General features: G+C 32.5%; 5 protein-coding genes across 5 annotated transcripts in view; 3 read left to right on the top strand and 2 right to left on the bottom strand.

Moving 5' to 3' along the window:
* Positions 1 to 1218, top strand: part of LOTGIDRAFT_152859 (hypothetical protein) — a gene marked incomplete at both ends in the record, with an annotated part of 2052 nt that extends 834 nt beyond the window's left edge. Inside the window, 2 exons of the mRNA XM_009053365.1 lie at positions 280 to 454; positions 730 to 1218. Coding sequence (XP_009051613.1) covers positions 280 to 454; positions 730 to 1218 — 664 coding nt within the window. The remainder of the gene's footprint in view (positions 1 to 279; positions 455 to 729) is intronic.
* A 638-nt stretch (positions 1219 to 1856) lies between these two features.
* On the top strand, positions 1857 to 4188 carry LOTGIDRAFT_228332 (hypothetical protein). The gene is made up of 5 exons (XM_009053364.1): positions 1857 to 1940; positions 2298 to 2408; positions 2600 to 2859; positions 3151 to 3416; positions 3793 to 4188. The coding sequence occupies exons 1-5, from the start codon at positions 1877 to 1879 to the stop codon at positions 4094 to 4096; spliced, it is 1005 nt and encodes a 334-aa protein (XP_009051612.1). The 5' UTR covers positions 1857 to 1876; the 3' UTR covers positions 4097 to 4188.
* An 8413-nt stretch (positions 4189 to 12601) lies between these two features.
* LOTGIDRAFT_103845 (hypothetical protein) lies at positions 12602 to 47080 on the bottom strand (the record flags this gene model as incomplete). The annotated part of the gene is made up of 3 exons (XM_009053363.1): positions 12602 to 12784; positions 13058 to 13165; positions 46406 to 47080. 3 exons carry the CDS (start codon positions 47078 to 47080, stop codon positions 12602 to 12604), a joined length of 966 nt encoding a protein of 321 aa, XP_009051611.1.
* Positions 47081 to 49352: 2272 nt separating this feature from the next.
* LOTGIDRAFT_228331 (hypothetical protein) lies at positions 49353 to 56924 on the bottom strand (the record flags this gene model as incomplete). The annotated part of the gene is made up of 9 exons (XM_009053362.1): positions 49353 to 49657; positions 50104 to 50181; positions 50378 to 50506; positions 51050 to 51128; positions 51325 to 51377; positions 51738 to 51782; positions 53853 to 53927; positions 54587 to 54712; positions 56760 to 56924. The coding sequence occupies 9 exons, from the start codon at positions 56922 to 56924 to the stop codon at positions 49385 to 49387; spliced, it is 1023 nt and encodes a 340-aa protein (XP_009051610.1). The 3' UTR covers positions 49353 to 49384.
* Positions 56925 to 60786: 3862 nt separating this feature from the next.
* LOTGIDRAFT_228330 (hypothetical protein) lies at positions 60787 to 66005 on the top strand (the record flags this gene model as incomplete). The annotated part of the gene is made up of 9 exons (XM_009053361.1): positions 60787 to 60987; positions 62218 to 62270; positions 62803 to 62899; positions 63279 to 63491; positions 63973 to 64073; positions 64352 to 64469; positions 64898 to 64977; positions 65399 to 65581; positions 65922 to 66005. The coding sequence occupies exons 1-9, from the start codon at positions 60936 to 60938 to the stop codon at positions 66003 to 66005; spliced, it is 981 nt and encodes a 326-aa protein (XP_009051609.1). The 5' UTR covers positions 60787 to 60935.
* Between the last annotated feature and the right edge of the window lie 6084 nt (positions 66006 to 72089).

The following is a 72089-nucleotide window of genomic DNA, read 5'->3' as shown; positions in this document are numbered from 1 at the left end:
AGATGCCCAAAAAAACAAATCCTTGGGAATAACCGTGCGGATATGGAGGCGATTCTGTCATGCTTACGGATTATGGAAAGTCAGAATGGGGCATTAGATCTCCACAATTTTGAATCTCTGCTATTTTTTTTCCGTTTTTAATCATTTCTTCATTTCCAGTTCCATGAAATTTATTTCCAGCCAATCTGAAATGAAGCTTCCACCGCTTTGAAAGAGCTTAGCTATCACATTTCTAGACTATATCTGCAAATAAATAAACATACACTTTCATCTTTCCAGTTGTATCAATGATTGTAATGAGATACAACCAACGTTAAATACCACAGTTAGGCAACCAACAGAAGGAGAAGTTGATAAGATGGTGACCAACTTTGCTGACAGTCTTCGAGTTTCCTGGGCACTGGGTGCTTGTGATAACGATGTGGTGATCTTCTACAGCAAACACTTCAACAAAGTAAAAGGAAATTATAGTCCTTCCAAATAACCCAACCGATTCTAACATGAGTTGTTTTGGATCCCTTTTTGGTGGAATACCAAAGAGATCTAAAAAAAAATTATATGCGTAGCTGAAATTACGTTTTATCAGCTGCTGCTGGTGGCTCATCAGTTTGTACTCTAAATTGAATCTGCAGCTCGATAGGATCCATTACGAAAATAGGATTGATCAGTGACTTATATATTAAGAATCTAAATCTGCAGCAGATTCATTCGTATTTTTAATTATTCCAGGTGTACACATCAGTAGGATCCAAAGCATCAAGTTTCCTATCAGAATCAAAATTAGCTGCACTGCATTCAAGTTTTCTGGAAAATGTAAACAATGGTAAACTAGAAGATGGTTTACTTCTGCTGGTGGATGAAGTCAGGACTAATTTAAGAAGTTTTACCCCTGCCCATATCTTGGTCGTAGTTAACGTCGTCATCATTGTGCTTGTCGTTTTGTTTTTCACCTTTTTCCTCCATATGAGTGATGTGGAACTGAATGTGTGGGGTAACGAGAAACAGTGGGCAGTGTTAGACATTATCATCAAGTTTATAACTGGAGTGTGGTTTCTGAATTTCATGTTCCTCGGTATTGGTAACACACTCTACAGATTGAATATTTGGGCATCTCTGGTCTGTTTAGCTGCTGCTATCGGATGTATTGTGATTGTTTATGAACATGATGTTATTTTTACCAGCAGATCCACAGTTACTAATTTTAATTTAACAGCATAGAGTTCTTTCAAAGGCTCAATGAGTGGGCTAAAATTCAGGTTTTTTGACACAGACTCCAGATATTAAAACTATTATGTTATATATCCATAATTTATATTTTCGATTGTCTGAATTCGCAAATTAGATCCTATTCTAAGGCGAGATAAAAAAAAGATGGCACTTTAAGACTGCATATTTTGTACAAAAAGCACAATATACACGGATGCAAATAATACTTTTCCAAATTTTTCCAAAGATAAGTTACGTCCGTATGACATTGTGTGGGTGTTGGAACCATCGGAGGGGATTTAATGTAATTTAAAATGTCTGATCAAATACTAAAAATCTTTATTTGTTTTTTGGGTTTTTTTTAGTACTTAATGGAAACTCTCCATTATTGCCCCTAAGAAGCAACAAGTAACCTAACCTTATGGTACACAAACATTATCATTGAATCCGTCCTATTCATAAATTTTAGCAGTGGTTGAAAGGTAACAGCCTTCTGTTCACATCTGGGTTGTGTGAACTGGGGATTTTCAACTCAGCATGCAATATTAGATTTAAAACATCATGAGATCAAAGGATTTGTTTACGGATTATTTGGATTGAGGTACGAACCTATATCTATTGGTCGAGCTGCCTAGATGTTGTAGGAGTCTAGCAGTCGCTGTGTTTCAACATGCGAATATGGATATCTTTGTTTGGTATTGGCATCGTTCTGATTAACTACAATAGAGTGCGAGGTAATCCTTTCTTTAATTTGTTTTCATGGGTGTCTTTGCACATAAGAACAATTTTTTGTTATCGTTGCTTTAAAATGTTGTCCATTTCTTCACGTCATTGCTAATACCATCTTCACAATGATCAAGTTTTGTCCTTTACCACGGCTATTGGACGTACTTTTAGATGTCCGATTTGTGAGGTGTTATTACCTGCACTATTTTATCCAATGTGACGAGTTATCGAAATCTATTCCAGACTGTCTAGGTCCCTCATAAAAAATATCGATCAGTTGAATCAATATCAAAGATCTAAGGCTCAGTTGGTAGTTGACCGAATTTTTTTTTAATTTTTTTTTTTAAAAACTTTCTTACTTTCAGGTCAACCATGCCAAGGTGCAGTATGCGTACCCAATGCATCATGTGTGGACAATGAATGTAGATGTGATCCTGGTTTCACTGGTGAAGGAAGATTCTTGTGTGAACCTACAGGTATATCCTATTCCTTTATTTACTTTGTCTAGTGTACTCCCAAACCAAACGTTTAAGACTTCCAAATCGACGGATATTTTACAATATCTTTTACTTGTTCATGAAGGGTAGGTTAATCTTAGAAACCATCACGTTTTAATGTTCCAATATAATATTACCCGTTTAATGCAATCCTTCATTTTGCTTTGCAGCAACAAGATGTGTCTGTGCAGCATATGGTGATCCACATACAATCCAGTATGATACTATGAACAGGGCTACAACTCAGCTACTGCCTTGTAACTACGTATATTCCATATATGCAACAGCAGGAGGGTGTCTTATAACTGCAGTGGTTGAAACGATGGAGAGACCAGGCGAACCCTATAAGTCGTTTGTGTCGAGGACAGCAATTACTGTATTATTGGGTGGTGTTAGTCAAACAGTGTATCTTTCGGGTGCTGGAGTTCAGGTAAGACTTCGGACATTACTTTAAGGATGATCATAAGTCCCTAGTTGGTATTGTATCTAAGAAAAGCCTTGTTGGAAATTTATGTCATGGTTAATCAACTGTGGTGTTTCTACGAGGGGGTCAAGGGGAGTGCACGCCGCAGAAGTAAAGGCTGCCCCAACCCTTGCCAAGCTTTAAATCACATTGTTCATAAATACTTGATGCTTTTTGTCCCTTTGTCTGTAGCCCCTCCACATAATGATTGTTAATCAGTTGATCAGGACTTGTTTCAATGTTGTTACTTTATTTCAGTCTAATGCCAGTAATATTATTGTTACCGACACTTCTGTACCAGGAACCGTGTCCATAGACATCCCTCAGTGTTTAACCAAAGCCAACTTTAAACCCTTTGGTGCTACAGCAATATCTGCTCCTAAAGTAGGAAGTGGTTTTCTGCCCAATCTTTGTGGAAATTGTGATGGTATGAGAAACGACATTCCTCCAATATTTGCTGCCCAACCCACTAGACAAGAAAGAGATATTGCCTTTTCTTTGAGAAACCTTGCTAATCAACAAGCGTAAGTAAACTATTTTCTAACACGTCTGATCAACTAACTTTAAAGTAGGCTTGTGTGCTCTTACTTGTACAAACGATTTCTTAAAAGCTGTTGACAATAACCGCTCATCGGGCTATGGCATGATGAAATAGCTTTATTCAATTGAACCACATTTTTGGTCTAGTCTTTTCAAACGGTCCCTCCAATCACAAAAAGCTGTTGATGTCCTTAATGGAAATTAAAGGTCATAACTATGTCGAAAACAGAGAGCCACCTACATCCTGGTAAGTTTGGGCAAGATATTTCAACCTTTGAATAACAACTATTTATATGGTATGATAATGTTTTGCTATGTTCAATTTCAATTGATGTAAGAAGTTTTTTTTGAAAATTTCAGTGCGACTCCAGAGGGGTCCATTTGTACGAACCTCAAAGCGAGTGTTGCTCTTCCAAATTGCGCCTCGGATGCTCAACTAGCAAGAGCAACGAGTGTCCAGAATGGTTGTGGAGCGATCTTCCCTAACGAAGTGTTTCTACAATGTGCTACTACAGCATCATTACCATCAACAGCTGTTTATGGGGCATATAGAAATTGTTTAAATCTATACTGTTCTGGTAATACAGCCGGGGCATGTGTAATAGTGGCTCAACTGTATGCTGGTTTAAGCTGTACACCACCTCCGGGATACACCTGTCCTTAAGAAGTATCCTATTCTAATTTATATCCTAGTGTGATATTCGTTGTATACTATATATGATAACAAGATCCATGTAAATAAATTAAATTCATTTCATTTGAGTTTTATTCTTGACACTTTTCTTTGAACTTTTCCTCAAGGATGCACTGAAACAAGATTTGTACCTTGCCAGTATAAGCTGACACAACCCAACTGACTGATCAGTGCTTCATGGAGAAGTTTAATACTCGACACAAACCAGGAAATGTGATGGTTAAGCGGATTGTCCTGATGTCCACAAACATACATTTAATTTGACAACTATTCTCAGGAATAAAGAACTCCAAATTGATTTTCAAAATATATTATTTCTGTCAAAATATACACTTGTTTTTAGTATCTTTGACAATAAATAAACATCACAGTTAGCAAGTATTTGGAATGGTTGTATACAGCACAAAGGGAGGCAATTAAAAAGTAAAGTTTGCAGCAGTTGTCTACCCTTGTATAATCTTCTGTGTTAGTAAATGCAGTAATATTTAAATTATATTCATTCATGATACATGTATTACAAGGAGATTGTTTCATATGCATAGAGATATAATTCTTGATAATATTCTGGATTTCAAACAAATTATAAGATCCAATGATTTTTTTGTTAATTTTTGCAACAAGAATCTGTTAAATTTAGAAAATTATGCTTTCAAGGGGCATGACCCTAGGAGAATTCACTAAATTTTCTGAATTATTTGTGGAGTCATCTAATGAATTTTTTTTATTAGTTAAAATTTTAGTGGTCGAAAAATGATTGAATATCAGTTCCTAACATCCAAACTCCAGCTCATTTTAGCTCCTAGTTTCAAGAAACAATTCCCTTAACATACAATCATTATTGCTATCAATGATATTGAATAGAATAATATAACATATATTTCAACTAATAATAATATCATAATAGAGGAAAGAACCCAATCCATGAAAGAGACAATCAATGGTAACATTAAGGATGAGTGAATTCACAAAGAAAACAAAGGAAGCACATACTGATACAAAGGTCTAGAAGATCTGTGTCATATTTTGATTCAAGTCTTATTTATCAAACCCTGCTCTAAGGACAGGACATGTATTCAATCAAATGAAAAAAACATTTTGAAATCACCCAAATGCCATTAACGATTTGCCATGCTTGATTGAATTCTTAAGTTAGACAATCAAATTTCTTCATTTGGGTCTTGAACATTTAATAAGTTTGTCACACAATTTTAGTTACCCTAAATTAGCATACCATTTCACCTTCAGTAGGTCTTTAAACTCAATATCTATTGAATGGACGGACAAAAAAATCTCAAAAAAACAGAAAATGCATACAGATCAGCTATTCAGAATCAGACAACAAAATCTCACATTTGGTTGGATGGATGAAAAATATGTGACTATAAAAAGTAGCCCAAGCAGTATTTAACCAAGTATAATTATTAAATTCATTTCTTCATTCACCTTTCAACAGTCTTCTCAAAAGCCAACTAAGGAACAATAATTTCTATGAAAGCATATCAAATCAAAGCAGTAATGTCCCACTATATAAATATCTGATTCCATTTCCTTAAATATATATATATCAATAATAGCACATAATTAGATTATCAAGTTATATTACACATACTCCATATCATCAGCATTAGACAATGATAAGCGACTGGATAATGAAGACAAAGAATTGGATCTGCTGTGATCAACAGGTTCTTGAGATGTGCCTCGCACCAATCTCGAGGTGGAATTGTTATTGTTGGTGCTGATCACAGTACTTCTACCAGTTGTCAAGGGAGTTGCAAGTTTTGGAACAGGTGTTTCAGATCTTGACAGATCAAATGCAGAATCTTCACAAAATTTGGTAGTCAATTGAGACAATTCTGAGATTTCATCTGAATGTTCTGAGTTGTCATGAACTGAGTTTTCATATGCACTGTCAAATTCAGTTTTTGAGTCATTGGATAATGTAAAATCACAGCTTGTATTCAGATCAGTAACGGATTTTGAACGCTGACTTGGACGTGCCTTGAAAGAAGGTGCAGGAATCCTTGTTCTTTGACCAGATTTGGGTTCATTTCTGGGTCTGACTTTTAAAACCTCTTTCATTTTGGAAACCAGAGCCGCACTAGAACTCAGATCACTGTGTTCAACTTGTGCTGGATTACCAGAACTGGTTGCAGACGAACTTTTACTTGTCATAGGTCCAACTTTAAGACTTGATGCAGCTGGTGCTGGTGAACCACTTGATCGTGAACTTCCAGAATTTGTCCAAGAATAATTATAAGATTGTGCAGAAGGTGAGGAATTAGATTTGAAAGAAACGCTTGTGGATTCATTTGTTCCCATTTCATCACCAGCATCCACATCAACATCCAATGAACACATTTCTGGTGTTTGATTATCTGATGTTTGTAGTTCCATTTCACGATATTTAGCAAACAACTTCTCCATTTTCATAAACATTTCTGGATCCTCTGGTGGGGGAGGTAATTCTTCCACAGGTCTAACAACACCATTCATTGGTTTTTCAAGAGCAGCTTTGATCTCTTCCATTGGCCTAGGAGCCAAGTCTTCATCTGTGAACTCAACAGAATTGGGTGTCATAGAGTGTTTAGACCTAAATGGTATTTTTCTTTTTGTTTGGCTCACAGTTGAGTCCACCCATGCTTCTAGTCGTTTATCAACTGCTGATGTTCCACTGGAATTACGCCTAGCAGATAACTTGGGATCAATGAGTCTAGTCCTACCATTGTACATGCCAGGATCAGGAGTCTTTGACCTTTGTCTAGATTTTTCTGCATGTCCATTAGCTAAGTAAGATTTAGGTGTGGAAGTTTTATTGGACTGATAGGTAGTGGCACCCTTATTTTCAACAGTAACAGAATGACCACCACCTTTGCCTCTTGTGATCATCAATAGCTGATTCTCCTCTCCCGACTCTGTTTTTGAAAAAGCCTTTGGTCCAGAACTAGTTGACCGCCTTCTTTTCTCACTCATAGCAATGATCTTGCTTTTCAACCTGGATCTGGAATCCTCCGATGTGACATCTCCATTTGTTGGTGTAGTGCATTGTTCCTCAGAATCATCATTGTTGCTTATATCAACAACACTTTTCGATCTTTGTCTTGAAAAATCCAGACTCCTAGAAACTCTACTATTTCTCCTTTCACCATCATTACTATTTTGTCTAGGTAATTGTGATTTATTCCAACCTTCTCTTGGACCAGGTGTAATTGATCTATTTGGACCTGGAATCTGGGACTTCTCTGAAGTCGGACCAGGAGTTTTTGATTTCCTAGCCTGATAAATGGAACTATATGTTCTTTCACTCATTCCAGGAGGTCTTGATATGGTGCCACTATTTTGCCCAGAAATTGATGTATCTGTCAGACTTTTCTTCCTAACCATCTTTGGAGTAGAAGGCTTAGAGTTTGAAGCAGAAACTGCTTTTGGTATTCCTGAAGGTGTTGATGCTCGTGGAATACCAGACATTCCAGGGGTTCTTGATCTCAAGTCAACTGGCATCATCAGCTTCTCAATGCTTTCAGCTGGAGAGGATTCTTTGGAACTCCTAGAAGCTGCACAACTATTAATAAAAGCTAATTCTGAAGACTCATCATCATCTAAGCTTGAAAATGATGAAGCTTTAGAAGGTGTTCTCGATCTGACATATCTATTGGATAAATCCTCTTCATTGGATCTTGCAGGAGATGGACGGGAACTACTAGAATTGCTATTCTCTCTTGATGGTGTTTTGGGACGACTAGTTGGAGTTTTGGAGTGGGCATACACAGATTTTATGCCTGATGTTGGTGTTTTGGGCCTCCAGTTTGAGGTAGGAGTTTTGGGCCTAGAGTTTTCATTATAATGAGAGTCTGTAGTATCACGATTATTGCTCACATTTCTTTGGTAATTCCTTGTTGTCACTGAATCACACACATTCTTTGTCTTTTCGCGAACACTCTTCCATGAGGGTCCCTTTTCAGAGTCTTTTCCATGACGGACAAAGGATTTTGTTTGATTTCTGAAGCTATCAGCACTTTCCTGGGATCTAGGTGACTCTGAACTTTGTGGTAGGGCCCCATTAGGTGCCAGATTAGAATTGAGAAGATTTTTAAAATCTTCCAGAGTCATTGTTTTAATTTCATCCAGAGACACTTTATCACCATTTTCCGTCTCCATATTGTCCGATTCCTGAGAATCGATAGATGTTTGTCTTCTTGGAGTCTTGTTTAGGATTCCTCTAGGAGTTGAAGACCTGAAATTACAAAAATTAGTGAATGGTTATCAGGAAGAATTTCAGAATAACATTAATAATAATGATTAAATAGGAGTCAAACTCAAAAGAATTTAAACATTTGCAGTGATGCACTAGCCTTTAAAACATGCATAAAAACTAACTAACTAAAAATTCTAGTGCAAGAATGAATTCCAAATGTCTAATAAAGACACCAATGAAATATACAAATTGACCACCCTACATCACTTTGAAAAGAGGTTATGCCAAGACTAAAAACTGTGGCAGTCCCAAGCTATATATTGAAACCTCACCATGATTCAAGAGCTACCTAGAGAACTAACATTTCACACCTACACCTTACTATCCAAAACATATATGACTGAAAGGATTATCTCATTTCTCACAATGGATTAAGAAAGATTAATAGGATTATATATAAATTGCAATTATAGTAAGGATTGGTCACTAGGTCCTACTTTTCACTCTGATTGGGTTGAAAACGAGGCAATGCATCACAGGAAAGTGCTAGGAAAGCTGCATTAGTCTACTCTTTGTTTACAGTACATTTCCAAAGATCATAGAATCTTAAATGTGTACAGCCTACAGCACACAAAGCCGGTATTTATAGGGATAGAACCATGCAACCTTATGTTAATAAGCATTCGATTTCAATGCAATAACTTTAATGAAAGTCTTGCTAAATAACCCTAATTAACCAATGGACAATTTATAAATATCTTAATTGAATATAACAAAGATTACCTATTTATCTATATTACTAAAGTTAAATATTTACTTATATTACTACATAGTTACCATACAATTTACTGCTGTTTTGATTAAAGAAAATGATTAGAAATATGCTAGAATCTGACAATAGTCATGGTATGGTTTTATTTAATTGCAGACGAACCTGATGCCAAATCTTACTTCTGATTCTACTACAGATGAACAAAAATGAGCTGCTCCTTTTAAAGGATGAGTATATAGTCCAGCAAAGATATTTCTGCTCATCCAGGTCCAATTCAAAATTTAAAAATAGTGAGTCCACTTTAATTGTAGGTAGAATAGATTGTAACAGAATCTATATAGGCTAGACTTACTACTGTTGATTACTACTGAAACTAAATGTTTACATTTGAATTTGGACCCAGATGAGCAGAAATAACTTTGGTTGACATCCCCATAGTCAAGGATGAAAGACATGTTATGAGAAGGAACATTCTTGGAAATCCCAACGAAAACAATAGAATTCCAAGGAGAAATGGTCTTCCACAAACACAAAACCTGCAAGCAGCAACCATATAACTGAAACAACTGTATAGTATTAACATAACAAATTATAGTTGTATAAAAATATTTGTGGAACCTGACACTTTTCTTTGAAATTAAACAAATAGAATAAGAACTGATTCTCCACAAATGAATGTTATGTGTCTGCACTTTTTTGCAACCATGCATTTAAGCAACCAAGGTTCGTGGCAGTCATATTAGTTTTGTAATATACTATCCTAAATGTTCTGATATCTGTCCATGTTTGCTCAAACAAATCCAGTTTATTAAAAATTTGCAATTTGATCTTACTACCTGAAGTTAAAATATAATCCAGAGATTATGTCTTGCTCTACTCCATTTGATCTTTTATGATTTAATTTATTCAAAACCTGTCAGAGATCTTTAAAATATTAGATCAAGTGTGACCATGTTATATGATATAAGATTATCTGAACAATAACAATCTTTATATTCTATATCAATCAGTTCCAAATATCATAACAGAAATAGTTGATATTCTTTATCTCTTAGATTACTGTATAAATAAAATTGAAGTAAATGAAATAACTTGACTGAAATGGAGTCGCGTACAGATCTACACATTACATTTGGGTGTTTTATTATTTGGGTGATGCATCTTCCATCTATGAATTGACAAAATTGTTCCGCAACACTTGTTCAAAGTTTAAAACATCAAAACCAGAATTTCAATTGAAAAATTGCCTTCAAATTCGGGTATCAAAAAATGAGTAGGAAGATTAGGTTGCATGCACACTAACAGTCTTGGTTGCCAATTGTTGTGCCTGTGCTTTCACAAGATTGTTTGATGATTGTCTCCGATAATTTTATCGTCTGCAAGACAGAACGTCATCAGCCAAAGATTCATTTCCCTATCAATAGTACATAGTGGAAAACGACCACCTTGAGATGTTTGTCTCCGCTTGTGCGAGGGTCGGTTAAACTCTTGACAAAACTCTAGTCGGCGACAAAATTCGCCCACCAAGATCGTTGTTGTGTCTGCACCTTTGGATTGATATCATTAATGAAGTGAAATATACTATTTTGGTCTTTCTGATATAAAACTAAGAGATAAAATCCATGCTGAGTGCAAATCAGATGACATTAAGGTCTTGTGTTTAAAATTGAAAAATGCAACCCTATGACCCTGAACCTACTAATTTATCCTACAATGTTTTCACACCTTTTTATGTTCGATTAATTCATACACTGTTAACTGGAGATCATGAAGTATGCAATGAAATTAATTTTGCCAGTTCCTTTTACAATTTCCATCTATCAAAAAGTCTTTAAAGTTTTGAACCTCTATCAACTTTTATTGACTGAGGAATGTCTATTTAATTTAAGCAACATTCCAGATTCCAGAACAAACTTTCAGCTTTGCATCATAATCTTACTCCATAATTTAGATGGTTATTGTCTGGGAATGCATATATTAAAACTGTCAAATACAGTGACTGTATGTATAATCTATATCCAGTTTTATTATCACTATTGAAAGTAAACACATTTCACATTATCAAACAAATACTCGCTATCAACACAAATAGAAAGTATTAAAAATATACCATACACAAAGGTGTATTGAAAATAAACTAAATTATATACCATTTTAAAATCCAAAATCAAAAGACTTTTTCATATCCTTTTGTATTCACAGACAAAATATGTCAGGTAATAATCAGGTATTGAACAGTAATGTCACATAAAGTGTTGTCAATTGAACTGTATTGCATGGTAGCCTCAATATCAAGTGGGCATTATAAGAGTCATATACCACGGTAAATATACAGTATATGTTAAGACATGTTCAATATTAACAAAGGTGAAGAATATATCAGATAAAAGAAATTACTCAAGTAAAGATTAATTTGATATTTGTTTAGGGTGGTCTATGGTACAGTCAAAGGAGATTATATATTTTCATAATTAAAAAAACAAAGGAATGGCAAGCAATTATTTAATAATCTTATGTTTTAATTGAAAGACTAATCATTTCAGTTATAAGAATTACGTCATTAATCTGATTAGTATACAGCTCCATATATATTTCATACAGTATCTATTGTAGATCTTTTTCTTAAATTACGTTTAGCGGTAGTTTTGAACTTTGACCTGAAGATGCATAATTTATGCTTTCCTTTATTTTGTCTGGCCTCATTGCTCCAAATTGATTTGCTAAATTTGATTATTACTGAAATTTTTGATGAGTTTTACCATGAGTCAACAAATTCAAGAAGAGATACAGATGTGCCTAATCAATTTAAAAAAAAATTGAAACAGAATCCAGGCTTGCTATTCAGATGAATATAACATTTTTACAGTACCTTGTGGTGTTAGAATTTGCCTTGTTCGGAGATGGTGACACAGTCCCAGCTGAAGGTCTTCGAGCCATTATAGTTCTTTGTCCAGGGGGCTGTGGTAATGTTCTTGATTTGACCGGTGTTGGAATTGATCTTGGACCAGGAGAATGACTTCTGGTGGGAGTAGGTGAAAGACTTCGACGGGAGAGTTGAGATCTTGGACTATCTTGGGATGTTTCTTCATGTTGTGGAATCGTTGATAATTGAGGCACTCTCTGAACACCAGGACTTGGAGATTTACTGCGGTATCCAGGTCCTGGAGATTTTCTACCAGAGCTAGCACTCTGGGATCTACTATTTACTGAAGAGTTTGTTGACGACATACGTCTTGGGGTATTTACAGGTGATGGAACACTGCCATTTGGTGCACTCATCCTTCGAGGAGGTATTTTCTGACTAGCACTGATTCCATTTTGACCTGATCCTCTATGTACTGAAATAAAAAAGATGACAAACACTTGAAACTCAGTCTGATCCAATACATCTACTGCAGCAGACTCTAAGGTTAATATTTGCAGTCAGAGAAAACAAAAATAAATTACCTGAAAAAAGATCAAATTCTAGATTCTACAAAATCTTACTACAAAAGAAAATCCTAAAATCTTATTGCATTCTCCTTGAAATTGGTGGTATCAGTGTATTTCTTTGAGGGACATTGAACCTAAACGGCTTGATAAAGAAATCAATAAACCTACCATTACATCTACAAGGATCATGTTTGTCTAAATATCTTTCTAATGTATCCCAGCCTCCTCCTACACGCACCATTACATGTTTTCGTAATATCTGTCAAATACAAAATATCTCAGTTAAGAATAAATGTATAAATGGAGTTATTTCCCATCTATTATCTGAGAAACTGATTTGGCAGGTAACAGTTTTTTACAACAAAGCGTTCGCAATAAGAAAATGTTCTCAAGGCAAAAAGTTTAACAAAATCTTATTTCAATATGCCCAGAAAGATTAGTGATTCCAATATCTTCAGGTTGTGTTTTTTCTTCCAAATTGGATAAGACACAGGTAGTAAAACTGCCACAAAACTGATCTACAGTAGCTTACCCTAACAAATATCAGTGTCTTGGATTCGCCAACTTGATATTTTCCATCACCAACTTTAACCATAGCAAACTGTATGGGACATGTACAATATCCTACTAATAGACGAACCTGAAAATATAGAAAATAACACAATTTAACTATTTTCCCAAATACATCAAGCTCTCCAAATTCAGGGAACTACAAAGAGTCATCTCAAGGCAATAAGAACAGTCAAACAGTTGTTTTCATTGATTACGTAATAAGTAAGCTCAGACAGTATCATGTGCCAGAGTAACCAATACCATGATTGTAAATTTCTGATTCCTCTACCAGTGTTTGTATTGTGTCGATGATGGGCTGAGTATGTATTTACTATTGTTATGTGTATGACAATGTTTTGCAGTATTTTAATTGATGTTTTGTTGTTAAAGATATTGATCAATATGACTAAATGTATAATACATTACAGATTTGCCACTTTAATGTCAAAATATTTCTTAGTCATACATTATTAAGACTTTAAGTGTGTCTTTTATCTTGTTTAATAAGTATAGATATAGAAATGAATACCTCGAGAAGTTAAATATTTTAAAGAAACAGTTCCTTCGTTGGGTTTTATAAAAAAAACTTTAAGGACCATAATTAAAAAATAAATTTATTTATCAAATATCTGCCAATACTAGATATGAACAAAAAGAACAATGTACAGCTCATGCATGGATGTTGTCATTCTATCATTCAAATATAGTTTAATCATATCAATTTATTTTTTTGATATGCATGTGATTACAGTTACAAGAAATAGCTCCTTTAAAATAACCCTATCATACCTATTAAAATATATGTAAGGTTTTGTTTGATTTGTTAAAAGGTATGTCATATTTTATATTAACATATACTGGGGTCACTTGAATAATGTAATATATTTCAACAAAGAAATAGCAAACTCTTATTTGTTACAATGTCATGTTGAAACCAATGTCATAGATCATCAAGGGCAATGTCAGAGCTTCCAATATATTCATACTCCATATCCACATTTTACACAATACAAAATCTGTCAGAGCCTTTACTTGACAGACTTAACAGGAGATAAACACAATAATTTATGATCAAAATACCATTTTATATTTTGAAGTCAAACACTCAACTACCCAACTCAAACCATTTCATTCTCACTGTCCAAGATACAAATTTCATAACATTTCTGTTGGTAAACAAACTTTTGAACTTTAGTAAACAGTGGTGAGCATTTTCAATCAAGTTAAATCAAATCATATGAGCAAATTCTACTAATTTTGGGTGACAACATATAAGTAGCCTTGCCAACAACTGTTAAGCAGATAACAAAATCTTGATTTCATTTCAATACACCAAAATCTATAGACTTGATTAATGTTAAGATCATTCTCTCACATGTGGGGAAAGTACAGGTCTGAAATATGTGAGGCAGTTCACCACAGTGATCTTTCCTTCTCATGGTGCTGTGAATACTGAAGACCTAGTTCTTGGAATATCATCACACAAAAAGCTACAAAAGCCAGTAACTCAGACATCAGGGACCAATGTGGATTACTGGTAAATAATTTGAATGTTCATATAAATTTTTTCAAATTATCCTGACCAGACATAAAATATTATCATGACTGTATAAATATCAAGTAGTTTTATAATATAAGTATTATAAAGTACTAAAATAAACTTTAATATTAATATTACAGATAAATCACACCTCTCTAGTCTAGTAAGGTATAACTTTTATTACTGGAAATAGTTCATGCTTCCATGCCCATGAAATTAAATATACTTTTTCAAATTTCAAATTATTCGAGCTTTCGATGACTGTTTTTTGAGTAATTGCCCTTGACTTAGGAAAAACGTGTCAAAATTGTGAACACAATAAAGACTACAGTTTTTTATCTTATTTAAATGAAATTTGATGTGATCATTTATAATGATGAAATCTTGGTCAAGTATGAATTTGACGATTTTTCCATTAATGGAGTTTTAGTTATTGCCATTGACAGGTGACAGTTTATGTCAGAATTTTATTAAATTTTGTGCGTTTGATTAAATTAACAATATCTGAGGTTATGCGAGGTTGGGGATGCTCACCCTTCTGGAATACCTGATGACTTTATTCAGATATCTTAATTTTCTAGCATCTTTAAATTTTCAGATTAATTCATGTGAAAATACTTATTTTACTGTTTTACACTAAATATAGACATCAGTATTTACATCATAAATGTGGTGTATGCATCTAAATTCATACACGATGTGTCCTCCTTTAAAAGGTAAATTCATATCTATAGCAGTATATCACATCTTAATAATCCCAACCCAGTCAATCATTTTATAACTAGTAATAAATCTCATTCACCATTAAATTTGTATTTTAAAAAATACTAATATGAAGATATACATATTAATGGTATTCAGTCCTGTATATTACTATTGGCTCATCCCAGTCAGACAGTAAATCAATGAATGTCCACAGATTAACTTAATCTACATGGTATGTCCATCTCCTGTCAATATTGACCATGACATGTTATTGTTGGCATGACGTCAGCTGGACACTGACCAGTGGGCAGGTATTTTAAACAGGAATAAATTCTATATATTAACAAATAATAAAACACTTGTGAAATACAGTCAAGTAACCTAATTTCGTGGAAACCTATTATTCGTGGATTTCCGGAAAGGATTAATAATTTACATGAGCGACCTTGCGCGACCTCCGCATTAGTTTGTTTTGATAAACATGGGTTTTCTCTACAATATCAGCTAGTAGAATGAATCCAGTAGTTTCAAGCAAGGTAAAATGTAACAATGTATACTTTACAAATACAAAATGGCGGATTTCACTTATTACCAAACGTCACAATTTTTTATCGGCCGAATTTCCTTATAATCCCAAGCGGTAATCGGAATTCCAAGTGTCGTCTGCTAGAATATATTCCAACGAATGAAGTCACGTGATCAACTAGCGGATTCCGTGTCAGCAGAAAATTTCTATGGAACACAAAGTGGACCGTATTCTTATGTTGTTTCAGTGACTTTTAGCAATAAATCACGCTATGTGTCTTATTTTGTCAGTAACTATTTTTTTTTTAAATCGTTTTTCTTTGAAGGAATTGACACTAGTTATAATGAATTGATATCAAAGATAAATACTAAGAGAAGTTAATTATACCACCCGGTATCCCTACAACGGTATCCATACAACGTGTTTTTCTAGACTTTTTTATAGATCAAACATTGTACACGAAAATGGGTGACGCATTCTGCCGCCATTGCCGAGTTGGTTGCTTATGAAATATGGGTCAAAGTGAAGGATTCATAAAGAAAATCGAAATAAACCAATTTTAATTATTTTGTAGAATATCTGAGGAAACATCTCATTTTTTTTTGATTTTTTTAACTTTGACGAAATTCAGTGTTGAATCCTTATATCCACGAAAATAGGTTACACCATTGTATATTTAAGCGTTAAAAATTTCATCTTCGACTATGTTTTATTTTATGTATGTATGTCCTTAACATATTTTGTCAAATTTCTCCATAAATTTCTGCACAAACAAAATGATTGATACTTGAAAGCAGTAAGGTGAATAATACCCACCTAAATGCCACTGTTCAAATATCTCTATGTAAATTTATTAATTATCATATGCTAAAATTTCAGCCTTTTCAATTTATCAAAATATTTCAAATTCCTAAACAAAAACTAATCAAATTTGTTGTACATCAGTAATAACTTGAAAATATTTGATTTTATTTACAAGATAGATAAATCACTTTCAGCTTTATTAAGGTTCACCTTGTTGACCATTCAGTGACCTATCACTCCAGTCTTTATTCTTACTTACTCAAGTGAAGGTGTTATACTCACTCAATTAAATCATTGACATCTTAATACCTCATGAATGAAATGGCTTAACATGCCTTTAAAATGTATCATTTGACCAACATTCTAAATTGATGAGGACTGTTAAGCTCTTATTGTCCTCTGCTTACTCTTGTCATCTTTTTAAATGACCCATGCTAAGAGCATGCATACAAAATATGTATTGTAAATTTTGTAAAAAGAGTTTCTCTCCAAATTCTGCATCTGATACATTCTGCTATATCATGCATTATTCAACTCAGTCAAGAAGATAAACTAAATAAAGATCAAAAGGAGCTCTTCAAAATAAATGTTCAAAATAAACCTAGCTTTGGAGCTCTTTAAACCAAAAGGGTCAAAAGAACACAAGAGCTCTTAAAATTAAAGACTCGAAAGATCTATGGGTTGACTTCTGATTCATGTCCAGCAGAACAGTACTATATCTATTACTAAGACAACCATGATAATGATTGAGTCATAGACAAGATCATTGTACTTTTGTAAATAAAACTGTTTTATTGTTCAATATTGAATTTTCTCCACCACAATCCTAACTTCACAAGTTTATTAGATTGTAACAACTTTGGCCATGTATAATGTAACAGAAATCAATTCCTTTTAGAAATTATATATGTACTTTGCACCTTATATGAATATCCAAAAATTACATTTCATAGAGCATGATATGCCATTCAGAAACTGTTCCAATACTTTCTAATGGGATATATTACCAGTCAAATCTGAAGCTACAAAATACTTGGATATGACATTTTTCATCATTTTTTTTTAATAAAGCCTATTCTAGGAAGAAAATTAGCGACAATTAGGTAGGTAGATGACATGTTAACGTTTGATTCCAGCAGATGCTGATATCGCAATAGCAACAATTATCAATCTTTGCACTAAAATAGCTGGCTGTGAACATATTAAAACAACAGTCCTATCATTTAATTGTTCAACCTAAGACAAGTATTTCAGCTTTTCAAACCGAGCAAAAGGTATTATCAATACCAATGGCAACAGATCATTTCCAATGTGTTACATCTAACCTTTATCAGAAGCTGTAAGCAATCATTAGTACTGATTATTATTACTTGATGAAATGAAAAGGCTTTTAGCAATCAGTGTTAGGAAGAAAGGCATTTCCTGACATAATAGAGGATTCTATCTATCAGTTGTCAACATCTTATTGTGTCCAAAATAGATTTTGGAAACAATGTGAAAATGTTGTAAATATGATCATACAAGGTATTGAGCTGATCTGGAAACTTTGGATTTAATACAGTTTTTGGACATAAGTCATTCCATTTCCTTTATCTGAGGCTTCATTTTCTATAGACACAGGTGCATGTTAGAGATCTCTCGACAGTTGAACAAATCGAAAAACAGTAGGATTAAGACGCTGAATGACGTTGCTCATCTTCATTAGCCCAATAGGGTGTAGAAGAGTTGAACATTTAGTCCAATTTATTTCCTTCATTTTTGAGGGCACAATTTTTAACACATCTAAATTGTAACAAGAAAATGACCTCTTTAAAAGTTGTGGTTTAAGAGTAAAAGATGTAATGAAGTAAGATGTTATAACATATAAATTGATTCTGAACTCTGATATCACAAAAATCAATATGACTGCCGAACTAGTACGTGATAAAAACTGATTAGTCAGCATTTCATAATAACCATAAACTAGATATCCTATATAGAATCACTAACTTTTCTACCAATTGAACTAATTGTTTCACATAAAAAAAATATTTTCTGCTGATTCCACTCATTTAGGTTGCTGAATCATAGCTATTATAAATAAATTTGGGGAAATATTTTTCAGATCAGGGGGCTTTAATTCAAATAAGACATTTATCATATATAGGACTATGATTCAAATATCAGTCCCCAAAGACTAAACACAGTACATTAGTCATTTAAGTACTTCTGATGAATTAAATGATCTGGACTTTATTGCATCTGAGTTTTATGATTCTTCTGAGATGCCAAATACCCTCCACAAGAATTGACAAAATATAAAGTTTTTTACATTTCACACAAATTAAACTTTTCTTTCCAAGATTTTTCAAAATATGTATCTGATAATAAATTAGATAAAAGATTGTCCTCAATAGTACAAAAGACTTTTCTAGCAAAAAATGAATTTAATGTTTCCAGTCTTATTTTTCTCATTATCTGTGATAATATCAATACAGTTGTCAAAACAGATTGTAAGGTGTGACATAATGATTAACATCAGTTAATATCTAATTAATATAGTTTAATTAGATAACATTTTAATTACAAGTTTAAAATTTTCAATGCTCAAGCGTACCTTGAATGTTTTGGTCATATTCGAGATCTTGCAAATTTGTTATTTGAGACCATTGAATTTCTCTTTTATTCTAATATTGAGATACAACTGATATAAGCATATTTCTTTTAACTACCAAAAAGATAGCTTGCCAGGCAAGGTAACATATGCCCACTGGCAGCTGTCAGAAATGATTAAACAGTCTTCGGTGAAATATTATCCGATCATCGCGAAAATCGATAGGGATCATCTTCATAATGACATTGACATACAAAATAAAAGAATTGTAGCCTGTAGAGTGAGCACGAGTTGCACAATATAGCTAATTGAGTAAAACGTCAAGTCAGACACGATATTTCGGTGAAAAATTATCCGATCATCATGAAAATCGATAGATCATCATGAAAATCAATAGGGATCATCTTCATAACGACATAGACATACAACATAAAAATCAAAAGAATCTGTAAAGAATTGTAGCCTGTAGAGTGAGCACGAGTTGCACAATATAGCTAATAGAGTAAAACATCAAGTCAGACACGATATTTCGGTGAAAAATTATCCGATCATCACGAAAATCAATAGGGATCATCTTCATAGTGACACACAAAATAAAAATCAAAAGAATCTGTAAAAAATTGTAGCCTGTAGAGTGAGCACGAGTTGCACAATATAGCTAATAGAGAAAAACGTCAAGTCAGACACGATATTTCGGTGAAAAATTATCCGATCATCACGAAAATCAATAGGGATCATCTTCATAATGACATTTACACACAAAATAAAAATCAAAAGAATCTGTAAAAAATTGTAGCCTGTAGAGGGAGCACGAGTTGCACAATATAGCTAATAGAGAAAAACGTCAAGTCAGACACGATATTTCAGTGAAAAATTATCCGATCATCACGAAAATCAATAGGGATCATCTTCATAATGACATACAAAATAAAAATCAAAAGAATCTGTAAAAAATTGTAGCCTGTAGAGTGAGCACGAGTTGCACAATATAGCTAATAGATAAAAACGTCAAGTCAGACACGATATTTCGGTGAAAAATTATCCGATCATCACGAAAATCAATAGGGATCATCTTCATAATGACATTGACACACAAAATAAAAATCAAAAGAATCCATAAAGAACTGTAGTCTGTAGAGTGAGCACGAGCCAAATGTGAACCGACGGTCGACGGGGTGATTACAATATACGCCCATCTTACGTGTGGGCGTATAAAAAGGTGCAGAAAAATGGTCAAAACTGCCTTACATATGCAAATTTCATTTGGAAAACATTCAAGATGGAGAGTATCTCAATAGACTCTGAGAAAATCCTATATGATTACTTCAGTAAACAATAAATACAAGGATTTTGTGGAGGGAAATACAACTTAAACAATCATTTAGAAACCAAATAAAGAGAAGTGTGTTTAGAGATAGAGTTTAACACTATAAGTTTTCTATAAGTATAAGGGATTAAAGGGGATATTGAGATTAGTATTAAACAGAGGCATATTGTGCTTGAATTCATTTCACACAGTCTGTTTGAGGGTTTACATGTTCCAAACTATGAAAAGAGAGAATTTTGTTTTTTTAAAGGCCTTTACTTCACACATATTCTACACTCTCTGCCATGTTTATTGATCAAAAGTCAAGATATTTGAGAAATGTTGATTGCATTCAGCTTTTGTTACTTGTGAAAATGCCATGCTTCAAAAAAAGAAAAGAATGTACCCCAAATTCAATATTTTTTAAGGTACCTCCTTTACTAGTCTATTAATAATTTACAAGATCTGCCTGTCTGTTAATTCTAAATATCTGTAGAGTTTAATAACAAGTGAAATGGAACTGAACAAATGTATCAAATGACATTGACTAGTACTAATATAAACTTAATCTGCACCTAATCTACTGGTAGCATCTGGTATAATAAGTTTAATATTGTCAACATGTCACATGTTTATAGGTGTTACAGTACAGCTTAACGTTGTTTACTTACAACATTTAATCTATTTTCCGCAAACAGTTCTTCTAAGCACTAGCAAGTTTCCTGTAAACAAATCTTGCACTATCTCAGGACATATTCTTATAAAACTGATTGATTTTTTGTCAAAGGTGTAAATTTAATCAGATAAAACATTCATATTTATTAAACATTTAAATACATAAGAGCTCAAAGATATGGAATAGATCAAGGGTCAAAAATATTATCAATTTATTAAAAATCAAGCTATGGCTACCACTTTTTTGTATCACCAGTACCGTACCATGACTCGAATGTTGCAATGCGGAAGGATTGAAGTATAGAAAATTGTGATTTACCAGCTAATACTCATTTCGTAAACAATTATCTAAAATAAAATCTGTTGATGAACCAAGACCAAACTGGTCATCCTATTGTCAATGATGTTGTCTTGAGAATTAGTCTAGATCAACGAGACATTTACCTAAGGTTTTATATGGCCAAGATTGACCAGCCCTGGTATTCTTATCTACAAACAGAAACTTGAAAATTAGACAAAACTATTGTGTTTTCTGCTAGTTTGTTAAGTGATTGTGTTAATGCTTGTTTAATGGTTATTTCAAAACTGAGTTAAAAGACGACAAGTTGTGATACTTTAAACACAGGCCATAGTAAATTTATCTTCTATTATTGGCAGTTTCCAAACTAGGATTAAATTATCAAAAATTATTCAAAAGTCTCAACAATTCAAATTCAATCTTGCACATATATAGGACAACTTAAAAAAAAAGTTCTGTCAAAAGCAGGATTTTGCAGATTTTTCAGAAAGTCCGTGGTATAAATCATGTTGGTGCGAAAAGTGAAAAAATAAACATATTTCACAAAATTATTGTCATTTGTTAGGAATTTTGGTAATAGGCAATAATCTGTAATAATATTAATAGTTTATTGTGTTGTACTATAGTATAAATGTACTAATAAACCAAATCAAGTGTGTTAAGTTCAAAGCATTGACCTTTTTATGATGAATTGTCTGTATTCAATACAGCATTACATACCAGGGTTCTAAAATTGATTTTAAAATAGGTATAAGACAATGATGTCTTCCTTGCCCTTCACTATTCACATTTCTTGTATTTGACCTTGCTAAATTGAAATATACAATATATTATAGTCAGTATTATAGAGATTATACTAACTATGTTTATCCAAGCATCATAAATTCAATAAGTAAACACACTTCAAATTTTTCTGAATAGGGAAATATTTGAAGATATTTAGTTGTATATTAAAGAACAACATTTTTCATGTCTGAGTCAATTTATAAGTATTGATGCTCAGAAGTGTGACAAATATGAGATATTTGTTGAATACGGATGTCCAGATGTCAAATATATTACCATTATTTCACATGTCCTGTTAAAAGAGTTCACCCAATAGACAATACTATTTTTCAGAGCAGGGCTGTTCCCTTTAAATGTTATCAAATACATGATGTCAATTTCAAATGTGAATACTACATTATATAAAATTTATCATAGGGTCAAGATGACACCATACATTTTTGGGCTTTGAACTAAAGTGACAAAAAAAGAGTCAAATTTGTTGCTTTGAACATGCAGTGAAGTCTAATAAGTGTTTTTGTGACCGATATCAACCAGCAAACCTGACAACTGCATCTTTGTAATGTATGTAAACATCCTCATAGCTAATCAAATTCTATCATTTTATTTACATACTTATATGAAGGGTGGGGTCAGTAGAACAAAGGGAAGGACGCTTGACGATAGTTTCCGGTGATTAAAAAATTCAACATGAAGCTTTCCTTACAAGTGTTAACATGCACTTTAAATTATCAGCTGTTTTTATGGTAAAGGCCAGTTTAATGCATTAACCTAATCACAATGAACATGGGGACAGTTCAGTTGGTAGTTTAGATACCCCTCATCCACTATGATAAGTGACGGGTATGGTAACCGGTTTGCTTCTCAGGTACTGCTTGGATTGTTAGGTGGTACCTCAAGGGGTAGTAGTACCGCAGGTCCGTAACCCAATAAATCAAGGTTAGAAAGTCAGACTTTACAATGACTTTTTATTCACCATTAAGTTTCAAATGACTAGAAAGTGATTTGGAGCAGAAAATAAATGAATATTTACCAGTCAATAAAATCAGATGAATAAATTAAAGTTAGTCCAATTCAATGAATAAATTAGAAATAGATATTGATGACATTTTCTGGATTTATTAAACCCATAAAACTCTATGGAACTGTATAATATGAGAAAATTTCACTGCTATAAACCAATACACTGAAAATAAGGCATGTAAAATTCTACAACAAAGTTAAGTTAGTGTAGTTTAAACATTGTTAAACAGCTTGTTTAAGAGAATTGCAAGAGCCACAGATATCTGATTGAAATTTGGAACAGTACAAATTGATGCTATCAGTGTACCCAATACACATAAAACATTTAGAATAAAAATCCATACACACAAGTCTGTGCTGGAAGCATTTATTCCACAATTGATTGAGCATAAAAGTAATTACCACTATAACCTGGGCATGCTTATTTTTCTGGAAGATCTGAAAGCACTCTTAGATTGGGTATGTCAACTCTTCAACCATTTAGGAGAATACACACAACCAAATATGATAAATATATTAAAAATTAACAGTCAAACCAGTTGTGTAAGATAGCCCTTATCATATTATAATTGGTTTAGACTGATATTTGAGATAATGGTTTCAATTCAAATCTCTTCAGTACACTTCAAATTATTGAATGAACCTATACACAGTAAACTGAATACCCTGGTGAGAAAGATGGTAGATAGTGATTACAATATACTAGTTATTAACCATTTATAAAGTTCAAAATTCAAAAAGAAAGAACCATATTTTACAAGAGATAACAACTATGGGGGCCTATATTCATGCTGATCCTGATCCTATCTCAGTAATGATATTTATGGGATCATACATACCAATTACAGCTAGATCGACTGGAATACTGATGTGAAAGATGACTTATTCAAAGTCACAAGAATTACTCATGCTTATCTGTACAAGCAAATTTTACAAATCTCTAACATGCTTAGCTACAGTTCTATCTCCAAAAGCATAAAAAATTAGCAAATGTAAATTTGAATGCAACAGCACTGTCAAGATATCTCTACCTAAATAAGATTTGCAAGAATTTAAGACATCCTTGTCTGAAGGAACAATTGTCAAACCAATAAATGCATCTGCCGATTTTGATGGATTATGCCTACATGTTATGTAAGATTTCTCCATAGGTATTGGTGATTACAAATCAACAAAAATACCCTCATAGTACAGGTAAAGAAATTGCAATGATTCATCACTGAGATAGCTCTAGTTCTAACTAGTTTAGATATTCAGATAGATAAAACCTTTTATAAATTGAAATCTTACACTATTTCTTACAGTATTTCATGTTGAAACTTTCTTCACATCTGTTTCATTTGAAATATTTACTTTGTGATACATGTAATTTGAAAATGTTTGTGGTACACTGCCATAATATTTTGTTACCTTTCTCAATCTAAAGGTGGAATTCCAAGTAGCAATGGCACCATTATACAGATTTTGCTAGGAATTACTACGATAGTTTATATATTATCTATTGTGTGTTCCTATAAAGAGAAAATGTTTTTAGAATTATTATTTGTTATTTTGATCTCAAATTAAAATCAACATTGACAGCATGTTTTTATCTTCTATCTAACTATTATTGAGAGTGGAAAAGACTATAATAAGAATCCCTGCATTTTGTTCAGTTTTAAGACAATTCTTTCGATATCTAATTTGATGTAAACATTAGTGCCATCAATGCCAGGAATTGTCAGATGGGCTAATTCAACAATCAAATTACTCACCACAGTGCCTCCAGTTTACTAGCAATTACCTAATATTAGAGTAGTGATTAGTCATTATGGTAACTAATGTAAACAAATTAACTGCAGCAGAAGTCAGTTGGCGTCTGCCTGAAGAATCTTCAGGGATTTACTTTGGAGGTAATGATAACATCTTTCTAATTGTACAACATCTGTCAGAGAGTAGAATATTTGCAGAAATGTTGGTTTTTAATTTTCCACAAAGTTTGTTCTTCCATATTAAAAGCATTGTTACCCTAGTTTTGTTTTCCCCTACCTATGAAACTAGGGAGTAGGCCTGTTCATCTACCTGATTAAATGTAAAAGCTGACAAATTTTTAACAGATTTCGCTAGGTCTGTGGTAGGTTACATGCAGAATCTTTCGGCAGATTATGTGAATAACATACTAGTAATACAATACAGTCAGATGTTATTAGTTAGTAGTAACTACTTCTGATATCCCACAAAAAAACTTTTATATTCTCAATACCAACACAGTATATCCTATCAGTTTCTGATCTCCAACTTTCTATCTATGCCTGTATTTATCTTAGTGAAATTTTGAAACCTTTTTTTGTGCATAAGAAAGTAATTTCTACTGATAATCAAGTAGAAAAAAGAATCTAACCAATTGCTGGAGTTAGACACGTCAGGGCACTCAAAACTGAAAAATTGCAGTTGCCATTTACTCATGTTCAACTTTCTATTATAAATTGATGGTTGGAATCGACCACTTTCCAGTTGATTGCAGGTGTTTTTTGCAGATAATTTAAAAGTATGAGCATTTTGCTCAGGACTAATTGCTTTGTATCACCAGTTGACCTTGAACCTTGTTCTCGAAAATGTAACTGAAGATTATTGAAGTGTCCAGTCATCTGATCAGATTGGTCAATCACTTTAATTTTAATTTAGTTTCAATATCCAATCAGATTAATGTACTTCTGAAAATATGGATTTTATATTTGTTAAATTTTTGAAAATATGGCCTCAGGTCCATCATTTTGGACAATATTGATCAATCGACATAACATCAATAATATTAACCAAATTTCAGTAAACAAACAATAACTTTTTGTATTATACAAACACGGCTGATAGCTGTTAACAATCATTGTAGATAGTAAGTAATTTATACATGGATGTTGATGGGAGGTTTTGTTTTATAGTTACAGGGTGGGCTATTTTAAGATGAATAATTACATACTTTGTTGACCTCATTTAATTTTATTTTCATAACCAAGACATAAAGCTTTTGTCATTTTCACTTTTCATTCCAGAAAAATACTACACATAAATGGCTAGATAAAAAAAATAAAATTAAAAGACTTTAAGAGCCCAACAGTTTAAATTCACATTAAATGTTTAATGGTTGAAAACAAGGACAAAGAGATCAATTTTCAGCTCTCAGTTTCTAACATCTTTTACACATCTGGTTTCAATTTCTTAACAGACATAACACTTCGAATAAATTATCTCTTTTTTTTATGTTGTTAAGATTTTTTCTCCTCTCTTATGCATTGGTTATTCAGTATATTTAAAGAGAGTCAGCCACAAATTTTTAATATAAAAATTGATTTCCTTTGAATGGCAAGTAAGTTGGCTCTTCAGGCAAAGATTTTGTCCCAAGTAGCAGTATCAATTCAAGACCATTCAATGTGGGACAACTCCTTTTATTTATAACCATCTGGTAAAAAGCATGTGTATGAACTCACCTGAATGACATGAACAGAACAGAATAATAACAGACGCTCAGTAAGGGTACTACACTGTATATAAATTGAAAAAAGAACATTTGCCTTTTTTAACACCTGGATTTCTTCTTCAGGTTACTCTTGCTGTATTATATTGTTAACAGTGTCTAACAGCAATATCTCTCATATTCAATACCTCATATAATAAATAATGATGGACAGAATAGTTATTAAAAGTATTGGTGCAGGCTTGGTGTATTGTTTCTGGGGAGGTGTTTTGCAACAAAGTTTTGTATTCTTTAACATTTTGAAAATGAATTTCCCAGTCAATGCTTTTACATAACAGAAATTAACCCACGCAGTTTCATTTTTCCAAACATCTTTGACCTTAAGGCATTTCAATATTTATTTCACAACCAAGTATGTCCTTTATGAGTGCTTAGAATCAGGCTAATGTGGCAAAATGGTTTGCAAGTTAATTTCTTTTGATCTTGAATAAGATAATTTCCTTAATATTTCATTGAATAGGATAATCCAGGAAAGACTATTCCCCCAAAAAGAAATATGGATAGATTTATTCTTATCTTAAGTAATTCCTTTGTTCAAGATGAAATAAAAACTAGGGAGGATCGTGGCTGAGTCATCACCAGGTGTGAGGAGGCTAGCTCAGATGAAACTCAATATAAAACATTAGACATATGAAAATGTTATACAGTCTGAAGTAACTCTCAAATAGTTTGTTCAATTCACCTTTTTTCTTAAATGCAAATATCAATTTCAAGAGTGTAATCTGATTCCTGTACATTACAATTTAAGTTTAGACGTCTGAATAAACAGTCAAACATATAAATACTTTGGAGAATACAAACGCCATGTGAATAAAAAAGAAATAATATATAGCATGTAGCTCTTCAACTACTGGAACCACTGGTCATTGAGCTACCACCCCATTTAATCCACTGATCTTTAACTCTGGCACTACTGGATCCAGTGATTTATAGCTCTTGCACTATTGGATCCACAGATCAAGCAGTTTAGGTCATCTTCTATTCAATAAGGAAATTAAAATATTCTTCAACATGTAAACAAACAAATGACACAATTATTAGATCTGTTTCCTTTTCTTAATGACCCTATTGACCTCAGACCAATAGCCAATATCCTGTAATGTTAATGTATCGCTTTTCGTGAGAACTCAGTGTAAACAATTGACATGACAATAGGTTTATGACACTTGACATGACAAATGACATATATATAATAGATTATATCACTGTGTCAATGACAGTGACATGTCTGTGATAGTTTTACCTCAAATCAAAGGATCAAAAAGGATGAAAAATAAGTCCTGATATCATGGTGTCTGCGTTTTGCTAACTAGCTGATTTTTTCGTCTGGACTGGGTGTGCATTATTTACTGTGACAGATTTTTCAGATTTATTTGAGTGTCAAAAGGAATGCGAAAATACATTGGGGTTTAATGTCTACCTCTTTGGTATTTATTTTTTTTACTGGTATTTAAATTACAATTAAAGAATCATATACTAGTCATATCCTTTTATTAAAAATATTTCATACATCGTTAAAAAGTGCTATACAATTTCAATGATCACAGAAGAAATTGCTCCACAAAATTATACACTGCTATGCAATTTGGGACCATAGAGCAAAAAACCTGCTATGAAAATAAAAAAAAAGTTGTACTCTGTAGTATGGTTAAAAAAAACTCTAGATGAAGAGAAGATTTGATTGATACCCCCACAAATTGAAGTTGAAATAAATTGCTTTGTTATTTTCAATCAAATAATTTCCTTTCCTTTCATATCAAAATAGGCTTACATATAATATGTATATCAATTCTTTTATCTACCATGTAATACACTGAAAACAAAAAAAACATTTTATGAATCATTGTGTCAATCAAACTCACTCAAACATGAAAAATTGTGTTTTTCCTTTAAAAAGTGACATCTTTTCACCAATCCTCTTGAAAATATATCTTAGTTAATGTAGTGTTTCTGATATTTTGTCTATAACAAGAGCAAACACTCATAAACATCTAGATGTAAAATGGATGGGCATAGTAAGTTACATATTAATACTGAATTCTTTTTCAAAAATGGGCATAAACTCAAGAACATTTTTCCAGCAATATAACCTTCAAAATAAGCCACACAACGAACATCTTTTTTACCTTGTATGTGCAAAAGTACAATAAAACTTCCACTCTGTCCCGGAAGAATTTGTAATATATTTGAGAAACTTTAACTACATTTACAGAATTTGAAACAGATCGATTAACAAACATGTTGACTTTCTGCAGACGCAATGTAGCAAATAAATAATTCATATGTCATATAGTGTTTTAAAACAAACATAATGATGAATATACATTTTATCTAATAAATGAAAATAACCCAATTCTTAAAATTCTTAAAAGCCTGTGTGTAAGTGTGAAATTTACTTTAAAACTTATTCATATCTCTTAGTGAAACATTGACATTTATACAAAGAAAGCATAAAGCTTTCAAATCAACCCCTTTCCCTTTCTCAAGTATGTCAACTACTACTAAGCTATTAGGTGAACAGGTCTTAGATCAAATATAAAGACACTTGAACTATTTTACATCAAATAATATATCTATCACATATTCTCTAACAAATATCATTTAATTCTGTTAAAATAACCAATTTATCTACATATCTGACCCCAACAACTTATCACCCATTTCTTTAATACCTGAGACCCTTATATGAGTCCAGACCCAAATTTCAGATGCATATATAATGCCAACACAGGTGTCAACCCATTAGAAAGTCATTTCTTAATTCCAAATTTGAGTGCTTATATACACCTACATGTTATTACAATAATATTATCAAATACCAGAGTATAATCTTAGGTATTATTTTCTTTGTCTAATTAGTAAATTATTAAAATTGATTTAAAATTCAGTTTATTGACCAGGTTTTCTAAAACAGAGACACCATCTCAGTAAAATATTCAAAAATAAGAAATTGTTATCCATCCATTAATCATAAACCTGACAAAACTAAAATCCTTATGAATGAAGATTCCCCCAAATTCATACTTTTATCTGAAAATCTCTCTTTGAAATCTTTCACAATCAAAACCAGTTTAACCATGGGTGAGAAATTCTCTCTTTAGACCTTTCAAATTAAAGCTAAGTCCAATACAGAGGGAATTAAAAGAGTCAGTAATAAAACCCAGTATTTTGGCAGGTCAATAAAAACACCTTTGATCTTCTCAGTAAATCTTCCATTAAATAATCTTATCATAGAAAGATTTAATAAGTTATGGTATTGGGTTAAACTAAATCAACTAAAAATCAACAAACATAAAAAATATGCTTTAATTCTTTCCACAGGTGTTAAATTATGGTGAAATTGAATTCTGTATTCTGAAATAATTTCAGGTAAACTAGTTCAATGTATACAAAAGAAGGATCTGAATATTGTTTTGATGTTAGATATTGGACAAAGAATTCCAGTAATAAATTCTCAATAGAAATCTGTGATCAAAGAATTTTTTTTGCATAAAATCATGAATTCATTTTTTGACAAATATTCCTTAGTCACCTGTCTTTGAATTTATGACAATGTAATTTAAAGAACATCTGGAAAATTCTTACTAAAGCCAGGAATAGACAAGGTACAGTGTACAGCAGAAAATAAAAGAGGTACCTGTCCAGAACGATTCACTTCTACTATTTCTGCTGTATCAATAATCCCTCACCAGACACTGTATCTTGTCTATTAGGGACTTTAAAGTTTTAAAATATTGTTAGAATTATTGAAAGAGTAATATAGCAATATAAAGCCCCATCCATACTGGGTTTTAAGTCTGTCTACTGAAGGTTTAAAAGATGTGACCTGAAACAGTGTCGAGTCAATCCTTTAGCCATTTCCTCCAAAAGGCTATGGTACATTAAAATCAATTAGTTGGTACAAGAACTCTAAGACAATCAATGAAGATTTGTTCTGATCAATTTGGAACTAAGAAAATCTCTGATTATGTCAATAAGAAGTAGTAATAAGCTTAAGTGTTGTAACAGATTTTTCTATTTCTATGTTGTCAAATAAAAGCTGAGAACTGTTATTATATCTACCATCAGTATCAGTATTAATTTCTAAATCTTCCTCAAACAATTTTCATTAACATTTAATGTTCTTACAGAAATGTTTTTTTGATCAGCTTTAGAGCTTTAGATAGCACTAGGTACATGTAAAGCAAATATTAAACTAAGAAGAAATATATACAACATAAACATGACTCTCCAAAAGGTATGTCAAGGGATGTAGAGTTGACAAACCAAGTTTGAGCACTTCCATTGATATTCATGATGTGTTACTTTTTACATCAGAATTCTCTGAGTTTGACATCAACCAGACCATGTGTAAGAGGACCCTATTATTCAAAACAATCATGTCAGGTCAACTTCTGACATAAAATATATACTTTTTGTTTCATCAGTAAATTTTGCCAAATTGGCCAGGTTTGATCATCAGATATTGGACTCTTGCTCTAGTTCTGAAACTCCAAGGTTGTCATAAATCAAAAGAAAATTAACTGCTTGTTTTTCAGATTGTATGCCATCACCACTATCATTAATCTATCTGTTAGTATTGCTCCATGTAGATCTCTCTTTTTCCTTTTATTTCTATCTAAAAATCCACTATGTACATGCCCTGAAATTGCACCAGCTGTCAGTACTGAAAATGAGAGAGAATATGGCCTCTGCCAAATAACCAGGTCAAACTTGGCATAAGGTCAACGTGGCCTAGGTCAGACTGAATATCATTGCCATTATGTTATTATTTTATTGACATTAAATATTGCAAATAACAGTTCCAAAAGTCAAACCCTTATCATAACCTTACATGACCTATGACCTTGGTTGACCTTCTAGGCCCTTAACTAAATCTTTGACTAATGCCTCTCAGCTTGACCTTTCACACCTGAAATAAGCCCCTTACAGACTGCCCACTGGTAAACCAAACATGGCATGTTTATTCAAAATATCTAAATGTTGAATATGATTATTTGATATCAAATGTGTCAAGAAGGTCCTTAAATTATTGAAGAGAGCAGTGGCTATCAGTTTGTGACTTGTGTCAGCAACATTTATTACATATGCAATGGCAAAATGTCTGCTATCAAAATTAAGCAAATTTATTCTGTTCAATCATTGACACAGGATTTTTGGGAGATATAACAAAAGTACAGGTGATTTTCAGACTGATACTATAAAAAAAAAATAAAAAAAAAATAAATAAATAAATAAATAAAACACATTGTTTGATTGTCCTTCTATTCTTAATTTATAGCTTTCATTAATAAAGATAAAGATAGCTTTTCAGAAAGCTTACATCCCAAAATTACTAAATCAATCAAGATAACTTTTTATGGATTAAAAAAAAGATGCAACTATGACAATCTTTGTTGCTTCAAGTTTGAACAGTTTATATCTTCACCAATACAGTACAAAATTGATTGAAACAAATTATAGAATTTAAAATACAGGGTCTGTAAATGTCCAGGGTCCAATTAGTCTAAACATTTTAGCACATGTTCAAATGAAATAAACATTGTGTATTGAAGTTTTCCACCAGTTTACCAGAACAACCATGTTTCAAGTGCATCTGGAGCAGATTACTTCCAAAAGAATCCCCCAATGAATAGCTTTCAGTTCTGGACTGTTTCTTCTCATGGCAGGTTAATAGAAGTAAAATGTTCTATTAAAAGTAAATGTGTAGTTAAATGTATTCTGATGTTAACTTGATTTCCATTTAATTACTTCAATTACCAGCTAGTTCTTAATTGATGATTTTTTGCATATGAATGGTTTAAAGCGATGAAAACATCATTGGTCTCGTTCTAATTGCATTCAGATCTAATTTTAAGTTGTTCCATTATTATAACAACTTCGGAACATAATTCAACTTGATTTATCCCAAATTTAACATCATTTAAAAATTTTGAGAATCCAAGAATATGGATGATCAACGTTCGAAAAGTCAATGCAGTACTGCAAAAATGTTGAAATCCTACATACGTGTCTTAGTAATAAATTTTGAGTAAAGGCTACATGAGATAGATTTATGAGGAAAACATTTTATATGATTATAGAGTGACACCTGGTGGGAAGGGTCTGCATTTTAACAGGTAATAAAACATCTTAACATAAACTGACCATCAGTTTTATAGTATTTATGTTTTATACCCATGCTGAATCCTAATGATATACTGAAACTCTTATGGGATAGTTAAAATTTCATTTTGCAGTCAATGTTGTCGAAATCCAGTAATCAGCCTTAAACCCCTCATAATGATATGCAGTTAGGTGTAGGATTGAATCTTGGTTGCAAATATTTATGGAGTCCTTTCATTTATTTATTTATCAGAAGTTTTCAAAGCAGATTTGAATATCTTGTCTTGTTCATGCATTATTTGTGATTTTTTATACTCATTTGTCTTTGATAAGAATAACTTGATCAACCATTGCACCTTAACACTGCAGAAACAATTATTATCAAGAAGTAGGTTATATGAAAAAATATGTATTTTATGTTAAGATAATGGAAGAAGATAAAAATGATTGTATTCTGTAATTATGTTATAATAAACATTATGTCTCTGCAGGTTGTCATACAGCTCTTCAATCTATAATTATAAATGTATAGTTCTCCAATTGTTTGTACAACTAAAATATGATTAGAGTAAAAATTACTTAGTAATCTGCAAGTAAAGGTTTACTTAGTAGATATACTTTAACAAGTAAGTCAAATACCAGAATCAATATAGAATACGGCAGGGCATAGACATAGAACAGCCTAAATACTCAACAATTTTGTGGCTCCTTCTCAGCTCTCACTTATTGATGCATAAAATCACCACTGAACGTGATGTACTGACTAAAGAACACAAGTCATCACATATCTCCGGGATATATGTGTTTTATTTACTTTTTTATGAAATTCGTCTCCTGTTTTTGTGCTACTTTTGCGAAACCGGTTAAACAATCCTGAAAAATTCTTACATGCAAAAATTTCTTGCATTCAATGTACAATACATGTTCTAAGATTTGTTCAACTTTAAACCTTGCAGCGCCGTTTCAACAGCAACCACTAACTACTAACTAACTACTTCAACAAGTTTAAATTTATCTCAAATAATATTTTATCTATGTTACTTTAAATACACAACCTTATCTTAATGATATGTTTTTAATGTACTTCATATTCATTTCATACAACATTCCAGACTCTACATAACTCTCTAGATAATTCTCACTTCAGACACTATCTTTCTCAGATATTCATTTTTTGATCCAGAAAATGAAGTTTTATGGCAGAATTTCAGAATTTATGCTCACATTCTTAAAAAAATTATGCACAAACGATCGAGAAAATGTTCCTCTAAATGAATTTTCATGGGTGTTAAACTAAGTTATGATACATTTCTATATGCAGAAATTACAGTGATGAGTGTCAAGAACAATACAGATCAGACTCTATCACTTTATACCACTCTAGCACTAGGTGTACCAAATATAAGTAAAGGTGCATGTCTATAATGGCATACTCCAGTATGTATTTATGAATTAGAGCTTTATTATCACTTACTTAGGTGACATTTACCATATCTACAGACTAAAATCCTTTCACTCAATAAATTCCCAAAAGTGACATCAAATTTATATTCTCATACTGATTTGACTTGTCCTGTCAGTTGATTCAACAATAACAAATTGTTCTAGGGCATCAAAAGCCCATCCAGAACCAGGTTGCCATCTTTGCCACTATAACTGTTGGAGAAATATGATAGGGTATGGTTATGAATATTTTAATTTTTTTTACCTAAAAGACATTTCCTGACCCAGAATACGATGGATTTTGTATTAAGAGTAAAATTTCCTAATTATTTCTCTTAAGGCATGTTCTGAAGATACCAAAATGGCATCTAGTCCCAATTGTACAGGTACAAATTTACAATCTTTACTCCCAATTTTACAAGATTATGATGGTTAAACCACATACAGCCAAGGCATGTAGCATACAACATTCACAGTTAGTACACTGATTGATATCTTAGTGGCTATATCTCTTGTAATCATATTAAATATCATCTTTGAGTAACCTACTGATAGAAATAACTAGAATTTAGTATAGAATTCCCAACAGTTCTGAGATTTCAGGTAGAATTGTCAGGAACTGTCAGCTGGAGTATTTATCATGGTATGAATATTATTTTACCATTCTAATAATCTCATCAAGTTCTCAAGTCCATTACCTGGTTTTCTACTTAACCAGATTCTTCTACCAGTTGGCTTGAAAAACACTAACTGATAGATATGAGAATATGTGACAAAATGTGACAAAAAACTTATCCTGAAAACCCAAAACAAAGCCTGAAATATAAAATATCAGTCAAACATGACATTTCATAGGATTTCCTTGTTCAAGTTTATGAAAGTAAGAAAGATTATAATGATTTTGTGGGCAACTGACAATGTTTTAAAGTACACTATGATTTGAAAGATTGAGAGCAATGCAAAAAGCTCAAATGTGTACATATTTATTTGATTTGATATCAAGGTGAATTCCCTTATCTTTATTTATCAAAATGAAAATGCTAATATTTATATGAATAGAAAAAATATCAGTTTGTCTCACATGTCCATAATAAATTCATAATTATCTAAATTAGAAGAGAATTACCAGCAGAATTCCAATGAGTGACCGATCAAGAAAGGTCAAAAAGTCTTTTTTTTTGTTTAATATCTAGACTGTACAGTGTACATACGTGGATTTATGATTGGTTAAAAGTCTTAATTATATGCAACAAAAACTTAATGATAAGATTAAGAATACAGTCATGATAATTCATTAGAAACACCAAATAATCAAATAGTTTGCTTAAGTCGACACCAAAAAATAAGGAAACCCATATTTAAGTGATATTGATGCAAATATGAGTTGTTTATATGCCTCTAAAGTAGCCTTTATTTTCCACATACTGTTACTTGAAGTATTCTGGTTCTGTATTGATTGATAATACAGTTAATGGATCATTGTATGAAAATTCCATATTGGAACACGAAGTATTTTTTGTCAGTATTTTAGCATCTCATAGGTTATTTGGTTTGAGTTAAATAGTTCTTCTCATGTCAAATGAAATTTAGGGTTTCAGAAGTCACAAATCCCTGTATTAAGGATTAACAAAACAATGACAATGTCAAAATATAAGTAAACAGACATCATTGACCATGAAGATCATACCAAATGACAAAAAAGCCAAGTGACTGCAGAAAGAGTATTGTAAGCACTCTGTGTTCCAGAGTCACTTAATATCCAGAAATAACTTGAATAGGCCATGGGTATGTCAATAATCTTTTGGCATTACTGAATGACTGACCTTTGTGACCTGCTATTTGACCTCAGATAAGAAATCTTATCTAGTATTCTACATGTACAATAGTTAGGTCACCCAATTACACCATATCATTATATAGTAATTAATACTTCATTAATATTAATTAGTTATTCATTATTCATATTGACCTGAGAGTTGACCACAATAGTACATTGGAATCTTCCACAATCTAAGTACAATAGTAACTTCACCTGATAACATTATTCATTATATAGTGATTAATAAGTAATCAAGGTATATTAAGGTATATTAATTGGCAAATCTTAGTATACATACTTAATGCCCCATGCCCCCCTAATACAGTTTGAAACTAACTATAATTTAATGAACAAATCAACTTTAGTGTATGTATATATAAACACAATGATTATTTTAATTTCTTAGTGATATGTTTTATAATATAGTTAAACGGGCATACCTAATTAATATTAATGAATTTACTTATATCTGTAGATGGAAGAGCTGAGCTGTTTTGATTACCAAAAGGCTAAGAAGGTTTCCATACTACCCTAGATTTGTTTATTTATTCATTTTCATATGTTGTTTGTTTATTTTAAAGAATCTAAAAACCTCAACATTATTTTATTTGCTTGAATTTAACTAGAACTTTCTTGTGTTGACAAACCTCAAAGTTTATCACACTATTTCAGGGAGAACAACATTTTCTTTAAAGGTTGAATTAGGTAAAAAAATTAAAACGTCTTAAAATATTCTAGATTTGAAAATAAACAAGATGTTACTAGTTAAAATTGAAGAGAGAACATTCAGTTTATCTTTGTAACAATAAAAACATGAACCAAAAATAAATACAAAATTTCTGAAATATTTGGTTGTGTAATAGTAGTAGTCTTATCTGCAGAAAATCAAGATTATAAAAGAATTTAAGCATGTATTATTATACCAAAGATGAAATCATGTCTTCTTGAAGAGTAGGTATGCCCTGTCTTGTACTGATAATCACTATAAAAATCAGATCTTGAAATTCTAGGAATTGAACTTGCGTAGATCATCTATTTTATCATTGCACACAGTAATGAATCATTGTCCATATTCAATTTTTTTTTCAATACTTACTATCATCTATTTCATCAAAACAAGATTCAATTCATTTTTGCCTTGAATTTGTGAATCCTTTTCAACCAAGGGTCATAAAGTGGCTATTTTCTAGAAGGATACTATGAAATGTTTTGTTGACATGAAGATTGTTTTATAAGACTAAGATACAGAGTGTAATAGTAATTTAGTTAATGTATATTTACCTACTCCTGAAGGTGATTTAATTAAAAGTAGCCATCCCATGTGATAGATCTAAATTCTATCTTAGGTGTAAGGGCTTACCTTGAAAGAGATTGACATGACATATATTTATCATCAAAAAGATTTTTCTATCTTCCAAAAGAAAAACATAGGCTTGCAACAAATCTCGCAAGCGAACATGCTCACCAGCAGCTTCATAAAGAGCTAAATGTGAACTGTAAAACAAACTCTATATCGTAGCCTGTAAAGTGAGCATGAGCCAAAAAAGTGAGAAAAAAAACCGCGATATCAGAGTTTTATGCGATATCTCTCAAGAACATCATCGCATCCTCACCAAATTCAATAGTGCACATCTTCATAATGATATTGACACACATACACAAGATCAAAAGATTTCATTGAGAATTGTAGGCTGTAGAGTGAGCACGAGCCAAAAAAGTGAAAAAAACAAACAAACAAACGCAATATCAGAGTCCTATGCGATATCTCTCAAGAAAATCATCGAATCATCACCAAATTCAATAGTGCACATCTTCATAATGATATTGACACACATACAAAAGATCAAAAGAATATATGGAGAATCGTAGCATGTGGAGTGAGCACAAGGCAAAAAAGTAAAGAAAAACGAACACGAAATCAGAGTTTTATGCAATATCTCTAAAGAAAATTATTGGATCATCACCAAATTCAATAGTGCACATCTTCATAATGATATGGACACACATACAAAAGATCAAAAGAATCTATAGAGAATTGAGGCCTGTAGAGTGAGCACGAGGTAAATGTGAACGGATGGACGAACCGACAGGGACAACCACAATATACGCCCATACTTACATGTGGGCATATAAAAATCAATCTTGTCTTGTTGCATTTGGACCATGCAGTTATATTTGCAGTTAACAAATTACCTACTAAATTTGTTCTTCATTCCAACAAAATCAAGAATCCTGTCTTTGCCCAATACTCAAATTCCCATTGATATATGGGATGCGATAATATTCTATAATTTGTCCTGATTAGTTCTATTATAATTATTATTTACAAGAGTAATATTGAAAGCTAAGGGATGGAGCAACCATTTTTTTCACTGGACAATCAAATTATCTGAAATAAAACAATGTTTTGATGTCATGGCAAGACAGAATCTTGGATTTTCTCAAAAAGCACTGTTTTTTTAATGAAGGAGTGATACTAGTGTAAAACAACAAGTATACTAGTAGATAATGAGGTAATGTTGGGTGGAGAAAAACAACTGAACAATTTCTAATTCATTCAATGACCTTTTAAATAACAACTAATTCAATTTCCTTCCATAATTATTCATTCTAACTATGGCATGCAGTAGAAAATCCTTACATAAATATCTTTATTTATAGAGCTTCAAGATTTCACCTGTTGTTTGTAGACAGTGTTAATTAGTCTTTAGTTGCCTAGAATCAAAAAGGACTGCAAGGTTGCTAGGCTGGTCTTGGGTTTATTTAAAAAAATATCTCAAATGAAGAAGTAAGCTTGTGACTGGCAATAAAGAAATACAACAACCCTTGCTCATCAATTTATTTAGAACTTGACGCTTAATCAAATTTCTAATACCAATACTAGAACAATTTTGAATCTTTACACTTCCATATTTTGAGCACAATTGAATACCAACATGTACAACCACACATATGTACTGTCACATACCTTCTGGTGGACCTTCTGGTTAATATCTGGAACATTGAATTAACTCAGCAGTACTAAGGGGCATTCACCTATTCAAGAATAGTAATAATGTTGGCAAGTAAAGGTAGGAGGTATGAAATCAAGTAAATAAAGTTGATATTTAAGAAAGGAGAGTTGATATTCAGCCATTTAGAGATGTGTAAATGTTAACCTGGTATTTCACACAGTTATGTCACACTTGATCATAGGTATCTAGAATACTCAGGAGGGATTGTTTCTGATGAAGGCGTCTGCTTAGACTTTTCAGTGGTTTCAGGTGATATCAAATAGACTACCTGTCTGCAACCATTACCACCTCCTCCTCATTATAAGGACCTTAAAATGTCACCAACATCTTATGATCAGAGTAATGTTTCCTTTGATGTCAACTAACACAACACTCATATGTGTAGTCTGTTTTGTGGTGGATCATTTCTAATTATATAATTATCTCAATTATGAGAGTGAATTGTTAGAAGACCATAACCAGAACAATTTTTTTTTTGTCATGACAAGTTCCTCGAAAAAATATTATGCATTCTCCAACAGAAATGCCCAGTTGATAAACCTAGTCGCAAAGATGCATAACCTGCCTCAGAAATTGAAACCAGAACAGAACAACAACTTTTTCTGCCATCTGAAGAGATTTAATCTTAACTACAGCAATCTTGGTTATCTTGTATTCCCTTGTAGTCTTCTTCGAACTACTGCTTAGTGCAGGGAACCAAAATGAGAAAGAGGTCAATGGGGCAACAAATACATTAGTCCACAGACCACTTTCTCTCACAAAACGGCTCATTCATTCAATAACATTAACTACTTGTGCTTAAACACAATCTCAGCAATTATGGCACACATAATCAAATTCAAATTTCTATCTTCAAGAGCTTGACCTATAATTTTGAATATGAAAAGATAGATGACCCCTTTCTGTCAGAATTGAAAAAAATAAATTGTTGAAAGAAGATTGACTGTAAAATGGCCAAAAGGCTACAAATAATAAATTGACCTGGAAGTGTCAATCAAACAATATATCATGGTAAATATATTTAAAGATCAAAGTATATGATATACTCTATGTAGGTAGTTAAACAAACACTGTATATATAATAGATATATTGGTATTTGTTAGTGAAAATCAGTGGCGCATGAATATATATTCTACTAACTCACAATGTTAACCATACCTGACATTTAATGGCATAGAGTATGATGTCAAACTTTTAAATGGTTTACAATAATTACAAGCAATACCAGGGCTCCACTGCAATAATTACTGCAGTAAGAATCCTATCAGGAGAAGCTACTGTTTTGTAACATCTTATTCTACTCTATGGTTGAGTTTGTGACAGTACTTGAAGAAGACTAAAGCAAACCAATTACGGAAAAATAAACCATCAAATACCATCAAAGCCACCATAACAAAAGCTTTAGTGTAGTCATGTTAAAATTTGAAAATTTGAGTTTAAATACTAATAACCAAAACCAACCATTTTTGCAATATATATCTGGAATGCACAAGTGCGACTTTTCAACTCTGAATTTTGGACTAATTGTTAGATTAGATACCGGTACTGGAAAATATATAGGCCAATCACTGCACTACTCTTGAAGCACTTTCAAAAAGATTTATGGTTTTATAATGAGGAAATAAATAGTCACCAATAAATGGCCTAATTATTGTGGTCAACCTACTGAATTTAAGTGTGAAATTGTCAACAATACTTTCCACTTCTGCTTCACCTCTGTTAATGAAGAGTTTAATTATTGAACTGGTTGACCTGGATTGGTATTATTTATCAATGTCTCAATCTAGATGTCAATGATTACTGATTTGAACATAACATCATTGATTCCCTTATTAATTGCTTTTACATGTTAGCCTATGTATAATTTCTTTGATATGTTAATTATGAAAGCCCAAAACTATGCAGCATGTGTGTCAAAAGCATAGCTCTATATGTTTAGGTTAAAATGGAGATATATATCATATTAGAGCAAATATTTTTGAGCAGTTGTATTTGGATAAGGGCAATTTTTGCAGAGGAATATCAAATTTTTGGATTTAGGTTCATAAATTTTGATAGCCTAAGGGATCATAGAGCATAGCTTATTAATAGTAAACATTTTGATTTCATCGCTGGAGGGAACAGCAGATAATCTCAGTGATTATCCATGGATTAGATGACAACTTGATCAGGATTAGATTGCCTGTTGAAATTAATCTGTCAGGTTTCGTGTTGTGTAACAGGCTTAAGTCAGTGGTTGACTTGTCATGCCTAATCCTACCATTAGTCCAATATAGGGAGCAGCAAGATGTTTTGAAAGAAATACTTCAGGTCCTTCACTAAGGTATAATAGAAAATCACAATTAACGTAACTAAAATTACCAGATTTGCAGTAGACAATAACAACCAGTGTCCCCAGCCAGTCTGAAATGTCAAACCTTCCACAATTGACTACCGATGAAGGATTAACAACAATAGTACTTTGATACTGATCAAACTTTATCAAAGGAAAAGTCTTTGGAAACAGATTAAAATATTCTAAATGGTTTGTCACAGCTTCTAAAAACAACAAAGTTTAGTGTTTAGTTTAATCAAGTTTTCATTGATCTGTGGTGATGTCTCCAACCAATTCTTTGCCGTCAGGTCAAACAAAGTCTGTTGATGTTGGTGACGGCTGCTCCAAACCCCTTATTAAAGAGGTACACAATTTTTTTTAAAAGAGAAATTATGTAAAAGAGTCGAGCCTATTCATCAAACAAATTGATCTGAAAACTTTTTCTGATCAAATATAGTTCTAACACCTTCTAACACAAAAATAACCCACTTTAAACAGAAAAATAAGCTGTACCCAGTAGAAATTGGAAATAAAGTCAATATCATGAAAAGACATCAACCAGAAATGTTTGTGAAACCACATGTGGAAAAAGTACTTAATGATTACTTCTATGGCTAGTTATTTACTGATTTTCATATCATAAATTTTGTTTCCTTTTTAATTTCTGCCATACCAATCAGTCTTTATCAGAAACACCTATTATTACCATTGATAAGCACCTTTAAAGTTTCAAAAAGTTTTTTTTTTGTGCAGCCAAACAAACTTTTACAAAAGAACTGACAGTCTGTTCACTTGCAATTGCTCATAAAGACTATGGAAGGCACTTAGTGTTGTGACATTTATTCATTTATTCATTTATTTCTTCTGGAGCCTTATGTGAACTTGATTAGGTTCAAGATCCAATATAGCACAAATTTTCTAATTCCTAATGGCACTCAAGATAAATGATCTGTCAAGCAACATGTTCAAGTAGGAATCTTATATTGAAGCTTATTTTTTTACATCCTGGTTGGTGTATATTGAAGAAATGTTAATGTTATGTGATGCTACTTGTAACAGACCTTCTACTAGTGGCATGGGAATATCATGTAGTTATGTGGCCAGTAGAGCAGACACTGGTGTTGAGAAGGTTAATGAACACACATTATATCTTTTCCATTGAATCATTGACAATTTTTTATGCTGACAAAAAGGTTTTTGGGCCTACACTCAACATCGTGATTTGAAGCTGTGTGTATATCAAGCAAGATGAAGTAATAATCAGAAAAGGTCAAGGAAGACAAGACTGTTCTCTTGGGAGTTCACAATAGTTATAATATTGATTTCTCATAAATCAACTACTTATTCTGATAGATTTCATTCTTAACTTTGGTCTTCTACAAACTGGACACATTTGGCTATTTGATTTTAATTGGGAATCAATTTGTGATTTTTATAATGCAGATTGCAATTTTGCTACATTTGGGTTACACTGAACTTTTGTTTTAATACAGAGATACAATATAGGCTCTTTTTTAGGGATAACTTACACAAATTCGGTAATTTTTGTACCTGTATATGTATATACTTGTGCAACAGATTGGCAATTGAAAAAATGAGCCAGTATGTAATTTAAATTGTGAAATGTGCATTTACTCTTTCAACACCTGCTGCTTCTCTACTAACATAATTTATGTTTTAAATACCCAACAATCATTACAAAATGATGTCATAAAACGTCATGATGCTGTAAGTCTTAAATGATGTTTTATTTTATTCACACTCAGGGTAAAGATAGCTTCTAAAAGTATTTGTCAGCTTACTTCAGAAAACATCTACAGCAATCTTGTCAAGTTAACATACCAACTGTAAAAATCAATGAATGAAATCGAGGATGATGCAATAGCATATTTGAACAATTCTCAAGAGTAGATCTAGCCAAGTTGAGTTCATTAACAAATACTTGTGCCAAAATCTAATGTTTTGAGTAATCATCTTACTCATCCTTAAAACATCTTACACATTCATAATCATACATCTTATTGTGATATTGAATGGTTAATACATAATCCCTCAATTCAACTATTTCAACTACCTTCCTAGCTTTAGGTTTTCATACCCTCCAGATTTTCAAAATGTCATTCATAAAAGTCACATAAAGTCAAATAAAAACAAAAATAAATCTATTAACAGTTTCAAATTAATTTGAATTTCTATCTTATTCATATTTTAGTATGATAACCTTGAGGTTTTCTACAAGCATAATATCAATGTTAAAATTAGAATGTTAGAATTGTTTTTGCTTCAAGGAATACTTAAAAATTCAACGACAAAATTTTGAGTGGACATATTTGTCTATTTATCTACATGTATATTAGCATACAGTGTAAACACCTTTTACACGGACAATTAGCTTTGCTTTTTATATTAGACAGGTTGCCCATTCACAAATACAAGGATTGAGTTTGGTGCATGTGTTCATTTTTACAAAACAAAACATAAAAATCAATACATGCAACCACGTTGATTGGCAGTTTAGAAAACCATATGACATTATGAAAATTCATTATATCAGTCCCAAATACAAGGTGTACCTGCTTAAGGGGAAACACTATAATTTCAGACGTATAAAAGAGACGATGTGTCAATACCTATGATATACTGTGCACCAAACTAGCTCTAATGATGCAACAGACCACAGCTGTATATAAACATCTGTTTAAAAACAATCTAGTCTGATGTCAAACTAACCTACAACATGGCTGTTATGTCATTAAATATTCATTACTATTCATACTTGTTGTTAAAGATTATGATTTCTGATTAGATAAGACAATATCATTAATTTTACACTTTTGATAAAACTTATCAAGATTTGAATAAGCCAGCTCGGCTGATGATTTAAGTTTCAAAAATTCATTACTTTCAGATTTTAATTCAAAAGTAGTTTCCAAAATGCCTGGTTCCTTATCTTTTCAAGGAACTTTGCCTCTGAAAATTTTGCCTGATATCTTATTTAAGATCTGCATATTTAAGAAGTATAAAGGTTCATGTAATAATGTACACTTGCCAAATAATATGCCCAAAACCTACGCCTAGCTAACTAACTACAAACCTATGTGGGTGGCCAACCCCCTTATTTCTGTCAGTCAAAGAAAAATGACTAATGATTTGTAAAGCCAGGTCAATAAAACACATAGTTTATTATCAGTGGGAGATTTTGGATCAAGTCCAGATTGCCATAACTTAATCTATTAATTTGTTATTTGATACTGGGTTATTCATTTCTATCGTCTACATATTGTGATTGAAATAATCTATTTCATAATGTTTATGCATATATACAATTTGTATGGAATTTAAAATAGAATTAAAAAAGCTATTACATTTTTTGCATTCCTAATTTAGACATTCCTCCACTTTCATTTTATAACATGTAAAAATTACAAAGAAACATAAATATATATAACAAGATAAAAGAAAACAGCATATATAATATTTTTAATCAAAACTGCAGTTCATAGGGCAAGCCTTTAGTACAACAGTCAATTATAGGGAATGTAACCTAAGTGGTGTTCTCAGAGAAAAAAAGACAGAAAGAAACAACTATATTTTATGAGGATAACAACTTAGGTTCACAGTTAAGGATCCTTTCTACCAGCTGGCCAAACCTCTTGGCATTAATATTTCCAGGATTATCCGTACCCATTTTCAGCTGGGTCGAATGGAATTATGAGTGAAGAAGCAACACTAACTGACTGTTCTATAGAACAAGGGAATAAGAATTCCAAGCCTCACCACTAAGAACTACACAAACAAATGGATTAAGAGTTTCTGTGTAACCATGTACATCTTATTAACATACTAATTATTATAAGCCCTAGATTATACAAATACCAGTACTATACATAAAATTGAATGTTGATAAATATCTACATCTAGATACAAAAATTCATTAATACTTTATATTTATTTACACAACATCTGGTTCAATCATCTCAAGCAGCTAAATTAAGACATTAGGGTTCACACTTTCTTAAATTGACATAGGTCAATATGGCTACTGTCTTTATTACCTTGTATGTATTTGTCCATGTGGCTGAGTCTAAGATGTTATATGACCATAATATACATGCATATTGTGATCTTCCATGGTTAATTGTTACTTCTAGTAATACACACTCTCAAGAAAACCTTTAACCCCCATTAATTCAAAGATATTTGACCCAAGCAAATTTCATTTATTCACATAAATATCTAAGATCAATATATTTCTAACAAGTGTTCTTATGCATCAGCTTGTTCAAGTGTAACATAATATAAGCTTACATATATCATGAAATTTTCATCACTGTATAATTATATATATAATGTATCTAAGTTTAGAAATGTGTACTGTGATATAAATGATATAATTATAAATAACATTATGTAAAGTTATGAATACTAATTATGATGTATTTATATCATAATGATTTATATTTGATATTTGTATCAAAATCTTGATTGATTTACACATTCTTCCAACAGGATTGTTGATTTAGAGGTTTTTTTGCCAGACAACTACAGGTTTTTAGTGCATTTGACTTTCATTTGAAAACAGTTTTGATAATATTTGTAAGACATATAAGTAGAAAGGTTATCTGATATATGGATATACTACTTCATTTTACTTTATAGTTAACTGTATGTGTTTTGTATTTGTGTATGTGTTAGTATGTATTAAACTGATAAGATATACTATAAGATATACTATCTAAGTTTTTTAATAATGTCTGGCTGAGCATAACTGTAATCAGATATGTGCCTCACTCAGACTGTGTCATGGTGTCAAGTTTGCTGTATAGATATGATATGTTCTATTAAGATTGGAAACTGGTATATACCAAACTGAAACAGGTGTAAATTTTGTTTTTTGTCATCATCCAACCCCTAAAAACATTCGAACTTACCATTTCATCTAAAGATTTCAAATCACAGGTAATAATTTGTGGTGGGGGTTCCCCAGCCAACTCGGCATCAATTTCTTCCTCCATTTGTACAATAGTTGGTGCCAACATTCCAAGTTTTGCACCAACTCTTGCCACTTCCAGGAGGCACAAAATAACACTTTTTTCATTTTTTCTGGTCACTAAATCCTCAGTTTCAAAACGAAGGTCATCCGGTATGCCAAGTAATCGACACCACGAAATAAAATTAGAAATATTATCACGCGCTAAAAATGATCCTGGCTTCACATTGTTTTCTTTATATTGGATCAAATTTTCAGGAATATGAGTCACAAAATATGATTTCATAATAATTTCAATTCCTTTTTCTCGTCTTTCCTTGGTGAAGTTGATAACTTCGTTGGCATGTTTGCAGAGTAATATGCCAGTTTCGATAACTTCGAAAAATAAATCACCATTTATTTCTATTTTATACAAACAAGTGAACCAATCTGCAAGGTCCTCTTTCATAGCATATAAATATTCATCCTTATTATTGAAGGAACGAAAAGATTTCGGTTGAAGCACAAGAAGTGTGTCAGATCCTGAGCGCTGGCCATTTTCTGGTTCCATATTCTGAGTGACAGTTGACATTTCAGCACCACTGTCAAATTAGGACATCAAAATTTTTAAATTTAAATGCCAACATCACATACAAAAATATCCCAGCAATTTGTAACGAAAAGAGTATCACAAATCAGATAATTGATATGAATTCAAATACCAGTTTTGGAATATATATAGAAGCTCCATATACTGGAAGTGAGCTATATTTAGAAACACAGTGTAACTTTGTGCCACAATATGTCTGTTCAATAAAAGACCAACAGAAAACAGCAACATAATGCTAGCGAAACTTCCATTTCATAAACCATAAATATGTTTTCTAATCCATAATCAATCTTTAAATGGCCATTTAATCCTTGACGGCCATGGTTATACAAAAACACTTCTATCTTACGCCTGACAGCGACATGCTTCCTTGCTTCACTCAGACCGACTGTCTATTCATAACTTATCATTTCCACTATTCGACATACTCGTTACCAGCTTATAGTTTCCGTGAATCGTTAACAGAAGCTCTGTCCAACAAGCTTTCTACCAATGACCCAATACACTGGTAATGGCGAATAGGTGGTTTTTCTAATATCATTTTTTATATATCAAATTATCTTTCTTAAAGAAATATTTCGACCTCAAAATTTTGTGTTGACAAAACACTAAATAGGTAGTATTCTTTTTGAGTTAAAATTATATTTATATTTCTAGGGTGGTGACGACTGTATACTACTCGCTGGGATTGTTTGATCACGTGATCGCCCTATTTTCTGAATGGAATGGTGTTTATCTCCCTTTAATACATTTACTGTTATTTGAATCACTATAACATGGCAATATCACGTAACATTATGTATGAATTATGATATTTCATCAAGATAATTGATCAATTAGTTGGTGAATAATAAATTCCAACTTGGCCTACTATTGCGGTGGATACGGGCTTCACTAACAACAATGAAAAAAACCCTTTCTTTTCACACGAAGCCTGCGTAACTGGATAATTGAATAATTGAATAAGTATAGGAATTTCGTATTTTCTATATACATTACAGACTATATTTACTAATCTTCTTTAAAATGAATGAATCTTACTCATCTTCACAATGCCAAGATATTTTGAACTTCGCCTTATGCGGTAACAGCAATAGACATTTTTATACTTTTATATTGGAAGATTGTTGATGCAGCGATCTGATTGGATTGCACGCAAGCGAAAACAGCCAATCAGAGCTCTCTACAGCAAATCTGTAAACTATTAGTCATAATGCTTTCAGTCTTTCTGTTGAAGGCTCTGATTGGCTGTATTCGCTGGCGTACAGTCCAATCAAATCGCTGCATTTAAAAGCTTTCAATTAAAAGTATGGTGAATATTGCAGTCAAGGTACAAGACGAAATTCCATGAATCACAAAATCTGACTTGTGCTCCCCAAACCACACGTATAGTTGTAATGGTCCCCCAGGCAATTAAAGCTTGAACAATTTGAACATGTAATGTTAAGAAATAGGGCGTGAACATTATTTAATAAGATTGTTGAACTAATCTTTAGTATTAATGAAACATTGGTGACGGCACGATCAAATATGCCGAGAATGTTCATTTTGAGTTAATTTTGACAAAGTTTACTTTGTGTATGAAAAAAAAATCGTGGCGCTTTGCACTTGTAATTCATGGTATTCATTAATGGGTAGGCCTACAGTCTTCTAAATAGACCTCATTCGGTTGCTGCTGATAAGCGTCTGTATCACTTTCAATTCAAGATCGTCTGCTACTTTTCAGATATTCCAATTGAAATTAATTTAACAATGAAATAAGCCTTGTTGATATGAACCCATTTGCATTTATTTTCACATATCTTTTGTGGTCTTTAACTTTAAAACCATATGGATTATTTCCCATGTAGCTTGAGCTGACTATAGATATCCTATAATATATTTTATTATGATATCTATGGAGCTGACAGCCAAGCCAATCATACAATTTTCTCAATGAAATAAGAATGATAGTGCGGAGGACAAACCGACAATCCTTTAAAGGCTATATTTACATGTTTTCAACATCTAACCCTTGCTATAGCACACCCCACCCATGTCAAGGTATAAGATTTAGTTCGTAAAAGCCCGACATTATGGAGATGACCACTGACCTCTTCACTATGTAACTTATAACCAGAGATGAGACATGGCGACTTTAGCGGTTCTAGGTCATAAAATTCTTCTCCAGCGAATATCTTTTATTATCTATGCTAATATAAAGCAGCGTATAAAAAGACGTAAATTGTTTGGTCGCCCTCAATATTTTATTTTACAAATTCAGGTTCATCTTGTAACTAGGTAGGCTTTATTTTCAGCTTCTTCTAACAAAGCCTCTGCCATGAAGGCTGTTTCGTCCAATCGTTTCTGAATTGCTCGTCTATTCCTCACAGTTTTCTTTTCCTTTTCTTTATATTCTTGGTATTCCTTTCCTGCCTTGGGACATATGAGGGAATCGTGATAGTCGGAACCTCTCGGTGTGCTGGCTGAATTTATCAATCCTACATTGTATCGGCCACTACTATATGTTTTAAGTTCTGGTCCATCCCGAGCATGATCCTGGAAAGATTTGGCCAAATTATAAAGTATTTCAAATATGGGGTCTTATAATTGCAGCAGACAAAATGTTCGGGGATAAAACGGGCTATAGTAAGAATAATATGGATCAAAAAAATGGAACAGATATATACTTACACCTTTCTTAAATGATTGAGCATGTGTTGATTAATGTCCCACCTTTAATTGCAGACTCGTCTGTCAGATTCACGTTGATGTGAGAATCTTCATGCATGAAGAGAATTAATCTGTTATATAAAACACATCTTTACTTCCGGTTTGAAACTACTACATAAATTGGAATGGTGTAAAATAACCATTTTCAGTCTATTTGATGAGACACAAGCTTTCGTCTTAAAAATGTGATTCTAAGGAACAAGAGTCCGTGCTGAATCAGTAGTTGTAAGAAATATTTGGAGTATGATTATATGGAGTTCTTATTAACATACCCTAATGTATTTTTCAGCAAGTGTCAAATTTACAGTCGACATGATCAGTTTACATCCCCAAGTCAACAAGGCAAATGGCTGAAAATTAAGATAAAATAAATCTTTCCAGCAACATAATATTTTCAGATTACCATTGTTCGCAGTGGTTCAACTAGATTTGAAAAGGATAAAACAGACATAGAGTGATCAAATGGAATGGTCAGTGAGTTACTCCAAAGTTGGATATATTTCGGAAATCGAAAGACCTTTTTCATTATCTCGAAAACATACGTACCCTTGATATGTTCAGAAGTTTGGATGGAGTTATTAAATGACGCCTGACACATCGACTCAGTAACTTTTTCAATGGATTTGCTTCAGTTTCGTTGACACAAGGATGGTATAGCATCACAATAGCCGAATGCTGTAATAATCACAACGTCAATAAATACTGTTAACCACTATAAATCATTTAAACCACCCCATAATAATACTAACAACCCCTGAAATCTACCCCTCCCCCATATTTATTTGTCACCGATTACTTAATTGCCTGGTGCTGTGGTCCCACTTGAGAGTACTATGATCCTATATGATATAGGATTTACCTCATTGCAAACTGAACAGTAAAAAAAGACGGTCATCGAAATGAAAATAGTAGGAAAGTAGGACAAATAAACAGTTTACAGGTTAGATACCGTTATTAATACGAATTAGATCTCTCTTGAAGCTATTGATATCTATGCAGTTCCCCTCTAGTGACCTCATAAAACGTGTCAGATTTAGTGGAATTGCAAGAACCACAGACTTCGGAATGAAAAAGGAAAGATGCAAATTGGTACTATCAGCGTCCCCGGTACACATAAAAAGTTTAGAAAACCTCTTTACAATCCCTTTAAATACTTCATTTTGAAAGCAAATTGGCCTAAGCGAGCTTTAACTTATACACAACTTTATTGAACATTACCTCTAAGTTATGCAACCAACGTTGAGGAGGGCAGTATTTGTATTCACCATATGCAGCCCACACGGGACGATGCATGCCGCTGAAAATATTCAAAAAAAACCGGAAAACATTTTTGAAGAAGCGAACAGTACTTCCATTCTTCAAAAACAAACAAAAAATCATTCAAAACTTATATCGGAAATGCGATAGAGGTGATGGACCTACTCATTCGGCAATTCTCGACAATTTTCGTTCGAATATGCAATTTAAAAGCGGATTAAAGTACATCGTTTTACCTGGTTGGTATACCATTATAAGTTATTCTACGTGGATAACATTCGTGGAACGCCTGAAATATATCAGTTTTACTCGTATTATAGTAATAGTAATATGTTCTAATCACATGCCATTCTTTCAAAGTTTAGTCCTGATGGTGTAGAGTAACTTAAGAAGTGGGAGGTGGGGTCAAAGGCGTTGGTTTGCCATTTTGAGTGGTTGGATTTGAATACATGCCTGCCTTATTTTGAAGTGAAAATTAAGCCCTATAGATGCACAAAATTCATCCCAGGCCATCCTTTGGCAACAGGGGGCTTAAGGCAACCCCAAGGGCTTCTGCCTTCGCCTTGGAAACACGCCTCTCATTTTTTGCGACACCCCCCCAATGACATTTTTATATTTCCTAGATACACCCCTTGGATATCCAACATACCGCTTCAGGATCTTTATCACATTCTTCAGAGGGTACATAATTCAGCTAGAAATATTAAAAATGAAAACTTTCAAAATTGAGACAAATCGACAGTAAAAAGTTTAACAGCAATACATCTTTCAGATTAAATTCTGCCGAGAGAAAAAGATTATCTGATGTGGTATTGCGTCTTCATCTTAAACCTTGTTTGCAAAGGCCCACTTTCTGTTTTTTTCACGAATGCAACAATCAGATTGGAATGTTGTGGGCTCAAATATTCTGTATTCGCTAGCGTACAATAAATGTAGAAACGAGCGTGCTAACAGACAAGTAGCTAATGATGTCAAGGAATTAGACGGAGTTCGTAAAACCTTGACATAATGAAGATGTACTATATGTCGATATAGTAACAATATCCTGAACAGTATCTCACCAATTTGTATAAAGTTAGGGCCGTATGCTGCGCTCGAACTTAACGCTAAGTCAGACTTCGGGTAAAGTCAGACTTTGTAAAGTTTCGCCTGAGCTCGACTTTGTAACTAATTCATTTCGGTATGCATGGCTTCAACTTAAACTTAAAGTTTAACTTCTTCTGTGTATGTACGGAACACCAACGATAACTCAAAGAATTATAATTTAATTTCTAATATATTTGTTAAAAGAAAAAGTGATTGATACATATTTTAACTAAAATTTTGATCGGACACTTACGGACCGCAAGAATTTGGCATGTTTCTCATGTGCTTTCACATGGGGTCTTTACTATAAATACGCATCAGGGTCATTACAAGTCATAATTTGATTGATTATTCAAGATGTCAGATAATATGTCGTCGCCTCAGAAATACCAAGAAGAAGACACCCCAACTTACTGTAATTGAACAGAAATTCCTTATCGATGTAGTGGATGAGTTAAAGGGTGTATTGGAGTCGAAACAAAATGATATTCGGTCCATACAAAGGAAGGAAAAGGCGTGGAGAGAAATAGAGGCGAATTTTTTGTTCCATGCCCACTTTCTTTAAACGAGATCACAAGCAACATAGCTTCACTTTGGCTCAACTTACGTCAGGTTAGTTAAAGGGATACAGTCCTCTGAATATACATAATTTGAACTTCTTAAATTCGCAAATCCAATTTCAATAAAAAAGTAGATATTAATATGTCACTTCGATTTTGACAAGTGCTATGGAAATTTCGAAAGAAGATAAATTACGAGACTGATTCCACGTTTCGAAATGAGTTGCATATGAATGATTCGAACTGGTACGTAGCACCTTACTTTAAACAACCCCTTTTGCATTAGTATTGAATTTTTCATAAATATATGATTATATTTTACGTAGCTAATTTAATTTTCATTTTTATATTCAACACAGGTTCTCCCGTATTTACGCGATCCACATCAGCATCAGCCACTGTTACCAGTGAAACATTATGTCCAGATACAAATACAGTTCCAACACAGAAATCATCACGGGTTCCATGTGTACAGCCAATTGTTCCAATTATCCCCGAAAACTGCGTAATGTCGTTAAAACCTCGTTGTATTGTTTTTATTTCATTTTCATCTGGAAACGTAATTACCTCAGGCCTATGAATAGCTATAGCCCTTGATACAATTCGGGAGACACTGGATTGATGAACGCCCATTATGTCCCCCACGTTTATTTGGAAAGAGCCACTAGCATACCAACGAAGACATACCAATAACTGTAGTAATGGTGGGATATGTACAGTTAGGTCACATCGATGATTGAAATCATTTCAAAAATATGCAGAACGCCATCCTTTGGAAACCTGAAGCGTTTCGTAAATTCATTCTCGTCTAGATCTTCCATTGGATTTGAGCGGTCTTTAAATCTCCTCTCCACATGGTAAATATCTATAATTTGGTGTAATTGGTTGAAATAATTTTCTATTGTCACAATTTCAATCGCAAACGTATATAAAGTACGGCTAAAGTCTGCTACCACCCTATCTTAGATTTTACTTTAGTTTTGTCCACAAAACGCTCGAGTAAAGCATGACTTACATCAAAGATCGAGCGCAGCATACCTAAAGTCTGACTTAAGCTCGACTTTGAGTAAAGTATGACTAAAGTTCGACCGCAGCATACGGCCCTAATATTCACTTACATCGGGTTCAACACGATCCCCAGTACAGGTGTATTCCGTAGTTGATTCGGGGTCCCAGTCTATTGAGATATCTGACTGGAATATAAATTTTACTCGGGATTGGCATAAGACATATTTGATTTGCATCGCCGTTTATAGGCGTTGAGGAGGCCAAGATTTCATACTTTGGACGAGAGTTTGCTTACCGGAATTGTACGGTGGCTCATATACGACATATTCCACTTTTTATTTAGAATTAAAAACTTTTTTTTTACTTGGTGAAAATTGATTCTGAATTAAAAACTTTTATTTTCACCTAGGTGAAAATTAGGCGATAATTGGTGTAATTTTTAATTAAAAACTTTAATATTCACCAAGGTGAATTAAAAACTTTAATTAGTGATAATTGAAGAATTTTGAATTAAAAACCCTTTTTTACAAGATTCGTTGAATTATCAACTAGGTGGAAATTATTTTCACATAGGTGGAAATCATTGTGATTATTGAAGAATTTTGACTTAAAAACCTTTTTTTACAAGATTCGTTGAATTATCACCTTGGTGGAAATTATTTCACCTAGGTGAAAATTAAAGTTTTTAATTCAAAAGAAATTTTCACCTAGATGGTAATCAATTTTCACATGTTTTTAATTCAAAATTAAAAGTGAAATATTTTGAATTAAAAGCATCTTGCTATGTGTCACAATGAATGAAGTAACCCAAAAACAAAACGAAGCGAAAAAAGATTAAGCCTACCTCTCCATCATCACAGTGTTTATGTGGACCCATTGGTGCACCATGGTTTTTCGAGGATGATAGAGAGAACAGCAAGGTGAAGATAAGTAAACGCCACCTTCTGAAGTTTTCAACACCATTTAACACCTGAAAAAGGGAGAGTTTAACGACAGTGCTATGCCGAATCTTTATCTTTACAACTCAGTTATTTCTCTGCTAATCACTCTCCCAAACCCTTTCTCTACACTCCTCATATACACGATTTTTATCTTCTCTTTCGTCAACGTCATCTGAAACACTTGGCGCTTGATAAAATCAATAGAAACACAATATATTATTGTATATTACTCAAAATTACAGATTATCCATCTTCTGTTGTAGACTGAAACATCTGTCTCTATTCCAGCCTCTGTATAGCTATTTGGACAGATGTCAGCTGGTGTAAAGACAGAAATAATAACCCTGTTAAATGGGAACATTCCGCATCTCTGCAGGTGCGGGGGTTTAATCTTACTTAGATACCTTGGATCTGCAAAACCCAGGAAAGATGAATATATTTTTGTAGTTCAGTCATACCAACATTTTCTCCCTACACCATTTATGACATGTCTCCGGTTCCACCAATGTTTTTTTTTGCGAAACTGATCTAGCATCGGCCATTTAAAACTGCGTAAAGGTTATGTTAGAGAAATGCATCTTTGGAGGTGTGGAAAATCCTCATTTAACAGGGTCTTTTTCTTCTGACCCTACTGGCAACTTACTGTCAAAATATCCATCAGAGGCTGGAATAGTGACAGATGTTTCGGACTACTTCTGTTGGTGCAAATGCTATAGAAATGAAATGAATGGAGTTTTACGTCCTACTTTTCTGCACCTTGTGGGCTAATTTTGAGACAAAAATATAAAAAATAATGTCATATTGCACTAAATCAGTCTGCCTCCTATGTACCCCAAGTCTCGGGAGGATGGTGCCGCCACCGTAGATTTGTTTTCTTCCTATTTGAATGAATCGTGATAGAAGTATGCGGGTAGGTGTGATCTTGGACGAGCTAATGTAGTTTAATGTAATTTACAGGTAGTTGATGAAATTCCAATTAACAGTATAGTTGAATCAAAAGGAGTAGAATAAGATTTTAATATTAGCAAATATTTAAGAAAAAAATGTGAATAAATCGTCTTTACACTTACCATCATTCAAAAAACATAAATTGTAATCACTATTGGGACACTTCTCAACCTCTAGTCAAACTGAGGTTACAATTTTCAAAATTCAAACAATTATTTGTGCCTTATTTACGTCCTTCCACTCGAGAGGTTATTTCTACAAGAACCTCACATTGAGCAATAATTCAAACTAGTTGACATTTTATTATAAATCAGAAGCGTATCGAAAGATAGATATACAGGATGTCGATGCTCTCTAAAGCAATATACTTTCAAAGCACGGAATCTGAATTGTTTGCTTTTATTGGTTGAACATAGTCAAATAAACCAATCGTATTTCTTCGATTGCAAACTGCTAACAAGTTACAGAGTTGATGAAAACCGATTGAAAATATTATAAATTATTCTATGAACAGCTGGTCTAGCGAGATAGTTATAGATAGTAATACTTTACGTGTTTTCAGTTAAAAATACGATTTTAATAGACGTTCAAATATTCATGGTCTATTTTGATTATTTATACTTCCGCCTACTCTGCGCTAAGTATCCGTCTTCTTTAGCTCACTCGTGTACAGAAACATTGGAGCTGAGCAACATTTCGATTCATTTAGTGAGCTTTAGAAGGTAAACACCTACTTCCAGCATGAAATTAGTGCTATTTTAAATAGACATACTGCTCCATTTCGTTTGCAACGTAATATACAGACACCAATAACACGTTTCCAATATATATATATATATATATACACAATCTAGACGACTATATAGCTTAAATGCAAGTTATATCATACAAGAGACAAAAAAAAGGAAGTGAAAAGTATGGCAGACAAGGTAACATTTGCCAACTTTGTTAAAAGGTAGGCCCGTTGCTGATATGCAAAATGTCAAACCCAGACTGCCGTTACAAAATTCTACCAGGCCATATAATAAACCAAGACTAGAGTTACCATATTCATACCAACTGGAGAAATTTATATTGTTCAACAGATGCCAGATGCCTTGGAAAAGTCACCACTCTATTAAAACAAACCTGGACACAAACTCGTTCACCAAGTCCAAGTATAGCAGGCGCAGGTAAACTTTCGTGGAGAGAGGGAACCCGTCTTAGTGATTTAACTTTCAGATTCCCAATCCAGGCCTTCTCATTCTTCTCCACTTGATACAGCTTCGTCGAACATCTTTCCCTTTTGTGCATATTTGGACCAGCATGCATACACGCCTTCATCAATCAAGTCAAACGATAAATCTCAATTAGATCAACTCCTCCTCAAACAAGTTCACAGTTCGTGTCCGATGCCCCCTTTTTAACGACTCCCAAACCAGTGCCAACTGCTCCCTCGACAAAATTCCCATACACTCCCAAACCCAGTGCTGACTTTTCAACAACTCCCAAAAGAGAACTAATCATCGATTCGACAACCATTCCATCAACTACCAAACCCTTATATCACCAAATCAAGTACAAATCTAACTGGAATCTTACTGCTCTACAGAAATGCATCTCAATGATGGGATTGTCGAACCTCAATCGAATTACCCAGACTTCTTCAGATACTGCGACTCATTCTTATCCATTTATCCACAGAGAAAAGCTTCCTGATTCAGAAGCATCTTGTATTTAATATACTTAATTTCATGTACTACAGTGTCAATGCTTTTGTTTAAATGAAGAATACAAGATAAGATAGACTTGATGAATATTTAATGCTACTGGTTGGAGTATTTGATTGAGAATGTTACTACATTCCACTGCAATAAAAACCTTAGTAATTTTCTGGTCCGTGGTAGACTCGATCCCATTGAATCCAAATAGACTTTTGTTTATTGTAGATTACTCGTGGGTGTTTTTTGAACTTAATACTAACTATGCTTCACCTTCTTCATCTTGTATTGAACATTTATCTCTTTATTTGTGACCTTGGCCAGTGCTTTACATAGAAGTTTTTAGGAACTTCTTCACTCTTAACACTATTATTATCTAAAATAGGAGACCATTATAACCATACTCAAAATAAATCGTTTTAATCTTTGATTTTTTTACAAAGACTTTGTGATGACTTATCTTCATTTCTAATTCACAAAACGGTTTGCAAAAATACAGTCTAGATTTATCTATGTATCAATGAATGAATGAAGTAAAAAATTAGAAAGACGGAAGAGAGTTTAGAGTAACTTTACACTAGAAGAAACTTTGACAGACCAGAATCAGTCCTAAGATGTTCCTTCATACAACAATGATAAAGATAAATCTTGAATTTCAATATATTAAGTTTATCTTGTAGCAAAGGAATTAATTTCGATACTAAAAAAAAGGTTTTCTGTTACTGAAGCTGAATTAAACATGCTTTTAAGAACCTGATGGTCAAGTGTAGTGACTTAACTTAATATTTCTCTAAAGTATTTTACAAAACCTAATATTATACAGTTACAGCTTTCATCGTTAAATTGCTAAAATAGATATTGATTTTTTCATGTGCAACCAAAATGAAGGGAAGACATTCAAGATATAAACCAATCTGACAGTCCTGTCTATTTCATTTCAGAAATTAGATAACCTCTTGAAACAACTTTCAGACACGAATACAGTGGGATTAGAGATGCGGTCAACTGGAATTTGAAGTAGCTCAACTTTCAGGACTGCGTCCAAGGCAGGATAACATTAAGGGAGGTGCACAGCTTTCAGGACCACGTCCTATAGGTATAGTGGAAGCAATTACATGTAATTATTCAGAAAAGCGTACTTGAATGGTCAAGGCCAGGAGGTCTGATTGACCATCTCTAGATACCAAGACCCGGAACTTAGCTCCTATGCCTCTTTTGGGCTTTATTTCTGTTATTTTATGATCCTTACAGACTGTCCTAGATATCATAGACTAAGACCTAATCTACACACCTGCCTAGGTTAATCTCAACCAGAATCTACTTTCTTCCCTTTACTGAGTAAAAAGTAAAGTTTTGGTTACATTTATAAATTTGCTTTATAAGTTTTACCATCACTGATTTACAATTTTTTTTAAATAAAATAAGGTACAATTCCTTTTAAATGTCATAACATCAAAACCTAATTAGTTATAATAGTATGAATCTTAGATATATTCAGCTCAATAACTTAAAACCTCATTTAAAATTCAAGCTAACTAATATCTTCAGTCGTCAGTTGGCGTATAACAGCAGAAATTTCTAACGACAAAAACATTCAATTTGATTTGATTAGAAGATCGTAGTGAAAAAATTGAATTTTGGCTAACCAGGAAAGATATTGGATGAAAAAGGGGTCATATTGACTCGCAAACTACGATGCAATATCACTCAAATTGAAACTTGCATTGATATAGGTAACTTACAGACAAATATTGAATGCCCTATGAAAAAATAGGGCATTTTGAATATCAAATCAAAATGCTGATATTGTGAAAAAAATCCTTAAGTGACTCAACTGTACTACATGAAATTAAGTGATTTATATGTGAAATGCTTCTGGATGTTTATCATCTTCTTAACAAACCTGGATAAGAGTGACTCTCAGTATCTGAAGAAGTCTGAGTAATTCGATTGAGGTTCGACAATCCCATCATTGAGGTGTATTTCTGTAGAACAGTGAGATTTCAGGTAGATTTGTCCTTGATTTGGTGACAGAAGGGTTTGGTAGCTGATGGAATGGTTGTCGAGTGATGATTGGTTCTTTTTTATGAGTTGTTGAAAAGGCAGTACTGGGTACGGACTGTGATCTGGCTGGGTCCTTTGGTCTGGATAGAGATATACGGCTTGACTTGATAGTCTGAATAGAGATATACGGCTTGACTTGATAGTGTAAATATGTGCAAAAGGAAGAGAGGATGGCGGATGCTGGATCAAATGGAGAAGAATGAGTAGGCGCCTGTTGAACCTAGACTTGGTGAACTGGAAGCTTGTTTTGAGGTTTGTTAAGATAGAGTAGTGACTCAACTTGGAACTGGCGTCTGTTGACCAATATCTATTTCGTTGATGGTCTGGTAAAATTCAGTAATGACCGTCTGTGATTAACATTTTCTATATAGGCGACAGGCCCAAGACAGGGCATTAGAAATGATACTGTCCATGGCAGGATGTAATAATGACATCTCGTGAAAATGTGGTTTTGTAGTGGTTGATCAATACCAGTGTCACCTTAAAGAGCCATGTCCGTTTGAGTGATCTAATATTCTCGTTGACCGCAGAAGTTTTCACAAAGGTAAAGGTATCTTTCCATATCAGCGTTATTTAGTCTCACATACATATACTGCTCTAATGAACTAAAAAAACATTTTCAAGAATTTAAATATAATGGTTTGATATCAAATTTATAAAATATAAGCATAATAACCTACCCCAAACTTTCAAATCCTTGCTGTGATCCTTAATGGCGGTGTGAACTCCTCCTTATACAGTTGAAGATAAAGATTTGAATTTGTAGAAACGATACAATGGGTGAAAAGTGGTCAGTTATAGTTCACCTGTACTACCGAAGATTTGGTAGATAAGTAGATATTGGTGTTCAGAAAGCCTGTTTGATTCTCATAAAAACTGATTCTGCTAATTCTGGTTTCAGAAACTAAACTTAGGATTGGTTTATTTGAATTTCGACTCGATCAGAATTGAACCGTTATTTAATATGAACAGACTGTAGTGAGGAAGACAGTGAAAAGTGAAATAGATGGTGAACAATGTTCAGATTAGGGTGTTGAATGTCCAATTGTATCTTTATACCGGTTATTATTGTAAAGGAAGAGTTGTTGTAAATAAATTTGTTTCTAAGCAGCTTGGACAGTCTGTCGACGAACCCTGTGGCCAAACACATTTCTCGATTCTTAAAGGAACCTCTATGGAATCCCTTTAAGTCAAAATAGCTGAAATTGAAAGTAAATATTTAGACGTTTTTTAAAACGTTTTATATGTCAGTAAAACAACCTTTCAAATTACCCGCCATATTACGCCATGCTTGAGTATGATAATAAAGGAACCAATGTACTAGCAACGGTTGGTCAATATTTTGCTTTGTGTTTGACAAGCTGGGGCTAAGTTAATAGGTGCGACTCGACATTATATTATCTCAACTGAATATATCACGTCGCTCGTGTATGAGTTTATTTGACAAATATTCACCGCGGTTTATCAAATACGTGTAGAGTATACCGGCTTTATAACTCAATATCTACTGTGGTATATCGAAGCACGTGTACTTTGAAAAATGGCAAGGAATTTAGCATCGAGGACAACGAATATTTTAAGATCTATTGCAGGTAATTTTGATTATATAGTTATATGCATTTAGAGTAAAGCATTGTGTGATTTGACACCAATATGTAGGTAATGTCATTGTCATTTTTTTAAGTCTCACAGACAGAAGCCGCCATTATTGTCTCAACATATTCCATTGACGGAATCCTGGAACGTTGCGTATCGTGATTGGCTGATAATAATCGTCTGCTACAGCTGAGTAAAAAGAGAAATAATGAGGAAGTGAAAAAAAAAACCGACAGTTGCATAATGTTACTATGAGTAGGTCAATGGCTGTCAAGTATCCCTACTACTTGTATGCAAATTATATATTCACATTTATATTTATACTGTCATTTCAAAATCATAATTGCATGAAATCTGAACAATAAATGACCTAAAAAATAGTACAATGGTGACAATAAAGTTAAGCTTCTTCTAGATGAAATTCAAGATACCTACTGGTAAAGCTTTGATCAATCCAATTAATTCATTGATTTTAGATATTCTCCCTTTAAATCAATCTTATGGTTAGAATAAGACAGAGCACCCCACTTTAAAAGATTAGGTCCTATTTAATGTTTGGTTAGAGGTTTTATTGTATATTTAATGATAATAGTTGAACCCCTTTTATCATTAAGTAAACACACATTTTGAATGAAATTTCAATGATAAAACAGCTATATGTCATTAAAAAATATGGATTGCACAATTATTAAGTTACTCATGAATGTCCTTTGCCCACTTGCAAAAATTCTATATTTCAGACAATAAACTTGAAACTTGTGTGTATTGAATAAGGTGCATGCATAGGTTTTTTAAGGGAAACAATTAACACTTTAACATTTTTTTGTTTTGAATGGCTGTGGAAGCTCCAATTTAATCTATTTTAACATCTGCTATTGTCTGAGCAAAATCAATTTTTTTTTAATTTTTTCAATCATTTTATGATAATTGAAATAACAGCCTCAAAACAGAACTGTTAGTCTTAGAATGCTTTTGCTTTGATAAAAATAAAAACATGAGCACACAGGTAAATAAAAAAATTGTGTACAGAAGACAATTGTCAGACGAAATTTGGGACTCATTTTGGTTGAAGTATCCTGTCCATGGACCCACACAGTTTCTTTAAACCATTTACCTTATAAGATCATGTTTGTGATTTGATATTTGGCATCGCTATGCAAAGTAAATAAAGTAATACAAGGTTTTGCTTGTATGTTTAATGTGTAAATGATTTATTTCTGTTGTAGACAACAGTAACTGGAAGAAACAATGTCGATTTTATATAGCCCATGGTGCCAAGGTACAAAATTTCATATTACTAAATCTTGAAAGTTTAGTCTGGTTTGATTTTTCCAGGACTAAAATCACTTTATTGATGTAAGACTTGTGATGTTGGGAGAGCTGAAATCACCTCTAGGATTAATCCCTGTGTACCATATGTTTTATTTTGTCAAGGTATTTTATATATAAAACAGCCAAGGATTAGGAATATTTGACCTTCGCATAGGTCAACTTATATAATTACCAAGCTGGTATAAATTCAAAGTTAATTCACGTATTTTGAATCAATAAATTAAACAGCTGCATGTTGAATAATTGATTTTTTCACCTTGTTAGAACATTATTAAAAATGCCTTGTATATCCAATTTTTCTTCTGAAAATAGTCTTACTTCATTAAATTTTTTGAGAAAAAAAATACTGTGCTGTCATGTGTGATGAACAAAGGCTGCATTCTGACATTCTGTAAAGTATCCATTTTTATTGTAATGCCTCATTCCCATGGGTTTAAAAATCAGTATTGAAATTAACAAATTAATCATCCTCATTGCAGAAGTCTGCAGAATTAAAGAGCATGCTAAAGTCAAAAGATCTAGAATATATTATGGAAGCACACAATGGTCTTAGTGCTAAAATAGTAGAAGAAGCAGGTAAATAGACTTATCAAGGACTTTCTTGTGATTTTTTGAATGTTGTCTTTCGAAACAAACTTTTTTAGCTTGTTCAATTCGAAATGGAAGGAATATCAAGAATATACTTTTGGTTTCTTATTTGGAGGATTTTCTCTTTATTATATGACAAAAGTTTTGAAAATTTAGTTAAATGAAGGCTCAACTATTATGATAAGTTATTGTGGATGCTGTTAGGAAGGCAAAATGTCAACCTTTCAAACTGAACATCCCTTTTAAAGAGTGCACTAATAATAAATGTAATTTGACATCTCTCTTTCACTCTTTTTCAGATTAGAGTAAATTCATACTTTCAGCAAGAGGTCCTATAAGTTTTGATCTCTGCATTATATTTTTTCAGGTTTTAAGGGAATATGGGCTAGTGGACTAGCTATGTCTGCTCAGTTAGGTGTACGAGATAGTAATGAAGCATCATGGACACAAGTTGTTGATATATTGGAGTTTATGAGTGAAGATACTGAAATCCCTATATTAGTTGATGCTGATACTGGTTTTGGTAATTTTAACAATGCTAGAAGATTGGTCAGAAAATTGGAAGAAAGAGGAGTAGCAGGTATTTCGAATTATAGATTTTTGAAAAAACTTTTGCCGTATCATAGAATGTTTCATGTTGGCAGAACTTGGTGAAGATAGGAGGCAGGGGTTTATTCTTTATAAAATATTGAGTTTATGATAAAAAAAACTAGTTAGAGGATTCCACCAAAAGTTACTTAGTAATTAGCATTTGGCCAAAAGACACCATGAAAATTCAGCCTCTACCCTTAGTTACTCAGTAATTGCACTGATGTTGCAATTATCAAATTATTTCCAAGTGTGTTCAAAGGGTTAAAATATTTTATGTAGTTCATTTGTGATCCTCAAGGCTTTGGCTGGGATTAGATTTCCACCCTTAACTTTGTAGACGTGATGTGCTTGAGTGTCTTTTCGGAAATTCCTGCTACACAGGCCTTGAATATTAAATATAGTTTTAGAAATATTCATTTCCAGAGTTTTGGTTAGAACTGAGATATATCATTATAATATTTTTAAACTAGGTGCATGTTTTGAGGACAAATTATTTCCTAAAACAAATAGTCTTCATGATGACAGACATCAACCATTAGCAGATATGGAGGAGTTTGCTTTAAAGATTAAAGTAAGTTGATAAATATTTATGTTTTTTATGCCTCCCTCCCCCCTCTATTATTCACCAACCTTAGTGGAGGGTGCAAATAGTCCAGAAAAGTATCAGGAAAAAGCTTGCTTGTTGATAACCCAGGTGGTAGAATGTATCCTGGAGGCCTAAATTTGTTCTCAATATGATTGAAACCTAGTATGATGTTTTATTCTTTCTGTAAATTTTTAGAGTATTAAACTTGTTTATTGTATCAAAAAAATAGATTTTAGAGTTAATTGAATTATTTGTTATTTCAGGCTAGTAAAGATTATTTACGAGATCCCAATTTCTGTATAGTAGCTAGAGTTGAAGCTTTCATAGCTGGTTGGGAATTAGAAGAGGCATTGAAAAGGGCTGAGGCATATGCAAATGCAGGTGAGTCCAAACCCACAATTATACAATTTCAGTGGCTGGTATCTGTTGCTAAAAAAATATCTTAGGTTAGATGAACTTAGTCCTATAGTTTTGATCTTTGGCTAGGTAGATCTGCATATTAGCTAACTGTTCTCTTAGCATAAACCAAATGAAGTGCTTTACTGCATAAGTTCTATCTTCCATCATATACAGTTCAATGATAGCAATTTTAAGATAAATCATATATCAATGGGAAACTCCCACAAATATCCTATGGTACTGAAGGAATTGAAAACAGGTTTGCAAGCTTTTTTATGTCTATCACTAATGGATTCCATTTGCTTCAACCAATTTCCCATTTGACATCTGTGGTAGTGGAGATATTTTACTAGATTAAAAGATGATTATTGTATCTGTGATATGATATATGTGATGTGATATATTTGTAGGTGCTGATGCTATATTGATGCATAGTAGAAAAAGTGATCCATCAGAAATAGAATCCTTTATGAAAGCCTGGAAAAATCCTGTAAGTCTGATAATTTTAGAAATGGATTTAAATGTATAGTAATTACTTGACAATACTGTTATGATCAGTAATCTTCAATGCCAAAATACTGAAATGCTGAAAAATGTCCTCAGCTGTACACACCTGGATTCCGTAAATGTCTTTTGGTGGCAGTCAGTGATATTGTCATCTACTTAGAGATTTGGTTCCACAGGATTTTGAATTCTTCTCATGAAGAAAAATTTTGATGAACATTGCTTCCAAAAGTCAAACAGGTGTCAGCTTTCAAACCCTATTAACATAAGAATTTTATGATAAAAACTATTGTATTAATAAGATATAGGACTCATTTCTTAACAATATTTTTGTTGATTTACAAGAAAGATTTTGAGTTACATTTACATGCAGATTTATAATGTACATACTTCATATCTTTTTACAGACACCAGTAGTCATAGTGCCCACCAAATATTATAAAACACCTACACAAAGTTTTAAAGATTGGGGTGTTTCCATGGTGATATGGGCTAACCATAATATAAGAAGCTCAGTGAAGGCTATGCAAGATGTTAGTGCTCAGATTTATAAAGAACAGAGTCTGTTAGGTATAGAAAATGAAAAGAAGGTAAGTTTATGATTAATATGATTTTTAACTATTTAGTTTTTCTTATATGCAACTGGTGATTTCTTTGGTGTGACCGCCACTAAAGACCTTTCTAGTAGTAGACCTTCTCCCTTTTGACATTGATCTATCTCTGATAATTCTGGCTCATTTACAGCCAGTTGAGTAATGGGGTAGTATGATTAATTGAAGTTTACCAAACACATGCTTTTAGTCATAGAAAGAAAACATAAGATCAATGTTTCACTCTGATATCATTATAAAGATAATCCAGTTTTACAAAAAACAGTTAAACGGTTGATTGTTTAAATCTACTCATGTTTTGATATTTTTTTTTTTTTAGGTTGTTCCAGTTAAAGAGATATTTAGGTTACAGAATGATGATGAATTAGTTCAAGCAGAGGGAAAATATCTACCTGAAAGATAATTAAAGGATGCTTTAGGCTATTTTACATTCTGTATTCATTTAGCCCACGTCAATTTTTTTTTAAAAACAGGCAGATTAAGATTTGCTAGTCCAAATGACAATAAGGGATGGGTACATTATTTACATTGTTGAATTTAAAAGTGCCAAATTTGACTGACCAGAAATAGAATATGTATGGCTTTTGATGTTTTTAGCAAATCAAGTACTAATGATCCAAACTGTAAAATCAATCCCGAAATTCAAATCAACATATGTAGTTGCAGCTAATAAAATTTAGTAAATATTTCATAATGTTAAGTGGTATCAGGTGTTTAGAAGAGTAAGCATACTTATTATATGGCTACAATTCTTTACAGATTCTTTTGACTTTGAATTTGTGGGTCAATGTCATTATGAAGATGATCCCTATCGATTTTTGTGATGATCGGATAATTTTCACCGAAATATCGTGTCTGACTTGATGTTTCACTTTATTAGCTATATTGTGCAACTCGTCATTTCTGCCAGCTGCTAGTGGGCATGTTACCTTGCCTGGCAAGTTATCTTATTATAATGAAACATTTTTAATTTCATAAGAAATATTTACAAACTTTAAATAAAGAAAAAAAAATGGAAAAAACGAAACATGTTTTTCTTTGAAATCATTATTAATTGCTGTCTACATTATATGTGTCTGGTAAGCTATGAGTTCTTGTCTCAACATATATATAAACCAGTAAAACTTGAGGTTTTACAAACTTTTCAAATACAAATCCCATAAAGCAGACCCATGAGAGATGTTTTGAGATATGCACCTGGTTCCTATTTAATAAGCTACAATATGATATTAAAAATAGGTCTACCATGTAATAAAACATAATTATTTTAGCTGTTGAAGCGAAAGATGAAAAGAAGATGAACAATCTTCTGAAGGGCTTTGTTCGATTATTATTATATTGATTTGGTCTTGTTGCTTTTTTTATTTTGTTGTATTTTTTTGGGGTAAAATTGTAAATATAATTTGGTTTTGCTATGCTCCATATTTTGTCTTTATACTTGATAACTTGACCTTTTACAATGAGAAAAAAAAGACTCTGATAAAGATGAATTTTTGTGCTCATCTGGGTTTACAATGAGAATCAATGTCTTCATTTGTTAGCAATTCCATCAGATCCTAGCATGAGTAAAGTAACTTACAGAAAAAACACATAATGTAAAATCTCTAGCTGTATCTTAATTAAATTGGCTTTTTAATTAACACTTAATCATTAAAATAAATTGAATTCTTCATCATTAGAATTTGGAAATTGTTCATGTATTATGTGAAATATACTTTATTTTCTCTATAGTGAATATTATGAAGTATTGATTTAGGGCTAAATTTACGTAAATATTTATTTAAATACTTTGTGTTAAATACAATATATATTTACCTTGCATTATTAACCTATATTAGACTTATAACTGCTCAAAATATTACTGTTATATAAATTATATACCTAGGATTTTAATTGTTTTTTTTTTTCGACAAAGAACAATATGATCTCTTTCTTGATAGCCAATGTGTACGGAATTATGTCATGGATTGAGCTAGTGTTTTGTACATTTTTAAAGGTAACAAGTTACTATCCAACAGAAGGCACTGGCGCAGGGTTAAAGCAATGTTCATGAATGTTAAAATGTTAAAATGGAAATTCGTACTCGTAGTCCAATATAATATACATTTAAATGGGACAATAAACCGAAACCCACAGCTTATGCAGCTATCATGACAAAATTTCCCTAATTATGCACTGCATAGCAATGTTGGTCTTTATCAATGGGAGTTTCATATGAACATAGTGAGCTGTATTATTATGTTGATTTAAGAATTCAACTCAGCTATCTGATTGATATAGACCATGAGCTGTATTGAACACTTCTCAGTTAAGAAAATAACTCAGTTATTTAATTGATAAAGATAGTGAGCTGTATTTAACACGTCTCAGTAAAGAAAATAACTCAGTTATTTAATTGATAAAGATAGTGAGCTGTATTAAACATGTCTCAGTAAAGAAAATAACTCAGTTATTTAATTGATAACGATAGTGAGCTGTATTAAACATGTCTCAGTAAAGAAAATAACTCAGTTATTTAATTGATAAAGATAGTGAGCTGTATTATTATGTTGATTTAAGAATTCAACTCAGCTATCTGATTGATATAGACCATGAGCTGTATTGAACACTTCTCAGTAAAGAAAATAACTCAGTTATTTAATTGATAAAGATAGTGAGCTGTATTAAACATGTCTCAGTAAAGAAAATAACTCAGTTATTTAATTGATAAAGATAGTGAGCTGTATTAAACACGTCTCAGTAAAGAAAATAACTCAGTTATTTAATTGATAAAGATAGTGAGCTGTATTAAACACGTCTCAGTAAAGAAAATAACTCAGTTATTTAATTGATAAAGATAGTGAGCTGTATTAAACATGTCTCAGTAAAGAAAATAACTCAGTTATTTAATTGATAACGATAGTGAGCTGTATTAAACATGTCTCAGTAAAGAAAATAACTCAGTTATTTAATTGATAAAGATAGTGAGCTGTATTAAAACGTCTCAGTAAAGAAAATAACTCAGTTATTTAATTGATAAAGATAGTGAGCTGTATTAAACACGTCTCAGTAAAGAAAATAACTCAGTTATTTAATTGATAAAGATAGTGACCTGTATTAAATACATCTTAGTAAAGAAAATAACTCAGAGAATTTGGAAAAATATAAGTTTTGATAGTCCCAATTTTTAGACCTGTGTTTGGGATTATGAAAAACTTTTAAGATCCAAGCAATTCTACCTTAGACTCATCGCCCTAATTGGTTTGTCTGAATTTATGGGTCAAACCTGATTAATACTTAATCCAAATTGGTCAGAATAGATGTGACTTATCAACCTCATCTCACTTGGCAAACCAATTGATTGCAATAAATCTGTCAGTTAAATTATAACCAAATATACAGGTAATACCATTTTATTGTCATGAGATGTGGAGTTCAATAGGAAGCCTAATATTATTATTGACTTTCAGGATGATCAATGTACAAAACATACAGTAAATAATATAACAAAATTATAAATGTACAAATATCTTGTATAAAGAAACTACTTCAATGACTTGTTATACAATTGTCTAATATACATGTATACACAATTCTTAATATAAAGAAATTTCATAATTGAGTTTTATAACAATTGTCTATAATATATAAAGAAATAAAGAAGTTTTGTAAAACAAATTGCATATAAATCACCCATTTATATACTTATTTATTAATACAAATAATTGGACATCTTTAAAAATAAATTGAAGCAAATCTTGAATTCAAAGATTGAATTGGATCATGTCTGTAGATAAACATCTAGCTATATAATATAACATGACAGTGTACCAAATATACAACAAGGCAATTTTAATTATTTTTTTTACATTACAACTCAAAACAAGTCAGTCATGAGTAGGTCAATAACATGAATTAAAATATGGGCTATATGACAAATAATATAATACCAGATAAATGATGAAATAAGAAATATGCAACATTTGTCCTAGTTAGCCAACATATAGAATATTATTCGTGTAAATGTATCTAAATAAATAATGACATACACATAGCATGGTCCCTTAAAGATATGAATTTGTAACTGAATGTACATGTAAAGCTTCAAGTAGCAAATTTCAAATTTACTTATTTCTCAAACAGAATTCGACAACTATATAACAAATATGATCTGAATAATATAAAGAATAGTGATAAAAAAAAACAATTTGTTCCCATAATATACTTAACAAAATGTCTCCAAAATATGATATACTAAAACATTGTAAATATAATACAAAATTCATATTATAGCAATATAATTAATGAATAAAATTTGTAAAAAAGCTTGGTCTAATGGTGTAAAATTCTGAAAAATAATGTTGAAAGAATTCAACACTGGTGTAACACTAAGTTCTGGAAGGCGACTTCTATAATCTAACATCATCAGCTTGTTTTTGGCTTTCTAAAGATGAACAAATACTTTCTATGTATGCGTAAGGGATCTTATTTTAGAATTTGTGGTGTCACGAAACCCCTACTAATCAAGCAGTCCATTGTCAAACCACAAAAAACTTTTTTTTTGTTCAAAACTGAAAGCAAAGCACATAATGTAACATAGACCGAATCATCTGTTTCTATTCCAGTCTCTGTATAGCTATTTGGACAGATGTCAGCTGGTGTAGAGACAGTTAAAATAGGCCCTGTTAAATGAGAATATTCCACAGCTCTGCAGGTGCGGGGGTTTAATCTTATTTAGATACCTTGGATCTGCAAAACCCAGGAAAGATGAATATTTTTGTAGTTCAGACATAGCATCATTTTTCCCTACACTATTTATGTCATGTCTATGGTTCCATCAAAGTTTTTTTTTAGGCGAAACTGATCTAGCATCGGTCATTTAAAACTGAATGCGCAACCCAAATTTCAAAGGTCAGGGAGTCACATGATACTAACAAAACCAAAGTTATGGTGATGCCAAACACTAATTTACAATCTTAAAGGTAATTCAATATGATATTAGAGAATCTTTGGAGGTGTGGAAAATTCCCATTTAACATAGTCTTTTCCTCCTGACTCTACTCCAGCTGTAAACTGTCAAAATTTCCATCAGGCAGATATTTCGGACTAAATGTAACACTATAGACTATTTTACAATTGAGCATCATAACACCAGTACTGGTTGATAATAAAATAGTTCCTCTTGTAAAGAAGTTTACTGCCAATAATTCCTGTTCCAGCTACATGACCATAAAATTTATTATCAAATGACAACATATATTGCATAAGTCAGTCTTAAAATGTGTATAAATGCAAGGCACATCTCCATTATAGTGCTGCATCATGTTATTTTGTCTAATATATATATAATAATATACATTTCAATTAGTATAATACATTTTAATTATGAGATAAATCTATGAACACTTTAAAAAAATGTTTTTATCACAGTAAAGTTATTATTACCTTGACTATCATATTTATAGGTACAGGGTTAAAACATATTTCATCTTGTTGTTTACTAATATTAATAACAAATCCCTTTTATTGACATAAAATGAAATGTGTCGCCATTTTAAAGTATATCTTAGACTTCATATGAAAGTGAAATCCTGTTTGTTCAGCACATACTAGGCCCATGGACAATTTCAGTAATCGTCTCCAAACACTGAGTTCAAGATGAATATACTTGAAAGAGTGACAAACCAATCAAACACAAGTTTTCAATAAAACATATCTACACACTAGTCATATTCTCATTGTGTTGTTTTGAGTCTTGTTCAATTGCTGCAATCACTTCCACACTAATTTCATTTTTCACCAGATTGTTTTCATCTTTTGAGTTTTCAGAATTTTTTGACACTGATTTTTCCTTATTTGAAACAGACTCTTCTTTATTTGAATCTAAATCACTTTGTGTTGAACTTAAAGCACTAATATTTCCATCTGTTTTCTTATTTTCACAATTCACATTGGCTTTGTTTTTCTCACAGATTGAGTCAAGACTAGAAGGCTTTGAGACTTTCTCTTTTGACATTTCCTGATATAAGTTCTGACGCATGTTCTCATAGAATCTGACTGGACATCCCAGTAGCTCAGGTGGAAGTTTGTCATCTTGAAGAATATTGTTATGAATAGCTTCACATAAAATATTAATACGTCCAAACTGTGGTCTGGAGAGTAAAATGAAAATATGATAATTGCTGTATGCATACTGACTACAAACATATTGACGAATTGACCAAATAACATCACCATAAAAGTAACAATCTATCTCCATTGTCATAGCAATCTGTTTTATTGTATATAAAAGCAAACAAGAATAGGACTTTCTTTCTGCCAGGTAATATAAGTAAGTTGGGACATATATATACACATCTTACAGCACAATGGAAGACTAACAACTTAACTGACGACTCTTTCACTGTTTAGCTTGGACACAATTTGTTTAAAAAAAATATTAGTATCAATATACCTTGACATTATTAGCATGATATTGTAAAATAAATCAGATTGATGAAACAGATAC

This window comes from Lottia gigantea (assembly GCF_000327385.1).
Source record: "Lottia gigantea unplaced genomic scaffold LOTGIsca_2, whole genome shotgun sequence".
Lineage (NCBI taxonomy): Eukaryota > Metazoa > Mollusca > Gastropoda > Lottiidae > Lottia > Lottia gigantea.
Note: the sequence above shows the minus strand (reverse complement) of the source record. Positions and strands in the feature narration are given on the sequence as shown.

Excerpts from the sequence above, each read along its gene's own strand:
- LOTGIDRAFT_228332 (XM_009053364.1), top strand. The coding sequence starts at position 1,877 with ATGCGAATATGGATATCTTTGTTTGGTATTGGCATCGTTCTGATTAAC. Across the intron at positions 1,941-2,297 it reads TAACTACAATAGAGTGCGAG|GTCAACCATGCCAAGGTGCA; the intron begins GTAATCCTTTCT and ends TCTTACTTTCAG. Across the intron at positions 2,860-3,150 it reads TTTCGGGTGCTGGAGTTCAG|TCTAATGCCAGTAATATTAT; the intron begins GTAAGACTTCGG and ends ACTTTATTTCAG.